This window comes from Haliotis rufescens, unplaced genomic scaffold (assembly GCF_023055435.1).
Source record: "Haliotis rufescens isolate VD_foot unplaced genomic scaffold, xgHalRufe1.0.p SCAF_11, whole genome shotgun sequence".
Lineage (NCBI taxonomy): Eukaryota > Metazoa > Mollusca > Gastropoda > Lepetellida > Haliotidae > Haliotis > Haliotis rufescens.
In genome coordinates this window covers 13,648,169-13,720,257 of record NW_025963791.1, presented here as the reverse complement: position 1 = coordinate 13,720,257, position 72,089 = coordinate 13,648,169, and the positions used below count along the sequence as shown (strand labels likewise).

At 42.3% G+C, this 72,089-nt stretch overlaps 1 protein-coding gene across 3 annotated transcripts; it reads left to right on the top strand.

Moving 5' to 3' along the window:
* Positions 1 to 23,945: 23,945 nt before the first annotated feature.
* LOC124110658 (NACHT domain- and WD repeat-containing protein 1-like) lies at positions 23,946 to 43,938 on the top strand. 3 transcript variants are annotated; one of them, XM_048392267.1, is made up of 14 exons: positions 23,946 to 24,078; positions 27,649 to 27,824; positions 29,334 to 29,445; positions 29,771 to 29,817; positions 30,053 to 30,156; positions 31,006 to 31,052; positions 33,515 to 33,835; positions 34,441 to 34,640; positions 34,963 to 35,130; positions 35,865 to 36,000; positions 36,481 to 39,896; positions 40,326 to 40,437; positions 40,594 to 41,225; positions 42,575 to 43,938. In XM_048392267.1, the coding sequence occupies exons 2-14, from the start codon at positions 27,711 to 27,713 to the stop codon at positions 42,833 to 42,835; spliced, it is 5,670 nt and encodes a 1,889-aa protein (XP_048248224.1). In that variant the 5' UTR covers positions 23,946 to 24,078; positions 27,649 to 27,710; the 3' UTR covers positions 42,836 to 43,938. The 3 variants fall into 3 exon arrangements, with proteins under 3 accessions (XP_048248224.1, XP_048248225.1, XP_048248226.1); XM_048392268.1 differs by lacking the exon at positions 23,946 to 24,078 and adding an exon at positions 27,041 to 27,204; XM_048392269.1 differs by lacking the exons at positions 23,946 to 24,078; positions 27,649 to 27,824; positions 31,006 to 31,052 and having other exon boundaries at positions 29,335 to 29,445; positions 42,575 to 43,937.
* Positions 43,939 to 72,089: the final 28,151 nt, after the last annotated feature.

Here is a 72,089-nt window from a genome sequence, read left to right as displayed (position 1 = left end):
AGAGAGAGAGAGAGAGAGAGAGAGAGAGAGAGAGAGAAATCCATCGTGTTAACCAATCACCTGGCTTTAGATATGACAATATTATTGACAAATCTGTAAATAACTATTACAATGAACTATTAAACACTTCTACAGCTACCCACCCGTGCGATACTGAAACGGGAATACAGTGTATCTCTTTACTTGATATGTTTAAATAGTCGTAAGGACTTTGACAACAAATCGATAGATTTGAAAATGTGCGCAAGAGTATTTCAATGTGTATTGAACATATAAGAGCAGGTCAGTGCGAGGCTACACAAAATCAGCGCTCCCGAAATGTGTCCTTGTTTTATGCAATGTAACATTCTAAATCACGGATATGAGGATGACGTCGGAATGCATCCCGTCTTAAGTTGGTGCCTTGGGGGCTAGATAGGCTATACCAACAACACGACAGACAGAGTAGTTCACAATCCCTGACGAGTCAAATCAAAGACGAAAGAAGTGAGCGTTGCTAACAATCTATTGTGCATCCCTTTAAACCGGAGCGCCGTCGTCATGTATTTTTATTCTCAGTGTGGTATTTAACATGTTATTTTCGCACATGAATATTTTTTAATATTTATAATATAAAGAGTTTTTGTGTGCAATATTTACTTTGAACAGTATTTGTTTAGTTAGTGATCATGCCATGTGGTTAAGGATGTCTGAAGTGCCAGTGTCTATTTCATTCCTTGAATAACATACGTTGGAATCAAATACAAATGGCGTTTGATCCATTTCGTGTTATTGATTCTTCATGAAATATACAAACTTCGTGCATTGACAGAGAAGATCATGTTCGCTTGCAGGAATTAATTTAATGAAACCAAGTACAGATTGTATGTTCATAACTTGGAGACGCCAGTCAGTGATTTCCTTCAGTGAAACATCATATGGTTGATTTAACGAATTCTTGTCTTTTAATTGTGCAAGATCTTCTCATTGTTGTTGCTATATCACGTGACAAATTAATATTTTGGATCTGGTGTTTAATATTTTCAATTTGGAAGTGTGCAGCTGTTAAACACGCTTACACATTTACGTTTGCTGGGTGAGATTTGCGATGTTGAAATACTTATAAGTGCCCCTCATAAAGTGAGCGAGTAAGTGAGTGAGTGCAATATTCAGCTACATAACCACAAAAAGTAATATAGTCTGGGTCAGACAAACAAATGGTTGATAGCATAAGCATTAGGCAATGACCAGTGCCATCGGTGAACCAAGTAGCACATTTTTCGACACGATCCTCATTTTCATGGCTTTTTCGGCAAACGTCGCAAATATTTATTTGAAGTATATGTGAAGGATGTGTAACTTGACACCAAATCGATTTACGAATTATGACAGTGTTAAACTGAATGCCTGAAAACGTGTTAATCCTGAATAAATATAGAATAATGTCCCGCATAATTCGACCATTCCCACGTAACAGACACGATTTAAACGTAACGTGTAAAATGTCTATATCGTAAGCCTGTTGTTTTTAATTTACTTTCTTCACAATTTGATTATTTATTCAACCAGTGGCATCAATTTTAGAGGTAATTAGATAGAACCAAACAAACAAATTTCATTTATGAAACATTGATTATTTAATTCGCAAAATGCGTACATTTGAAACGATGGTTTTGTTTCCAATAAATATTTTTGTCTCGAGATAGAAATGATTTGTCATAGAGTGTCAAATTCTCGGTGTAACCGTCATAGGGTTAAGTGCTTCCTCGTCCAGACTACACTCCCGAGAATGACACCAGCTCAACAACACGAATTACAACCAATAGCTATCGAAGTTTGTAATTTACTGTGAGATTTCAGATTTGACATTTCCGATTCTGTAATCTAATGGAATCACTTCCCATCGTCCGTGAACGTGTAAAGGTAGTGATAGTGAAGGACGCCTCATCTCGCACAAAGCGCCGTTGTTTACGAATTAAAGAAAGTCGTGGAAATTATAACACTACCCGTTGTGAAATATTTACTTCGAGTATTTTAAGAAAAGGAATTTTTGAACTGCATTCAAATTAATGACTGAATTATCTTGAATTCCCTTTTCAATACACAGGTTTATGTTTCCGATTGCTTTCGTGTATCGAGATCGCGTTTCTCTTCATTATCAGACGAAGACTATTCCGCTAGTTTCGTCATACGACCTAAAGTTTGTGTTTTTAAATATAATATTATATTCAGTTACATAATTAATTGTCTTTCATTTGTGTTCTTTGTCAACTAAGAGAAGAATCTCATTAGAATATTTAGGCGATGAAATGCGATTATTTATTTATTTATTTATTTATTTATTTATTTATTTATTTATTTATTTATTTATTTATTTATTTATTTATTTATTTATTTATTTATTTATTTATTTATTTATTTATTTATTTATTTATTTATTTATTTATTTATTTATTTATTTATTTATTTATTTATGAATTTTCCGAATGACACCTAAGTTATTAGAACATATCCGGTGTTGTTTTTCTCCACACTTGCATCATATAGTGTAACGTTTGGGTCATACATACGAATTTTATGATCACATGACATTATGGCGAAATTATACTTAGAGCAATATTGAAAGTGTGGGATGTTGGTGGTATGGCGTAATATTTTACAGTCAACATATGTTAAGAAATACATAAATGTTCAGAAATTCCTAAATTTGTAAAGAAACTGCAGTTCAACTAATATTTAAATTATGCTACATTCGTAATACCACGGGACTTCAGCTTGCAGGAAGGACGCAAGGCGGCGTGGAGGAGACTGATCCGATAATCTTTCGGACAAAAGGATAGAAACAATATCATCCCATAGTTATTCTCTTGTCTGGCAGCACTGTTGATTTATAGTCAAAATTACATTTCAAAATAAATCACCCATGAAAATAATGGTTGAACTGAACTTTGTAAATGGGATTTATGTCCGTTTAGTAACCTTTTTATTTAATATTACGTTAAATGTTTATTAAATGCGCAGAGAATGAAATTACATTTGTGTGTCATTGGACAACAGACAAATCTCTGTTGACCAAAAATGGAAATATCGATTGTACTAAGCGCTGAAAGACAATACCTGAAGACAGTATAAGTGAGTGAGTGAATGTTAGGTTTTACCCCTCTTTTAGCAATATTCAAGCAATATCACCAGAAATGGGCTTCACACAGTATAATCATATAGAGAATCGAACCCGTACCTTGTGCGTAACCACTAGGCCACTCCGCCAAATATCTGACAAGTATAACTCTATCGATAAAAGGTAAGAGGTATTTCAGCCACGAACTATCAAGCTGTAAAACTATCAACGAGAGATAGCCTGGGGCAAACAATATTCTCTTTCAATGAAAATAGTTATTTATTTGAGATGCAATTACGTGAATAATGAATTCAATTCCAGCTACTAAAGAATGATATCTGTCGGCGAAGAATCTGATAAAATATATCTTACGGGTATTTAAACCTTCTTGCTCCCGTTCCTCTGGGAAATAACTTCGTGGACCTGTATTGTTATTTTCTTCCAATATCAGTCATATTATCAACATGATATCAATGCATCCCGTTGTTTGGAAAGGGGATGTGGATAAAACGTGCTATTTTTATGGTCATCCATCACCTTGAGGGTACATCTCCTATCAAAAACAGACATAATGGACAGTATAATTAATTACAGCTATTGTCCATTGAGAAGAGGCCTTTTCGCACATTCCTAACAGCTGTACAACTGACAACGTCATAGAAAAACTGCCACGTTCGTCATCAGGGGGCGCTCAATGACACCATCTTGAAATAACCGTAAATCTACCGCTTGGCAACTCTTAACGTCGCTGTATGGCACTTACTGTAATTTATTTCCACTTTTCTATTGGAGTACTGAGGTTGTCAGAAATTTTGTTCCCACCCGGACTCCGTACCTCTCAAGTAGACGACAGTGGTATAGATTTCTTACGAGAATTCCGCTATGATTCATTCTCTAGAATCACGTAGCCTCGTTCTGAAAACTGACGAAAGTGGACGTGCGATAGCCTCAATGCGGCTTGAGACTGGTACTGTGACCCTCTGACGATGCTTTATGATGCGCGGACGATGGCAGCTTTATGTTAGTACACTCTGAAGCCACAAATGAACGTTAATGTCATCTGTAAGCATCTTCAGATGTCCAGGGATTCACTGTTATACGAACACAGACATTAAACCCCGCTCAAGTACAAGTTATGTCCCGCCGTAGGCGAAACGCTCCTTTGTAAATCAGGGTGCCCAACCAAGCTGTGATGAATTAGACTCGTAATGGCAAAAACCGAGAAGTTTGAAAATATAGTCAGTACATATTCTAGAAGGAGTATGCGTTGAAGGTATTTTCACAAACTGTAAGCATTGCAAAAAAGGTTCCCCGCAGTTCTTACCGGTACCCATGCTGTGAACCTGTTAAAGTGAGTGAGTTGGGTCTAACGCCGCTTTAAACAATATTCCAGTTATATCACAACTTGTCAGTTTAATGTGAGAGGAAAGCCCGAAGTGGTGCGGGTCTCAGACCTTTACCACTTCGGTGGAATCCACGAGCACGGGTATGATGCTGACAAACCTTGAAATATAATCGGGGCGAACCGGGATTCGAAACCACGATCTTAAGTTTCTGGCATACCAAGGGGACGTAACTCTACCCAGTGAATTGCGGCGGCGGCTTAGACAACTGGGCCACCCGTGTCCCTAGGCCTGTCACGGAGTTAATTGACCGTCCTGACAAGGTTGATTCAAGTCGTTCAAACACCTCTTTGTTTGTCTGCTGACACAACTATTCTGATGTGCATAAATTGAACATTTAATCATTACCCTAATTACCAAGCGACACCCATTCCACAGATGGCACAAATTACGAGGTCTGTGCTTCGACTGAAAAGGGGCCCAGAATGTCACCAGGGTCTCCATTGAACAGCACGTCTTGATCTGTGTCTGATTTGCTTTACATTTTATGATATTCAATGTTTTTCGCCTCATTTTAGAAATTTAGTTTCAATATTTGCCCCAGTTAGGAGTCAAGTCTCTGGAATAGAATCTCCTGTAGAACTTGGGGAGAATACGCCCCAGTTCAACATGAAGTTCGTAATTGACTAATAGATTGGAGATCTGCAGATATCAATACTCAGATTAACCATAAGAACAACGCTTGATTGATCCTTATATTAAGTACAATCTACGGGGAGGCATTAACATATAGCTACACCTTACGGAGTGGCATTATTAAAAAGCAACAATCTACGAAGTGGCATTAACATGTAGCTACACTCTACGGAGGGGTATTGATATTTAGCTACAATCTACGGAGCGGTATTAATATATAGCTACACTCTACAGAGAGGCAATACTATACAGCTACACTATACGGAGGGGTATTGATATTTAGCCACAATCTACGGAGCGGCATTAATATATAGCTACACCCTACGAAGTGGCATTAATATATAGCTACACTCTATAGAGAGGCATTAATATGTAGCTACACTCTACGGAGTGGCATTAATACATAGCTGCAGTCTATGGAACGGCGTTAACATATAGCTAGACTCTACGGAGATGAATTAATACACAGCTACAATCTACCGAAGACATTGATATATAGCTACAATCTATGGTGTGGCGTTAATATATAGCTACAATCTTCTGAGGGGCAATAATAAACAGTTACAATCTACGGAAGGTCAATAATACACAATTAACATTTATCTATAAGACATAAACGACGCAATAAAACACTGCAGTGAGAATAAACCATGAGGCGCAACTCCGAGTGGTTTATTAGCGCTGCATTGTTTTATTGTACGATAAACAACGATCACGAGTCGTTTATTTCTTATATTAGTTATCAATATTATGTATAACCTTTTTAAGGATGATGGAGTAATGTACAAGCTTTACCAATATTTACCCGTATTTTAATAAATTATGATGATTCTCTCAATAAAACCCGAACTCTGCAATGTCGAACAAAACCATTTTATGCACAGGTGGGTATTTCCCGCATATTCTCACAATCCATACGTCGGTTACCTATACCTTTTCTCCCAATACCGATTGTCATATATCTCCCGCCTTTGGATGCGATCTTTCGGTCATCGCGTTTATCTGCGTTGTCCAGCTACATCTATGGGGAAAAACTCATCAGACACTCTCCTCTCAAAAATAACGTCTCTCAATATAAGACGTCATCAAGGTGCGCGCACATGTTCGAATCTCCAGAAATGACGTCATGATAGAACAATGTCTTGTCGTGAAAGAAACCACACTTCGTTCTTCATTGTTCTTTGCGATTTATCGAGTAGCTGTCTTATATAAATAGCTACAATCTGGGGAGTGGCATCAATATATAGCTACGATCTATGACGGGGCGTCAATATGTTCATGTAGCTACAAACTAGGGAGGGGCATTAATATATATCTACTATGTAGGACGGGGCGTCAATATATAGCTACAAACTAGGGAGGGGCATTAATATATATCTACAAAGTAGGACGGGGCGTCAATATATAGCTACAAACTAGCGAGGGGCATTAATATATATCTACAATGTAGGACGGGGCGTCAATATATAGCTACAAACTAGGGAGGGGCATTAATATATATCTACAATGTAGGACGGGGCGTCAATATATAGCTACAAACTAGGGAGGGGCATTAGTATATGTCTACAATGTAGGACGGGGCGTCAATATATAGCTACAAACTAGGGAGGGGCATTAATATATATCTACAATGTAGGACGGGGCGTCAATATATAGCTACAAACTAGGGAGGGGCATTAATATATATCTACAATGTAGGACGGGGCGTCAATATATAGCTCCAAACTAGGGTGGTGCATTAATATAAAATTTATATGTACACTCTAGGGTGTGCCATCAATATATACCCCAGTAACTGGAACAAATAGATGATATATGGAATAACGTACTCGCAGCTTGGAATGCCTGATTATCTCTCTCTCGTGAATTTATGCTGAAAGTCCTTCGCCAAATCTCTACATTCATTTAATCAACTATCTCGGGACAGATAATCCTCATAGCTTGAATTATGTAGACATATTTTCTAACCCAAAACACCCTTCCCCATTACTTATAGCGCGGCTTCACATATATCAACATCAAAGATAACCCGTCATCTCAAACCGCAACGCTTTATCATATAAATGTGTATATAATTATAGGTTGGCGCTTTTTCAAATAAAGGGTTACAGTCTACGTTTGGAATTTGTAATGATCGTATTGTGCGAACGAATTCGAATTGACAGATAACACACTCATAATTAATGAAAACTCCTGTACACACGTCTAGGTGTTGGTGCGGAACGGAGTTTATTGTGTTTACTTATTGCATATTACAACAAACTACATCACACACTATCGCTCATGTCGTTCTGTTACTAGTCAACGGTTTTGTCACAAGCTGTAAAAAGGAATAGTTTCAATGCATGGAATTCCCATGCAAAGCAGCAGGCTTTGTTGCCCTGCGTGTTGAAGAGCTGTACACGCAATGTTTGTTGATGTGCAGTCTCCTGGGTGACCGTTCAGGGAACAAGTGCCACGTGCAAAATCAAAATTTAAACTGATGTATTAGTTTCTGTTGAAAACACGTTTGGTAATTCAACTCTTCAGGGATTCTCGATCCCAAGACTGCTGTGAAACATTCTCGACGGGTTTAACATTTCTGCCTGAGCATGACAATTCCGGCCATGTCGTGCTTATATTTTTGTTTATTTGTTTGTTTGTTTATTTGTTGTTTAACGCAGCACTCAGCAATATCCCAGCTATATGACAGCGGTCTGTAAATAATCGAGTCTGGACCAGACACTCCAGTGATTGACATCATTAACATCGATCTACGCATTTGGGATACGATGACGTGCATCAACAAAGTCAGCAAGTCGGTCCACCCGATCCCGTTAGTCGCCAGTGAGCGATGATTTCAACTTTCCTACAGTCAACTTTCCCTTTACGTGAAGCAATATTCCAGCAGCTCCAGTCTTTGGTGTCTACATTTCACACGTTTTGAGGTACAGTCGCTATTTGATCACTGACAGTGATTCATAAACACATGCTAGTGATATAGTCGGAATCGTGCAATTTCTTGTGATTATGTAAAGGGTTTTGTCGCTTTTATTTACGGCGTTTATTGATGTTGACCCAGGTTATATAAACTGCCGGGCAAAAGAAAGTTTCACTTGAAAAATTGATTTGACCAAAATTTACAAACATTATGAAAACGTTAGTGGACTTAAAACAGTCGCTGTAACACGGCCAACTTGAGGTGATACCAATATCAAATAAATCATCATCGAATAAACATCTTGTCTGTTTCATTTTCAGCCACTATTAAATATGGGTTCAACCTTCTTTTGCCAACAGCGTACTTCATGCATACGAGATGCATATGATGAACTACAAGATTTAAAGAAAGACAATTTTCTTCTAATAATGACGTTAAGTTTGCTAAAAAAATTATGATTGCATTGATAGTTTTCTTTAGACATATTAAAACCTCAAATTTCATATTCTAAGACAACCCCAGATGTCGAAATCTGAATCTTTGTGTGTAGGACAATGGCGAGTCAAGGCATCGCGAAAGGCATTTAACTTCGCTAGACACAAAAGATGTCGCAAAACCATTTTTCTGTCAGAAGCAAATCTGATGAATCAACAACAAAACATTACATGTGATTTGGTGCAGATTAAAAAATGTTGAACTTTTACTTGTTTCATAGTTGTCAGACAGTCCTCACTCTTGATGCAGAATATATCTAAATGACAGAGCTGACAGCAGCTTTGGTTAATTATGTCTTGATTGACATTTTAAATTATTGAACAGCTGTTCAGGTGAGCTACAGTGCCCTTGAAGATGCGTGTTAGAATAGGTCTTCAGCAACCCGTGCATGCTTGCCGTTAAAGGCGACCATGCTTGTAGTAAGAGGCGATTAACGGGATCGGGTGGTCAGGCTCGCTGACTTGGTTGATGCATGTCACCGTATCCCGATTGCGTGGATCGATGCTCATGATGCCAATCACTGGATTGTCTGGTCCAGACTTGATTGTTTACAGACCGGCGCCATATAGCTGGAATATTGCTGAGTACTGTGTTAAACAACAAACAACCAACAACCAAATAATACCTTTTAGTTCGAATTCACGTTTAGCCATAACGTTAAAAGTCACAATAAATCATAAGACAAACATATTAATTCTCAATCGTGTTTGTTTGTCTGTTTGTCAGAATGTCAGTGAATGAACTTTTTCATTTGTAAAACCCGAATACTTCGAGAAAATAATAAAAAATAAAGCATTATTATCCCAGGAAATCCCAGATTCTCACCCAAGATTATCGAATACAAAACTAGGTAGTCAAAGCGTTAGGAAATGACCACGTTATCTCTCTCTATTGAAACACACCGCCTAGGGGGTTGCGTTCTCACAACACTGCCTCGCAAGTGTTATCAACAACACATGATTGGCATGGTGATTGATAAGCTGATTGACTTGCAACAACGCTGAAGAAATGCCATGACAATAGGCGTGCCTGTCTCCTCTCGGTATTCCCCGGAGTCGGTCCCGTCTGATGGATGAAGTCGCTGTCGTTGTTGACACCACGGGAGGGCCGAATGGCTGACTTATATACAATTAGTAATTGATTAAGTACTTGGACTGGTTGGTCATTAGAATTAAGATATTAACTGAATTAATTTCCATCACTTTATCACATCAAATATCCGGCTTTATCACTTTCCGGGTTTTTTCGTATTTCTATTTTTTTCTCTTTGCGTTAGAGTTATACTTGTTTTAATGTTTTCGTTATTTAATGGTTACAAAAGTTCTTTCCCCTGTTTTATGAAGGACGGGGCAAGGATCGCTAGGCGTCTATGGCACCGTGATTCGTTGTGTTGAGTTGCCTCCCTTAGGCGTGCAAGGAACCAGTGATCATAGTTTCGAATCCGGCTCGCCCCGATTATGTTTCTAGGTTTGTCAGCACGGTACTCGTGTTCGTGAGTTTTACCAAAGTGTTAAACGTCCAAGACTTGCATCACATCGGCCCCTCCAATATCAAACTGACAGTCCGACATAAACTGCCAAATCGGCGTGAAACTAAACTCGCTCACTTCATGACGGGCACATCTGGTGTTCCTACAAAGGAATTTTTCAATTATGTCAACATAGCAAATCTCAACCGACAAATAGACGTAAATGCGTATGCGTGTTTAACAAATGCACACTTCCAAACCGAAAATATTAAACATATAACCCAAAATATATAATTATAATATAAATATATAATTAATTCAACGAGAACCTGAACATATAATCAAGACACAAGATTTCGATAAATCAAGCACCCGTAGAATGTTTCACTGAAGGAAATCATTGACCGGCGTCTCGGTTGACGCACACAGGATGTGTTATCCGGCGATGTAAAAACTGACAGCTATTAATTCTAGCTACAAACACAGTTTGTTAAAGCTGTAATTACATCGATTGCAAGTGTATTGTTTATTAGTATCTTCCGATTTACACGTATCTACCTCCCCGTACACTAGCCCTTTACCCAACACCTTATAGAGCTGTCTCACAACTCAATACACCCCGCCCCAACACACACACATACACACACATACACACTAGCCCTTTACCCAACCCCTTATAGAGCTGTCTCACAACCCAATACACCCCACCCCAACACACACACATACACACACATACACACTAGCCCTTTACCCAACACCTTATAGAGCTGTCTCACAACCCAATACACCCCACCCCAACACACACACATACACACACATACACACACATACACTCTAGCCCTTTACCCAACCCCTTATAGAGCTGTCTCACAACCCAATACACCCCACCCCAACACACACACATACACACACATACACACACATACACTCTAGCCCTTTACCCAACCCCTTATAGAGCTGTCTCACAACCCAATACACCCCACCCCAACACACACACATACACATACACACACATACACACACATACACTCTAGCCCTTTACCCAACCCCTTATAGAGCTGTCTCACAACCCAATACACCCCACCCCAACACACACACATACACACACATACACACACATACACTCTAGCCCTTTACCCAACCCCTTATAGAGCTGTCTCACAACCCAATACACCCCACCCCAACACACACACATACACACACATACACACACATACACTCTAGCCCTTTACCCAACCCCTTATAGAGCTGTCTCACAACCCAATACACCCCACCCCAACACACACACATACACACACATACACACACATACACTCTAGCCCTTTACCCAACCCCTTATAGAGCTGTCTCACAACCCAATACACCCCACCCCAACACACACACATACACACACATACACACACATACACTCTAGCCCTTTACCCAACCCCTTATAGAGCTGTCTCACAACCCAATACACCCCACCCCAACACACACACATACACACACATACACACACATACACACACATACACTCTAGCCCTTTACCCAACCCCTTATAGAGCTGTCTCACAACCCAATACACCCCACCCCAACACACACACATACACATACACACTAGCCCTTTACCCAACCCATTATAGGGCTGTCTCACAACCCAATACACCCCACCCCAACACACACACATACACACACATACACACACATACACTCTAGCCCTTTACCCAACCCCTTATAGAGCTGTCTCACAACCCAATACACCCCACCCCAACACACACACATACACACACATACACACACATACACACACATACACTCTAGCCCTTTACCCAACCCCTTATAGAGCTGTCTCACAACCCAATACACCCCACCCCAACACACACACATACACATACACACTAGCCCTTTACCCAACCCATTATAGGGCTGTCTCACAACCCAATACACCCCACCCCAACACACACACATACACATACACACTAGCCCTTTACCCAACCCTTTAAAGGGCTATCTCACAACCCAATACACCCCACCCAAACACACACACATACACATACACATACACACTAGCCCTTTACTCAACCCATTATAGGGCTATCTCATAACCCAATACACCCCACCCCAACACACACACATACACACACACACTAGCCCTTTACTCAACCCATTATAGGGCTATCTCATAACCCAATACACCCCACCCCAACACACACACATACACATACACACTAGCCCTTTACCCAACACCTTATAGAGCTGTCTCACAACTCAATACACCCCGCCCCAACACACACACATACACACACATACACACTAGCCCTTTACCCAACCCCTTATAGAGCTGTCTCACAACCCAATACACCCCACCCCAACACACACACATACACATACACACTAGCCCTTTACCCAACCCATTATAGGGCTGTCTCACAACCCAATACACCCCACCCCAACACACACACATACACATACACACTAGCCCTTTACCCAACCCTTTAAAGGGCTATCTCACAACCCAATATACCCCACCCCAACACACACACATACACATACACACTAGCCCTTTACCCAACCCATTATAGGGCTGTCTCACAACCCAATACACCCCACCCCAACACACACACATACACATACACACTAGCCCTTTACCCAACCCTTTAAAGGGCTATCTCACAACCCAATATACCCCACCCCAACACACACACATACACATACACACTAGCCCTTTACCCAACCCATTATAGGGCTGTCTCACAACCCAATACACCCCACCCCAACACACACACATACACATACACACTAGCCCTTTACCCAACCCTTTAAAGGGCTATCTCACAACCCAATATACCCCACCCCAACACACACACATACACATACACACTAGCCCTTTACCCAACCCATTATAGGGCTGTCTCACAACCCAATACACCCCACCCCAACACACACACATACACATACACACTAGCCCTTTACCCAACCCTTTATAGGGCTATCTCACAACCCAATATACCCCACCCCAACACACACACTGGTATGTAACAACACGCATACTCTCACACATACATACACATACACACACTCTCTCACACACATATACACACATTAACACATACAATCTCTCTCACACACACTCTCTCCTCTCTCTCACACACATAACACACTCTCTCATAAACACTTACACACACATACACACACACATTCTCAAGCACACACAAGCCCTGCCCCCATTAACCCTATAACCCTCCACCCCTCACTAGTCGTGTACTCCTCACCTCTAACCCCGTACCCAACCCCCACTTACCCTCAACTTACCCCCAATAGACCTTACCACACACACACACACACACACACACACACACACACACACACACACACACACACACACACACACACACACACACACACACACACACACACACACACACACACACACACACACACACACACATGCATGTCGGGGGTAGAATAGGTCTTCAGCAACCCATGCTTGCTGTAAAAAGGTGACTATGCTTGTCGTAAGAGGCGACTAACGGGATCGGATGGTTGACTTGGTTGATGCATGTCATCGATCCCAATTTGGTGGCTCGATGCTCATGGTATTAATCACTAGATTGTCTGATCCAGACTCGATTATTTACAGACCGCCGTCATATAGCTAGAATATTGCTGAGTGCGGCGTAAAACACCAAACAAACAACATGCACGTCGATATGAGTTCAATAATAGTGAATGCGACGCTGAGCCCAATTCACCACCTCTAAATATAGGTGGTACAAAATTTCATGAACAAAATTATCCAACACTTACGTTCCAAGCAGACGCTTATCGACAACATTTAGGTATGGCGAGAGTTTGGTACCAAGTCTGTGGTTGCTGTAGCAACAGAATAGGTTTGTACCGAGCGCTCGTTATCACGTATGTTGTAACATATTGGTACATGAGTATACATACTGGATTTGTCAGTGTTCCCACATTGGACTGAGTAATGCGGGGTTCATTACTCGCTGACTGATACCCCCGGCTGTAGTGTATTTGCTGACCATTGATTACACTGCCAAGACTGTATGGTTTTAAGTGGAGAAACTTTGTTAACTGTATGGCTATCTTTATAGCTGTTTGTTTTAATGTAATAGTGACGTTATTTATTGATAGTTCATGCGGCGTAGCTTTAAACAGGCCCCTTAACACGACATTCAATTTCGATAATGCATGTTTTATATTGGCGATTAGAAAAGATCGACAAGCGAAAAACGCATTAATAAACATCCTTGATAAACAAACTTCCAAACGACACAAAACAATCACTGACGTTAACGCGCAGTTAAAGTGAAGCTTTTTTCGTTCCCATGGAAACCAAGATAAACACCCAACCGAAAAAAATAAACGACGCAGTGACACAGAAAATACATTGCTTCGGGGTATGTCGCCATCACTGAGAGTGCTTCATGCAGCCTGGATTCAGAGATGCTGCGTCTTCCAATTGTTGGCTACGGCAGCGGGGGGTTTCCAAACCTGATATAGATTGAACAATCCGACTCAGATAGCCAGTGTCTGTATTTCGCTGTAATAGCCTCGCATTGTGAAAAGCTCCTGCCCCGGAAACATTTGCCCCGGGGGCAGAGTTGGGTAGGACGAGGGAGGGGGTTTGGAATGAGCGGGTCGCTACAAAGAAAATTGAAATTGTTGCCCGTTGGGCGCTTCGCATGACAAAGCTATTTGATGTTGCGTGCAGTCCGCACTACATCACTCCAGTGACAACCATTATCTTATCAGGGGAGCTATTTTACCGTATGTTCCGTGAGTCGAAAAACGATCAGCAAAAACCTTCTAAATATTTTAGAAATATGAAAATTATTCACTTAGCTACAGGATAAAATCGGAAATATTTATTGCACATTCCAATGGATATTTCACGGCGTTATATGCAGACAAAAAAAACCAAGAACATTCTTAAAGCAGGAAAATAAACAAGGAGCATTTTTACCGATATCTCATTATGTTAAATTTCTCACATACGATACCTACAATTTAAAGGGTTTCGGGAAAGAATTGGATTTGGATTGAAAAGCAGTGTTAGCTTAATTAAAACAAACGGGTCCACAGTGATGCACGACATCTTATTACCCTCCCCTCTTCCACCCTGACCCCCCCCCCCCCCCCTCTCCAACCCTGGGTCTTCCCTGGTGTGTTTGACAGTGCATGGATAAAAGAGGGGCGTGCACCTGTCCCCTGGGTGGCTGCCATATGTGGATATCAAGCCCATGTCTCACATACAACGATGTCGTCCAAAGGTCAAGTTTAATAGAAATGGACAAAGCATTGTTGACCACGCGTCCACGACAATGGTCACTGACGAGAATAGATTAACGCCCCACGAGACTCGTGCTGCGGATTAGTGTGTATTTGTTGTAAATAACACGTAATTATAGGGGGCAGGCAGATTTGGCCTTAAATCCCCCTAACTTCACTTGATGCCTTCGAGGCAAGACATGCAGACACATCACCGTGAAGCTGGGGTCAAATGAAGTGGAAATATAAAGGTGACTTGATCTCCTTCCGAAAATCCTGAATACTTCATTTTATATTCCGTAGGGGAGAGGGAGGAGGATGGGACGGGCACGTGTTGGGTGGGGATGAGGATAATTGAAGCTGTGATGTAGATGACATATAATTATATAAATTTATACGTTTGGATATACAGGTGACTACGTGTAGATAAAAACGTTACATCTTCTACAATCAGGGCTTGCATTTCGGTGAATGTACACAAACCAACTTGTTTATCGAAATGCGAGCCCTGGAGATATAGAGAAGGCTTAGGTGACTACATAGTTTGTTTGATTGTTTGTTGTTGAACGCCGCACTCAGCAATATACCAGCTTTATGACGGCGGTCTGTAAATAATCGAGTCTGGACCAGACAATCCAGTGACTGACATGAGCATCGATCTACGCAATTGGGGTACGATGAAGTGCATCAACCAAGTCAGCGACCCTGACCACCCGATCGCGTAAGTCGCCTCTTACGACATGCATAGTCGCCTTTTACGCCAAGTATGGGTTGCTGAAGACCTTGTAGGGAAGAAGGGAGGTGGTGGGCAAGAAGGGAGATGGTGGGCAAGAAGAATTCTACAATTCCTGATAACCAGACTCACACAAGGTTGAGAAACCATACTCCCGTAATGATTGATAACCGACTACGCACAATGCTGAGAAACCAGACTCACACAATGCTTGATAACCAGACTACGCACAAGGGTGAGAAACCAGACTCGCACAAGGGTGAGAAACCAGACTCGCACAAGGGTGAGAAACCAGACTCGCACAAGGGTGAGAAACCAGACTCGCACAAGGTTTTACTTTCATAGTGTTGGTAAGCCCGACCCGCGTGACGCTTTTGTTTGGCCCGTTCAAGAAAAGATCATTAAAACCTGTCTTTTTCAAGAGCGATGTAGTCACAAATCAAAACAGTTATACACTGTATGAAGCATGTCGACATATCGCTGGGATATTGCTAGAACGGCGTAAAACAATCCTCAATAACTCTCATCAAAGCACACTCATAAATGAAGCGTAAGGCACAATGAAACAATCTCACTACTCGTACATACATCCTCTGTCTGGAAGTAGTGGGAGTTAGACCTGTATAGATCATGAATGTACTTCGAAAATATACTACTCAAAAGAAGTTAAGGATCATCGATTCTTTCATATTACAATTGTTAATCTGCCCTGAAATGAGAGATTACCTGTAGTAATATGAAAGAATCGGGTGATCCTTAACTTCTTTTGAGTAGTGTATATCTGGTTGGTAATCGAGGCTCGGCGTTGTATACTGTGTCTCAGCGGGGTATGTATGTTAAACTGCGGTTGGCTCGGACTATCTATCTATCTATCTATCTATCTATCTATCTATCTATCTCAAACACACACACACACACAGACACAAACAAATGTACACACACAAACAAACGTACACACACAAACGTACACACACACACACGCACGCACGCACACACACGCACGCACACACACGCACGCACGCACGCACGCACACACACACACACACACGCACGCGCACGCACACACACGCGCGCGCGCGCACACACACACACACACACACACACACACACACACACACACACACACACACACACACATCACGCTAAATAAGTGCACTAATGCTGAACGCGACGTTAAATTTCACCTGACCTCGTTAACCCGGAAACCCCCTTCCGGGCGGTTACTCCTGGACAAGCTCACAAGTTTATAAAGTGACATTAGTCAGTAAACATGATAAGTTAATACGGACATTTTCAATCTGGAAGCTTTCATTGGGACTTCGGTCCGGAATAACGCTGTTTCAATGTATAAACATATTTTAAAATTCTGATTTGAAAGGGAGAACGCCTTTGTTGTCATTGGTTGCATCCGAAGTTTGTTAATAAAAAAAGGATCCCTAGATATTTACTTTCAATATGTCAAGCATGAACCAAATGCCCATTTGCAAGCTATGCTGAGGCTCTGTGGTATTTAATCAAGCTGAATATGAACTGATGGCGCATATTAAACGATCCTTTTTCAATGTAAATCATTTCTAACGATGTTCTTAATGATTACGTAATTGACAGGTGTCAGAGTTCCATGTAGATATCACGTCAAATGTTCATTACATTAGGACATGCATCAGTCTGTTTGTAAAGTCGACAAACACTTTATTGAAATCAGACAGTTTTAAAATGATATTTTCATTATGCCCTTTGAGAATTCACTGCCCGAATAAACTTTGTAAAATGACTTGGCGTCTGTAAGGCCCGGCCATAGCACATTACACCCAGTCTCATTCCTTTATCTCGTCAAATCAATAAAACATTCCATTTATTTTTTTCTAAGGTGTAATTTGAACAAAAACAACAATAAACCCTAGACCATCCCAATAACGATATAATTTCGTATGCATGGTTCATCTATCTCAGTCGTTCGTGATTCTTTACATGTGCCAAGGGAAATTATCACCATTTTGGCCGCATCAATTAAGACATACTTATTAATTATACAGCACTCTCTATTACTGTTAATTGTCTTTGTATCTTACATTATTCATAGCTTTTTCTAGCGCGGTGTTTGTTTAGGCTGAGCCATCATTGTCAGAGAGGAGACGTAGTGTCATAGTATACGGTGGCCACGTTTCATGCCGTCAAGCACGTCGTATCTGACAGGCAATGTAATTAGTTTCTATACATATAATGCATGGAAGCTTGGTGAAATTATACTTTAAAATTCGGTTTCAAAACAACACATACTATACCCATTAGACGAGTAAAAGCCCAGTGGCACAGCTTGTTGTGGTTACTATGGCAACGATACACTCATGTTTTCATCCGAGTAGGTTTTATATCATTGAAAGACTGTGTTTATCAAAAGCGCCTGAAAGGTTATTGTAAACAAATTCAAATAATTTAAATCAAGTAAATGATTTTTGAAAGGGTTATCTAAACATTGGATGCATTTTTATTTACCAGAATCAGGATTTTCTGTGGTGTGTAAACTGCTTCCCGAGTGCGTGAGTGAGTGAGTTTTTTAACGTTAAATAGTTTAACGCTATTTGACGGCGGTCTGTAAATAATCGAGACTGGACCAGACAATCCAGTGATTGACAACATGAGCATCGATTTCTGCAAATGGGGTACGATGACGTGCATCAACTAAGTCAGCGACCCTGATGACCCGATCCCGTTAGTCGCCTCTGACGACAAGCGTAGACGCCTTTCACGGCAAGCATGGGTTGCTGAAGACCTATTCTACCCCGGATCTTCACAGGACGAGTGGGTGAGTGGAAATCCAAACCTGACACAGGTCGAAGATGTTTACAACTCTTATGGAACCCTAGATCACTGAAATAGCGATAACAGAACAGATATCATAATTATGCTGCTGGGCCACCGGTCCCTTCACCCCGGAAAGGGTTAAGTAGATGCCGATATACAACTGTAAATGTTCGTTGTACACACAGGTGACACAGTAACAGGTAAAGTTTGTTTTGATAAAAAAAATTGGGTCAGTGTCATAGAAAACTATTGACTTAAAAAAATAACATACGGTCATTATTGCATTATCTCTATTAGCGACATTGTTGGTAATATAAAAAATTATCTTCATATCAGAAATTTACGGAGTAATATTACATTAATTACGCGAGAAATGATTATTGGCTCTTTAAAATGATTTAACTTTAATTAATTATTTTTATCAATGTTAATTGTACCTTACTAGAGATCATCGTTATGAGAATCCAAACTACATTTAATGAAAGCTATGTACCGCGGGGAACGTCAAAATTAATTTATTTGAAGTCTATGGGTTCGTAAAAATCATTTATATACTTCGGAATGAGTTTGTAACCTAAAGCAAATATATCGACAGTTTTGAAAAATAACTTGAAAAAAGTCAATTGGTTGAACGTGCACGGAGAAATCGGCAGTAATTGAGAAAACGGTGTAGGGGAGATAACTACGTTACGTTTATGATCGATTTTGTCATTTGGTTACACAGCATTTCATCGTATGGACGTGTATATTAACGTTATATTTCTTTCAGACGGAGTCGGAATGTTTTCAGTTTTTAACCCTTTTTACCCTTGTTGCTAAGGTAGCTGTTGCTAAGGAGGTAAATATTGAGAATATTGAGATAAATAACACGATTGTTGCTCAAATACTCTGTGTGAACTTTGTATTTCCGACCGTATAACGGTCCTCTGATTTTCTGCTCGAGAATTAACCACAATTATAGTACTAATAGATACGTAGGTTATCTTGACTTTAGAAGACTGCAAATATTAGTCCCGTTCTTTTAAATAAGGCCTTTATGCTGCATATGTTCAACGCGCTGTCTCTAACATGATATATACAAAGCTAAGATGTAGGTAGACATTTGAACTTCATTGTATTCCTTATTATCACAAATGTATTCTTCAAGATAATCGTGAATCCGAACTCTTTCATTTCATGACTGTTTTCCATTATTTTTTATTAAAAAAACCTATTTCTTGTTTCTGAATTAAACATTCAAACTGCCATTCCACTTACATGCATACATACATCAATAAAATCACAAAATATTTCTTGCCTCTCAAACTCCATTTACATGTAATGGGTGCTAAACACACCAAGGAGTGTTCTGCACAAACAGACACGTACTTGATAAACTATTTTGACACATTCAGCATGGCTGACGATATATACTGAACCGCAAAAGAAACGTCACCAAAAGTAACATTGCATGAAAAGTTGTTATTTAAATATCTGGGTAATTTTTGTCAAAGTTTCTAAAATTTAACTATACCTTTTCCGGCAAAATTAAATTTGATGATAAAAAAACCCAAAACATGAAAATAAAACCGATCGCCCAAACCATCACGGTAACGGCCATGGTAACCCGATGTACGTGAGTTCCGTGCAAATTGAAATGCACATGCGATCCCCCATTTTTTGCCCTATACAAATCCACATTCATTCGTTACTGAATTGCTACCACGTGCCAAGATTGACAAGAAATCAGCAACACCCAGCCCTTGGAGGATTGCAAGTTGGACAAACCGCCCGGCAAGTAGCCAATGCATTTCAACTCCACGTTAGAACCATATACAGGCTCCAGCAACGGTACCAGACCACCAACACTACAGATGACCGACCACGTAGTGGAAGACCAATGGTTACCACCCGACATCAGGATCGTCAGATTGTGCGACAGTATCGTCAAGATCGCTTTGTTACTGGCGACGCCGTGGGAAACGTTATTCGGATACTTGTGTTGTTGAGGGAGACTCGTGGGGTGGTCCGAGCATCATGGTGTGGGTCGGAATTGGTCTTGCACAGAGGGTCGGCCCTGTGGTTTTCCAGAATATCGGTCCAGGGAGAGGCAATGGTGTCACAGCAGCTCGGTACATTGATCAAGTCTTGAGACCACACGCCATACCTCATCTGGCACGTCGCCGCAAACACAAGTTTCAGCATGATAACGACCGCGCCGACACTGCGAGAGCAACAAGAGACTTCCTCCAGCAGAATTGCATCAGAACCATGCAGTGGCCTGCCCTCAGTCCCGATTTAAATCCCAATGAGCACCCGTGGGACGAGATTCGAAGACGGCTGAATGACCAATGAACGACCAAGGCCGACAACTGCAGCTGAACTGCGTCAGGCGTTCCTCAGAGTGTGGGCTCAAGTGCCTCTGGCCTTCATTGGCCACCCATTCCATGTATCGACGTTGCACGGCAGTCATCAATGCACATGGCGGTACTGACTCGTGATGCCATCTTCTCAGAGACTAGTGTTGTGTTTCACTTTAAGAACATTTGACATTTTAATTTCAACCTTGATGATCAGTTTTGCCAAGTTTCAACTTTTTAATATGTCTCAAAGCATGTGTACAATGTTTGGACAAGAAGGTTTCTCATACATCTATCCATGGTGACGTTTCTTTTGCGGTTCAGTATATATCAATAAAGGATTACATGTTGTAACCCAGGGTCAGTTTTAATTACGTTTGTTTATAAACATTATTTTTACAAATAATGGTCTAATCATTGCTGGCAGCTTCCAATGCGAGCACACTTCATACTGACTGTATTAATCTTACAACTCTTGTCAAGATTCGAAGTAAAGGAAGTGACTTGATAATCTGACATGAGGTCGTCATGGTTACTGTGAAGAAAGTGACTAGATAATCTGACACGAGGTCGTCATGGTTACTGTGAAGGAAGTGACTAGATAATCTGACACGAGGTCGTCATGGTTACTGTGAAGGAAGTGACTAGATAATCTGACACGAGGTAGATAATCAGGCACGGGGTCGTCATGGTTACTGTGAAGGAAGTGACTAGATAATCTGACAAAAGTTTCTAAATACCACTTTATTGAATCATTGTATCCAACCATCTGCTCTCATAATGACATGGATTCATTTCATCATTTCATATATTGCTCAAAAGAAGTTAAAGGACACCCGATGTTATGCCATCCTCCAATGTGTGTGTTCTTTTAAGCATTTTCATTCACGATTAACCAGACAAATTACATATGCCTTAGACAATACTTCCCGTGTGACCAGAAACGATTGTTCCAAAACACTTAAACCCTCGTATACAACTACACCCCACAAAAACCCGCCCCACCCCGATGCCGCCGTCAGTCCATGGAATGGCACCATTCCACTTCTCCGGCACCAAAGAAATTCAAGTCTTCAAGATCAGTGAAGACAGTTATGACCAATGTATTCTGGGATGCAAAGGGGATGATCCTTGTTGATTACTTAGAAAGCCAAAAGACGATTACCGTTTCCTACTATGCTGATTTGCTTCATCGCCTGGGAGATCATATCAAAGAACAGCCGCGAGGAGTGCTGACTGCTGGAGTTCTACTACTTCATGACAATACCTCTTCTCACACCTCTCGACTTCCAAAGGCTGCTGTGCGACAATGTGGGTTCGAACTGTTTCCTCACCCGCCATACTCTCAAGACCTGACACCAAGTGATTTCCACCTGTTCTTAAACTGAAAGAAAAGCTTCTTCCTGGCTTGAATTGAAAAGCTCTACTATCGATATGAAAAGTGTTTTGAAAAGCAGGGAGATTATGTTGAATAATAAACTTAAAAACACTTTCACAATTATTCGTTTCCGTTAGGCTTAAAACTTCTTGTCCAGCCCTCGTATGTAACTGACAGCTGACATTAAAATATGCGTTTTTATGATTGAACTTGAAGTCGGCGAAGCGTTATACCTTAATAAAGTTGTCCCCATTGGTATTCGTGTCAGGGTAGGTTTGCATGTCGGGGTAGATTGCCTCGTGTGTTGGAGGAGATTTTCTTAGTATGTCGGGTCTGTGTGATTACATCCTCACTAAGGGGGAGATATAGTGCCGACACCCCTGGCTTGGTAGGTAAGAGGCAGGTGAAATCTCTCAAGGTGACCAAAAAGATGACCAGACGATGTGGGTGTGCTTGTCAGTTTGTGCGTGCATGCATGCGGCGCGCGTGTTAGGGGGAGGGGGATTATTCCATCAGTTTCACCACACGTAACACACGTATTTTATCATTTTCTTCCTCTGTTCAGGTCCCAAATCAAACCACTAACACTTCCAACCTGAGACCATATACCGGGACCGCTTCCGTGGTCCCCGTATATGGTAGAGCTTACGACCAGAGAGCTGAAGGTCGTGGGTTCGATCCCCGGCCGCGTCCTGCCAAAAGACGTTAAGAGGTGGTGCCTGTTGTTACCCTGTCTGGGGCTAAAACAAGGACAAGGTATCAGTATACTGTGTCTAAGTGGGGTATTCACGTCTTGAAACTTGAACGCGATGTTCCATTTCACCTCACCTAACCATATACCGATATCTATGGTAAAAGGTCTTTGCTTCCAACACTAACCCGCCCTATCATTTCAGCCATGCTCTTAACACACGAACAATGACCGAATAGAGTGCATGCTTACTTCAAGAACAGATACAATGAAATATCGAAATTTATTCGGCTTTATTAACCAAAATAAATACCATTTCTTCGACCTGGTAAAACGCCGTCGCGTGAGAGAAAATACTCGCACTTTGTGTCTCAACAATGGAGTCAAATACATAAATATATAAATACTAGTGGGCAGCACGGTGTAGCGAATCAGTTTTGCGTTGCATGGTAGGCAGCAATGCTTCTGTTTACATTGTAACAAAGCTTAGCTGCGCATTGAACAGCATTCTCTTTTGTGCATGTGACCGGTGCCAAACTCTTATCGCCAATTTCAATGCCATATCGCTCGTTGCTACTTCAATGCTGTATCGCCTGTCGCTAGGTTCGGCTATCCGTCGTCTTTACGACTCTCACAGTGGCGGTATGCCGACTGTATAACAATCTTTACATTGCTGTATTGAGCTATTTGTTGTTAGGCTCTATGTTGGGTTTGATGTGTGCGAGATTTGCAGGCTTGTAATGACTGTCTGACACCGATAGCGACTCTACGCAGCTAACATTAGGGCCAAATTAGAAAGGTAACCGCGGTGGAACTGCTTGCACAACTGTCAGCGTCACGGAAAGGTAAGAAAGGATTTTCCAAAATTAAAATAATTATTTTGTGATCATGTGATTATTGATTACACGCAGACATGGTTATGTGTGATTATGTTATGACGACATTAAGTCAACATGCAACACGATGGCTGTACGGTTCGTAGTTACCAACGGGTCTCGACGGCATTTGACATCATGACCGTAGCTCGTAAACGGACGATAACAATCAGGCCTATCAATGCATGCTCACCAAAACATCAAACAGCTGAAATATACTTGGCGTTCCTACACAAAAACTACTTGATGTGTCCATTATGATTTCCATCACGACAAACAATCTCTGCTAAAAATTGTACGTCCGTTGTACGATTCCGACTATGTAGGAAGCATTTTATTTTTAATCATTATCATTTAGTGATTTAGAGTACCCTTCCCCCAAGGGTGGCACCCGTCACAAACACATGCAAAGGCAAGTCAAGGGTTATCCTGAATAACCAAAGCTATTAATCTCGACACATGTGTATATCCATATTCATACAGACCATCTTACAAAGAAATCTCTCTGTTGTGTGTCTTTAAACAACACTAAATATGTGTAATGCGAAGTTCACATTTCTAGTAGACTAATCATCCAAGGCACCGCCATATGATGTGCAGAATTGCCTCCCTTAGTCGTGCCAGAATCCGTTGCTTCGAATCCCATATTCGACCTGATTGTGATACTTGTGTCAGTACCACGCCCAAACACGTGGACTTCCTCAAGCTGCCACCAGGTAAAACTGAAATACAGTTCAGAACGGCGTTAAGCGAAACTATAAATAACTTAATTTTGGTAATATCTACAAACTACTTGTGTTATATATACTACTCTAAAGAAGTTAAAGAACACCCGATATAGTTTATATGAAAAAATATCTTGTGCTCTTTAAGAGTAATATACGTTGATAACCTGATAGGCATCTGCTAAAGTGATATCTGTGTGTCATCCTCATCTACCAGTGTGTTATACCCCCATTCTACAATGATACATACCCTGGATCTTTCGCCGCCGTAGCTTCATTTACAGCCCGATTCGAAAGATTCGACGTTAAAAATAGCCGTCCAATCAAATAATAGTCATTAGCGATAGAAATTTTGTGCTAAATAAAGGAGTGAGTGAGTGAGTGAGTATGGTTCTACGCCGCTTTAAGCAATATTCCAGCAATATCACGGCGGGGGACACCAGAAATGGCTTCACATATTGTACCCATGTCGGGAATCGAACCCGGGTCTTCGGCGTGACGAGCGAACGCTTTAACCACTAGGCTCCCCGACCGCCCCCTAAATAAAGGATACGAGAAATGGCGACGTCACTTCCTAGACGAAGCTATGGTAAATGGATCCAGAGTTTTTATCATACTAGAATGGGTATATTACACCCTGGACACTCGAGGATGTCTGTCTGCAGACAGACTGCTCGCTGTCTATCAGGTTAAACCCAACTCTAATCATATTTACAGATTAGATTCAACCTGTGGCAGCAGTGTATCCCTTAGCAACACCTGCCATTGTGGCTGTTTAAACAACACAGTTGGAGAGCTCTCCTGCTATACAGATACGATTCTAAAGGGCCATATAACTAGTATAAATCTCTATTGCCCAATAGTCAGTACCCACATGTCACCCTGCCTAATTGTCACTTGTCCACGTGTTATATTGCCCTATCACGTGTAAGTCTATATACAATGCCATCCACGACTGGGGCAACTCAAACACTGAAGCTGTTGAGACGCGCGAAGACTCGTTGTCTACTTCTGCACATCGGCCCCCGAAACTAATAAACCTCGATAGGGAGGTTCCCCTTGTGTTTCAGTGACCTTTACTGCCCGTCTTTAACGAAGAAACAACTATAACATAGACTAATTGCACGGCTCGCTCAATGCTCCACGGGGAGTGTTCCGAGATGAATAGATTCCCTGTACCCATCCCTATAGTCGGACTGAGGAGGATTGTGGTAACAATGTGTGACCTCGCTGATGTGTGTCATCGTGGTCTGATGGTGTGGATGGGTTATATCCTCTGGTCTGTCTGGCCCAGATGTGAATATGTACATGACGTTATGACACAACTGGAAGTTTGTTAACCGCGGCGTAAAAAAACATATTGACTCACTGATCCGCCTTGTTGGTACCTTTTGGTGTTAGTGTGCGCCAAGGTACCAAACATTCTACAGGTCAGATCAACTTATCTCGAAAATGTATTTTACGCTTACATTACTGAATGACAGATGTGTATTCAAACACCATCCTCCAACTCACACATCTCAACCATCCCCAATCCCCAAACCCAGCCACACCCGTTCTTCCAGCCACGCACCCCGCCCATAACTTCCATTTATTGATGCAGAGTTTCGTCCCTTGGGCGTGCCCTGATTAAGTTTCTAGGTTTGTCAGAACCACACCTGTGCTCGTGGGTTTCACCGAAGTGGTAAAGGCCTAAGACCCGCATTCTGCTTTCCTCACACATCAAGCCATGAAATAACTGAAATACTGTTCTAAGCGTCATTAAACCAACCTCACTCATTCCCTCAGCTTCCTCTATTGCTATAGTGTGAGATAATGGGTTATGTATGTGTAAGAAAGTACCCAAGGGAGAGACCTACTGCCACAGGAACAATCTCCCCAACCCCCATCCCCCCCTTACCCCACCTCTCTGCCCCCAAGTCCCAATGGTCACCGGGCGAATGTGTCCCCTTGTGGGACAGCCTGTTGTCGACAGCCCCTAAATCAATCGGTCGCTCCAGTATTTGCTGGCTTGGACCTGCCTTATTGCCTGCGTAAGTCCACGGCGAGAAATTCGTGGCTTTGTCGTGGTAAGGCATCTATTGATTGATCACTTTCTGATGAGATCAAAGTGATTGCCAATTGAACGGCCAGGGTTTGGGTGCTCAGCAGGTGATTACGGCATTTCACGGACAAAGGTGACTTTCACTCCACCACACCAATTTAGTCGTCTTCCAGTCGATGGAATAAATGTCTTATGGCTCTAGTAAGAAGGCGTCTGATCTGACAGAGCTATGGGTCACAGGCGATATATCGCCACTTCGGTAACTCGTGGCTGCATCTGTAACCGGGACGTCACATCTGCTGCATTAGACGATTGCCTTGGTTACGGGTAGGTCCCATCGTCTGACCACTGGTCAGCAAACATTGTTTGATAATCTGGTTATGAATTACGACTACATGACTCAAAAGCGCGTTTGATATACTGGCAGATGTATTTGTGTGTAGCGCTGCTTTCGGGACCTCTCGGAACCTTTTCAAACAAACGTCGTCAGACCATGAAGTTCTCGGAGTTAGGTTAAGGCACCGAGTCGGTGTTTATGTATGTCGAGATCCTTACATCGATGGTACTTTCAATCTGTATGTATGAGTCTGACTTGTTACACGGCATATACACATGGACACCGCCACAATATACTTTCTCAGCTTCATTAAACACTAGACACTAATATGACATTGTTAAACGCTAGTAGCCCCATTTGTCGTCTGCTCGCGAGATTTATTTCACTTTTTCATTTGCCATGGACTCTTTTACTTACCGAAGCTTACACTGCAGACATGATGTCGCGTGCTGACCACGTCTCCAGTCACTCCTGATGCTATATTTGACTGATCACCATGGAAACTAGACATGAAGAAGACTGGAACAAGCCGCCGGAACCGGAAGTCCGCCGGGCGAAGACTGCCATGGAAGATGAGCTGCTCATCAAACTTGGAGTTAAACGGGAAAATGTAGGTGGCGCTGAACCAACATCGGACGAATAGATATGTCTACCTTTATATTTTATGTTTGACCTTGACCGAATTTCCTTTGGGATGTTAATGAGCATCCAAGTATTCTTAGGTATATTACCGACCAGGTATTCTCCTAAAAAGTACATTGTATATACATGAACAACATTCGTTAACTCGAAGTCAATAGAAAACACATCGACTTATCCGTTGTTCGAGACAAGCGGAGTGCTAATACTATCATAGTGTTGCTAAGAATACCATTTTATCGTTTTGAACGACATCGAGTTAATGAATGAGTGAGTATACTTTTACGTCGCTTTTTTAATATCCAAACAATATGACGGAGGGGAGACTAGACATAAATTTCGCACGTTGTACCCATGTTGGTATTCGAACCCGGGCCTTCGGCGTGACGAGCTAACTGTCAACCATTAGGCTACCCAACCGCCCCATGATATTGAGGTGTGTATATTTCATGTTTGACAACACAACCACCTGCTAGGCACACCTCAAGCGTTAATCTCTACGGGGAATTAAAAGATTAGGCTCAGGTAAAATCTGTTTACAAATCTACTATATTCTCCATATGTTACAAGGGAATTCTGAAGTGTCTTGTACATGGCAATCAATGCACAGGCAATAAATAACCAGCCCAGTGGGATTTTTATTGATAATAAACCATCTTTAAGTCAGCATATATCGCAATCATAGGCCTTCGGTTCGATTATCCTGTACATGAAGCTATTATTTATAAGGTGAATTGTTTTGTAAATATAGCCCATGACGCGGTGTAATGCGGTCCTGGCTCTGGAGTATGTGTCACGTTTGACGCACTAGTAACTAGCCTATGCGTCATACTGTGGCGCCCCATTTCGCTGTGCAGAGTTGCGTCCTTCAGGCGGGCCAGGAACCTATGGTCAAACGGCTAAGAACTGCATGCCTACTGGTGTTCCTGCAACATTAAGCTCCAATGTTTAAGAGCCAGTTAACTCCCTTGCCTCGAAAGATAATTGCCTCGTTATGTAGCGGTTTCTGAACATCGTAGGCGGAAACCCAAGAACGAACTATTACTCGCTGTTGTTCTAGCCTCTTCCAACAGAAGGCGGTAGTGTCTGTCCTGAATGATTGAATGCTGTTTATCAAGGGACACTTATCCTTCCTCAAAGCGAGAAGTTTACGTTTTAAAATCGTTTTAAAATCATTTGAAAAACCTGCATTCATTGTTTCATCTTTACCACTATATTTTAAATGCATTTTTCCTTTTTGACAATTTTCGTCAGAAGTGTGAAAAACAGTGTTCATGTTTTATTTGCTGCAACAAATGCTTCATCGTAATAATAGTATTATCTTCAAAACGGTAATGTGTTGTTTCGTTCTTTCATTCATATAATTTAAAATTTATTTTAACAGTGTCTGTTTGTAGGTTTTTCTTATATGTGAATTTCCATCACGCAGCCCTTTGCGTTTCTGTCCCTATGTCTGTGGATGTACTTGCGTGTCCCCCAGATCGAGTTCCACCCCCTGATCAAACACCAGCGTGTAGAGAGAGCCTCGACTGCGCTGTCCCTCAAATACCAAAAGATCAAACCACCGTACAGAGAAGAGCCACTCTGGATACGTCAGTATACCATACTGCACAACTTTTGATAGGGAAATAATTAATGTCAATATTTAACATTACCATGGAAACGTACGCATTTTTTGTTTATTTCAAGTTAAAATTTAACATATCCTCATGTTTTGTTTGGGAACGTAGTTAAATATATCGTTATCCTTATGAAAAGTAGAGAACTATAGGCCATGCAATATGGAAATACTATGAAATAATAACCTTTGTCTTTCCATAACTTATATAAGATTTAATATTCAAACATTATCCTAATCATGTATTCTTAATTGGCTTGTCAAATAAGTTTATTCACAGTTTATTTATCCCAAATTAGGAAATGCCTGGAAGTGTAACAACGTTGCTATGCGACAGATGTCGGATGTGAGTATTGCAGTGAGGTGCGATAGCAAACTGTTATATCTCGGCATGGGGCATTCAGTGGTACAACACTCGTCAATCATTTTGAGAAGGAGACTATAGATTTGTGCGTTAAAATTGATGATAATTTTATTCAATAACATTAGCCTCTGAGAGATGTTGAATAAACATTGATATGAATTATTAGTCATGATTAATTTATAGAAAATATTGGGTTTTTTTTTTTTTCCACCTTCAGCTTGCAAGAAGAGGGCCCCGAAATGCGTCACTGGATGCTGTTGGGCGTGCGCGAAGCAACCGGGTTCCGTTTCCGGCCGGAGACCCTGAATACCACAAAAAGAGGTACAGTCACCTGATTTGGCTTTAAGATTAGGCACATTCATTATCCAAGGGATATCCTACAGAGCAGTTGATGATCACCCGGTAGTCATACATAGGTATGACTCGTCAGGAAACAGCTACACTGAAAATTACATGTTTCAAATTGCACGTTTATTTACTTCTGATGTTGTTCTTCAATCTAAATTATATGAATCAAATGGTGATTCTGTTATTCAAACACACACAGAGAACCCCCGTTATCCAATACCCTTTAAGTACGGAAATCTTGCTTATCAGACCAGTTTGGAACGTCAACGTATGTTCAAAGATATTATGTACCCACATAATTCCGGGTGGGGGTTTCGGGTAAGAATTGGTCCCGGACAACCTATGCTGGTCGTACGAGTTGACCAAATGGATCGGGTGGTCAGGCTCGGTGACTTGTTTGATAGCGTGTCCTTGTACCCCGACGGCAAGGGACGTTGCTCACGATATCGATCCCTGGGTTGTCTGGTACAGACTCGATTAATTGCAGGCCGTTGCACATGGCTGAAATATTGCTGAGTGCGGCGTAAAACAACATACCAAAACAAACTTTGAACCCATGATTCGTTAATCTGGTCCCCGTTCCACAAAGCGATCTTAATTTTAGCGCTAAGATGATCGTAACTCCCGTACTTTAACAAACGCTTACGAACCTCTTAGCGCTGAGATCGCACTGTGGAACGGAGCCGAGGTCTGTTTCTCTAGGAACGGAGTTTCTCTGTGATATGGATGTAAAGTCTATTGTCTGTGGCACATTTGTATTGCGATTTCAACTATTTCAGTTTGTAACATAGTTCCATGATTGTGATATACTTGTATATACAGAGCTGCAAGGTTCAAAAAGCTTTCTGAGCTGCTCAGTGAATGGCGAGGTAATATGAGCACCAGTTTCTTGCTGATACCGGCTTTACCTAGAGTCCTCGTAGGGACCGATCCACAAACAATGTTCCTATACCTCTTCAATTTAACAACAACGTCCGTCTAACCCTTAGACTACTATCTCTTTATTTACACATCTGGATCTTTGTATAAAACTCATTTCTGATCCTTCGCCTATTCCTGTGCTGTTCGTAGTAAAACCTTAAGCGTCCAGGAAAAAATAAACAAAGGATGTCATCCAAAAAGACACAACGTTCAATTTTTTGGATTGCAGTCGTTGTTGAGCGTCATTAAAACCCCGAATGCAAAGTAAAGGGTTTAGTTGCTTTACAATTTATGACTAATTATTTATGTTAGATACTGAACACAGTCTTGGTCTGTTGCACTTCAAAACTACTTTAGTAGTTGAGTAAAAAAATCTTACTAACAAATAAGATGCTAAAGGTGTTAGATATATGCTCACATGCTTAAATGTAAACATAAATTGAGGACTTTGTTCGAGTAGTACTGTTTCAGTATATGGGGGTTAAAAGACCGATCGACCGCCTCCGTGGTCTATTGGTAGAGCGTCCGCCCGGAGAGTGGAAGTCCGGAGTTCGATCCCCGGCCGCGTCATACCAAAAGACGTTAAAAGATGGTACTTAATGTTACCCTGTCTGGCGCTCGGCATTAAGGGGCTAAAATATACTGTGTCTGAGTGGGGTATTCATGTTAAACTGCGGCATGGTATCTCAGTGAGGTAGCACTATAAATCGGCATCAGTCCGGTCTAGTACACACACACACACACACACACACACACACACACACACACACACACACACACACACACACACACACACACACACACACACACACACACACACACACACACACACGCACACACACGTGCATGCACGTCGCTATATAAGTGCAATAATCTTGGACGCGACGTTAAACCCCACTTCACCTCACCTATAAGACCGATCAAATCACTTCGGGACAATTAAGGACAACGACTATCTCAGTTACCGTGTTGGATACGCCTAGTTACTGACAGTATGAAATACTTGTGTATCACATTATTAGATAGTCCAACAAGGACTAATAGAGCACATTAATATCACATTGTTGGATTTTCTTACAAAGGACAAAGTATAACATATGTATATTACATTATTGGTTATGCCTAATAAGGATTACTACAATCTAGAGTTATTGCACATATATTTTTAGCAATGTTAATCTGCAGCACATGTATTGCAAAGTTGGATTCGTCTAACGAAGGATTACTTGTGGTAGATATATATTACATTAAGGCTATTTCAGTATGCTGATTATATCGAACCATATACAAAACGTCATTATCAAACATATATTCGTGCATGTCACTGAGTTATTACAATAGTGCATGTTCTGTATTGCATGTTATGTGTTTCTGTGTCGTGTCCGTAATACCCCTTCTTGCCACATTGTGTTGACATGCTTCCTGATAGCATTTTATTATTTAGTTATTAAACTTAGTGAATATCTAGCGGAATAACACAACTAGCACAAAAGTACCATTTTTAGTGTATGTGGGCTGTAGAACATCTGAACTTAGTTGGTAGATTTAACCTTCTGCGGTCTAGGCGTTGCTTTTACGTTAGTAACCATTATGGTTGAATGTATTCCATGACTCGTAGCGGTGTTAACAATGTCCTGGTTTTGTCATGCTCATAGCAATAAATATACACATGGGTGTAGATGATTGTATATTTTATCTGTCCTTTCGTGTTTGTGTAACCCAGTGTATCGAATCTGACAAAAATAGGTATGAATTTAATAGTTCCAAGAGTATCGGGCGGTAGGGTAGCCTTGTGGTTCAAGCTTTCGCTCATCACACCTGAGGCCCGGGTTTGATTCCAACAAGGATTAAATGTGTAATGTCAACTTCTGGAGTCCTCTGCTGTGATATTGATAAAATAGTGCTAATAGCGACGTAAAACCATACTCACTCAATCAGCGAATGCATGTATTATGATCAACTCCAAAGATAAAATTGTACGTAAATGGAGACACTATCGTGAGTACAAACAATTTTTCATTTATAGAATGTTATATATTTAATTTGTGGTATTACACTTTACCCACTATCGTAATATATATACATGCTACCTTCAAATTTGTGATGAACATTTTTATGAAATACTTGCAAATTCCCCTTTTGGGTCCAAGAATAAAATCTTGTAAACATCTCTCATATGTAACATGATGATATGTAGCCTTACACCACACATGCATATTTGACACTGCTGATCATATACTTCTCGACTTTTGATAGGGATAATCAGATACGCTCTTCTATCACGCGTATCACGGAAAGATTATAATATCCCTATCAAACTTGGAGTCGTATAGTATACACGTTTTGGGCCCTGATGAGACCTAGTTGCCAAATGAACAGACAGACAGAGATCTCTCCTCTTCTGTTGCAGGGTTCCAGCAGCTGGCCTATGTGAGCCCGGGGGAGGAACAGCTGGATTTCGGGAGGCTTGACTCCTTCCGTCGAGCCTCCGTCTCCACCTCCACCTCCACCACCACCACCACCTCCCAGATCTGCAACATCTCCCGACAAAGGTCTTCCTCCTTTACTGCCAATCTCAGGATACGGAGCGCCAAGACGAGAGTCCGGACCACGCCTCAGAAGTGGATGAACATGAAGAAAGAGATGCTGGTCAATCTGAAGGCAGCCAAACTCAAACTTGACAAGGATATACCACGGTCTGAGGTCAGGATCTACCTGACGGCCACACCAGGTGGGGAATATTATTAATATCAGCTTCAGATTCGCATATATACAGGTAGAGGTGAGGTGACGTAAGTGAAAATGGGGTTTAAAGTCGCGTCCAAGATTATTGCACTTATATAGCGACGTTCATGAGTGCTAGCCCACTGAGATACCATGCCGCAGTTTAACATGAACACAGTATAATGACTCCGAGCCGACAAGTCCTTGTTGTTGCCCCTGAATGCCGAGCGCCAGACATATACAACAAATACCTTTAGCGTCGTTTGGTATGACGCGGCCGGGATAAAACACCGGACCTTCTGCTCTCCGGGCGGACGCTCTACCACGAGACAACGCAGGTGTTGGATAAAGAATATAATATATGATCGTTTAAAATGTAATTATATAATTATTTTCGATTATATCGTTGACATCTGTCATATCAAGAATGCTTGATGTTTGTATATCATTGTGCCATGAGGACGGTAATTAGATTGTCTATTCCCGGCTCAAACACACAGAAACCTCTTAGAATCTAGCTGAAATTTGGAGTAAATTCAATCAACACTTTTTCGTCTGGGAGAATAATTCGTAATGTATATCACAACAAAATCTTACCTGTCATCTATACAGACATGGCAGAGGAGCGGGAGTTTTTGGCGGAGGTGGCTTATCCAGAACTCAGGCGGTACTGTGAGAAACTGGGGATGAACTGTCACGTGGTGGACTTGAGGACCGGGATGGACAAACTGGGCAATGACGTCATGACCTTCAAGATGTGTGAGGTGGAAGTAGAAAAGTGCCGCCGGCTCTCCGTGGGACCAAACTTCGTGGTCAGTTAACATAGTTTAACATAGTACTTAGTAGTGCCTTCTTTAACCGGTTACTAGTCAGTGCAGTAGACAAACACAATCTATTAAAACTGCCTCAGTGACAGTTTAAAAGTCTTCTGGGTGCATATCTTGGTCAATATGGTGGTACCAATTTGTCCTACAGATGTAAATGAGTATGGCCAACGTTTGAACTTGTATTTGTTCTGAAATTGTCTTTTACCAAAAACGAAGGCATACGTTCGGCGTGATGGCGTTCTGATTACGATTATGCTGGCTTTTGCTGACTGGTGTATATCATAAGCTGCTACAATCTTCCTTGTAGTGTCTGGTCGGTGAACAACTGGACAAAGATTTGCCAGGCTTCATGACAAAGGACGAGCTGGAGCAGATCAGGGATGTTGTCATCAAGCAGAAGATAGATGGCGTTGAACTCCTGGACGAATACTACCGTCTCGACACCAACCGCTTATCTCCATTGTATGAGCTCGCGGTAAGACAAGAACATGTACATATCAGCACTGTTGACATAGTGTTGACAGTACGACTCATTCATTCATTCAATTATATATAAGTTGTTGTCTTGTGGGAACCAATGGTGACATGTTTTAGTTGGTTGGTTGGTTTGTTGTTTAACGCCGCACTCAGCAATATTACAGCTATATGACGGCGGTCTGTAAAAAATCGAGTCTGGACCAGACAATCCAGTGATTAATATCATGAGTATCGATCCACGCAATTGGAGTGAGTGAGTGAGTGAGTTGGGTTTAACACCGCTTTAACAGTATTCCAGTTATATCGCGGCGTGTCAGCTTAATGTCCGAGGAAAGCCCGAAGTGATGCAGGTCTCAGACGTTTACCACTTCGATGAAACCCACGAGCACGGGTATGGTGCTGACAAACCTAGAAACATAATCGGGGCGAACCGGGATTCGAACCCACAATCATAGGTTTCTGGCGTGCCCAAGGGAGGCAACTCTGCACAGCGAATCGCGGCGAATTAGACGACTGGGCCACCCGTGCCCCCTCCACGCAATTGGGATCGATGACATGCATCAACCCAAGTCAGCGAGCCTGACCACCCGATCCCGTTAGTCGCCTTTTACGACAAGCATAGTCGCCTTTTACGCTGAAGACCTATTCTACCCCGGAATCTTCACGGGTCGACATGTTTTAGTGATTACTTATATACATAAGGGGGTAATATATGTTAATTGTTACCCACAGAGAGAGGACCTACAGAACCTGCCTGATGCGGAAGAGGCAGAGGACAATCTGAAGGAACTCCTTACAGAGGCCATGTATATCCTCAGAGAGGACGGGAAGTTCGGGAGGAGAACAAAGGACTTCTATAAGTGGTCTAGTGAGTGTTCCATATATTTAATCAAACACACGAACCATGAAACTTAGAAATAACGATAACACTAAAATTTCATCATAAAAATACATAAGATCATATTCAGATACTAGTATTGACTTTCTATCAATGTGTTCAATTCGTGAAAACTATTCGGTGATGGATTATACTTTCATATACTTAAGTTCTATAAATGAACGACTGATATGAATCCCTTCGGGGATTCCGGGCTAGAAATGGTCCTCAGCAACTTATGCTGGTCGTAAAGGACGAGGCGACTGAATGGTTCAGGTGGTCAGGCTCGGTGACTTGGTTCAGAGAGTGCCATTGTTCACAAGCAGCATGGGTTGTCTGGTAATGTCACTCGTTTATTTACATGATGATATATATTTTGATACCGGGTGCAACAACAAACAAACCCACACACATGCACACTGACGTGGAAAGTATTTTAACTTCGTAATATAGTCTCTGTATGCATTACAGTTTGCGCCAAGGAAGTGGAGACAGGACTCTACGGGTGTAGAGAGCCTGGCAGTCAGCTCCTCTGCTTCATGAGGGACAGCAGTTTGGAACATCATGACAAAGGTTTCGCAAATCTGCTTGCAATAATCACACGCTGCTTTGAAAACAATGGTTGCGAGGGAAACATTGTGCCTATCGCAAAAGGAAAGAAGACATTGAACTATATGAGGAGCCTCTGTAATGTGTTCCTTTCACACGTGATGACCCTGATAGAGAAAAACCTTGATCTCCAGCAATTCTACATCGCTGACCATGTGTCAGGAACAGCTGATCTCATCCAGCACGTCAATCACCAGAAGCTCCTCAACAAATCTTACACGGACCAGAACAACCAGCAACTGACTGAGCAGATAAGGGACATCTTGGCGAACCCAGCCTTCAAGAGGACAGCCATCATATGTGGAGACAAGGGCTCAGGGAAAAGTTCATTTGCTGCGCACATTGCAGAATGCTCTGTTAACTGGAATCCAAAGGTCAACACAATAATCCGGTTCATTGGTCGGTCATTGAGAACGTCTTCACTGTATCACACACTGATTAGTACCTGCAAACAGATAGCCTTCCTCTACACACTGATTGTCAGGTTCCCTCCACTGGCTACACTTGTGGACATTATTAAGATCTTCCGGATATTGTTGACAGAAGCCTCTGGAGATGAGGATGTTGGTCCTTTGGTCATCGTACTAGATGGCCTTGAAAATGTGTCAGATCTTGAACCACACCATGTATGGGCTCTCATGGAAGATCTTCCGCTTAATGTTTCTCTCGTCTTGACCATAGATCGTGATCATCCATATCTGAAACTGCTCAAGGCAAGTCCGCAGCCAGGACAGTTTTATACTATCGAAGGTATTGTGGGAGACGAGAGGAAGAAGACCATAAACAAAATCCTAGAGGTTGCAGACAAAACAGTGACAGGTGATCAGTTCAATATGGTTCTGAAACAGATCGGTTATGAAGAAACACCACTTACACTGACTGCAGTGGGTGTTATTGCTGCCCATTGGCCTTCTCACACGCTACCAGAGCGGTTCAGCCTGGACTCAGCAACAGAGGCTTTTGAGAAACTTATTGAAGACATTGAGGAAAACATAGGTTTGGCATTTACCAAGTATGTCCTGTCTCTACTAGCAACATCTAGGTATGGTCTTGCGGACTCGGAACTCCTTCATCTGGTCTTATCAGATTCAGATCTCTTGAATGAGCTTCAGAATGAAAACTCAGATTTGAGTGTTCTGGAAGGATACCCATATCAAGCACAGCTATGCAGAGTCTTCATGTGGATGGATCCTTTCCTAGAAGAAAGGAAAGTGGAAGGAGAAACATTAAAGAAAATAGGACACACATCACTTAAAAGTGCAATACAAAACCGTTACCTTCAAGAAGAATTTGAAATGTTGATGCACAGGCAGCTTGCATCGTTCTTCCAGTACACAAGACGAGGGCTTCTCCTCACAGCTAAAGAAATCACAGAAAGAAAAGGTCTTTCATTGATAAGCCAAAATTGGCGAACTCTCAGATCAGTCCCCTACCATCTCAGCCGCTCCAGTTCTGATGTACCAAATACACTGAAGACAATCAAGGAGACAGTGCTGCTGAATTTCAAATGGATCATCAATGAGATATACTCTGGATATTTGAACGATTTTCTGTTTGATTTAAAGTCTATTGTTGATTTACTACAGGTGGATGAGGATATATTCTTGGTGAGGAGGCTTTTACTCAACCTGAGGCATGTCTTAGAGGAGAACCCAACTTCTCTTGCAAGCATAGTCTCTCAGTTCCCATCTCATCATTCCCACCACTTCAATCAGTTCATTGAACAATCCAAGGAATGGATGAAACAAGTACACACAACAATCCTGATCCCCTCTCCAAACTGTGGTTTCTTCAGCGGTTCCTTCTTTTATGGGAATGTAACCAGACATTCAGAACAGATGCTTCCAAGTCAGGATGGCCTGTACCTAGTGTCTCTGATGAATGGAAAATTTCAGACAATAGAACTCGGAACAGGCGAGTGTCTGGCTTCTGTTGAAGCATCTCTTCAAAGACCACATGTGTGGGGCAAGTACAGAGTGACGGGGCTCATGGACAATGCACTTAAAACATGGGATATCCTTGGAGGCAAACTCTTGAGAAAGGTACCTCTTGGTATCAGTAGAATCACTTGGCTTCACGTGTTTGATGATGGAACTGCATACTTTGCTTCAGACAGCCACATCAAACGACTCCATGCTGTGACTGGGATGCCATCTAGTGTCATAAAAGCTCCCCAGCAAATCAGAGATGCAGGTATGTCACACAGAATCAAGCCCACTATCTGCACTCTCCACATACAAACTGACTGGTGTGTGAGGATTTGGGAAATGTCCGATCCGCAGAACTTTGAAACTATACCACTGGAGGAAAAGGCCTTGTCCAGCCGCTGCAACACATTTTACATGACCAATGATGGCAAGTACGCAGTGGTTATGTACGAGAAAGAAGCAGTCATCTTGTCTATTCTTGATCAGGAGGTTGAATGTATACTTTCATGTGCTGATGAGGACATCCATGTTGTCATGTTTACCAGGAGCCATGATCACGTCTTTCTTGCCTCTGAAACTGGAAACATCAGGGGGAATTTGCTCAACTCAGGGACACAACTTTTTAGTGCATCGGTGAAATCCAAGAAAACAGCAGGACAAGTCACTGCAATGACAACTTCTGAAGATGATCACTTCCTCATAGTTGGCATGTCAACAGGGATGGTGGTTGTGATGAACATCCCTTCTGGACAAAGAATACATAACATCTCCTCCCACACAGAGAAGATCCAACAGCTGTTTTACATGACGGATCATATCCATTTCCAGCATCTCATCTCACTTGACAATGACGGAACAGCCAAGCTGTGGAACCTCCAAAACATCCTCCGGTCGGCAAGAGAGAAACTGTTTGAAATAATGTGGGATGATGACCTGATCAAGGAAGAGTCAGAGAAGATTGATCTGCCCTCCTACTATAAACTGTATGAGTCGAAAGGTAAAAGCAAAATGTTTCTCAACGGTCCTGATGTGTCTGCTTTCTACAATAAGACTGACGAGAACATCTTTGCTGGACAGTCTACACAGCGGTCTGGGGGCAACTGGGAACAGTCAGGGAACCTCCAGGACTGCCTCGAGGTCAATGCCTCCAACACTGCTGCAGGTAGGGGCGACATCTTCATCACCTATACCGGAGAAAAGAAGATTGCATGGTGGGATGTCAGGAGAGAGAAACTGCTATCTGTGAGGGTGGTGGCACCTGGTGGCAGATTCCACAGGCTCAGGACAGTCTTCTTTGATCAAGCTGCTTGTCTTATAACAAGGGACACTGCAGAAAGAGAAACGATCTCGGTTGGTTTTAATATATTTTGTTATGGATTATGTTTAAATGATTATGATTAATTGGTAGAAGGGCTTGTTTTTGTTATCCATTATAGCAAGAGTACTGCTGTGTGCCGTCTGACATAAAAAAAGACTTACGTTTTTGTGAAAATTGTGTGAGAGGCAGGTACTACCAGTAGGACAAGACATGCTCTCCCTTTTCGCGAACACCTGGTGTTACCACTCATTCAGTGATCCGTTCATCTAATTTTCACCGGAACTTTGCCTGTTGACGTTTTATATTTACGAGAGATTCAGTACAGAAAGGCACATCGAGGAAATATATTGATATTTAGTTTGATTTAAGAATAAACTTAATGAAAAGTAATTTCAGTAAATATACAAAGGCTCATTAGTTATGATTGTAAGGTATTTATGAGATTATTTCATTGTGTATAGATTGTGAACGGCACTGGTAAGAAGAAGACTGTTCTTCAAAGAGAAAAGGTCCTGAGGTGCGACATAAGTGCGGACTCCAAGAAGATGGCAACAGTTAATGTGTCACGACAAGGTAAACGTTCCTTCATTGTCGTTTAACATGAATTCAGTGGGGTAGCCCAATAGTCAAGCGTCACCCCGAAGATGCAGATTTGATTCCCTTCATGGGTACAATGTGTGAAGCGCATGCCTACATTTCTGAAAGTATTTGTGTTTCTGTATTTCACAGGCTTCGTGTTAACTATTGTTGACCTCAACACGGAGGAGGAACAAAAGTTTTTCTTACATCTCGGCGATATCACTGGCACTGTCTCCATGGAAAAGGCAAGGGTCACCCTGTCTAAGGACCTCACTGTGGTACTAGGCTTTCTTAAAGTAGAGGACAGAACACTTATCATAAGTTGGAACGTGACAGACGCCGACCGCAGATCATCAGATGATGGCAGCACTGTAGGAGAGGAGAGGAGCATCACAACAGACCTCAGGACAAAGAGTGGTCATTCGTCCGGCGCTGACAGCTTCAAAGGCGAGACAATTTCTTTCCAGAACGTAACCGAGTTCAACATTAAGGTTACAAAGTCTAGATTCTACAACGAACAGGAAGTGTTGTTTGGAACTCGTGAGGGGGATATTTTTGTTCTGGACACTTCCACCCTGAAAGTTATCAAACTGTTTAGTAAAGAGGGTATAGTGGCATGTAAGAGTATAAAGTCGAGCCACACCAAGCCTCACCGATCCGCAGTGAGGAGCATGTACTTCACCAGCGACTACGCCCACCTCTTGACTACAGAGGCCTCCAGAGTGTGTGTGTGGAACATGCAGAGGAAGGTGATGGTCTACTCACCCGCAACTGGAGACAAGGTTAGTATCAAAGTCTATTGCTTACCATTTATCTCACCTTGCACATGAACGTTGGATTCTGATTGGTTAAAACCGTTTCTAGTATTTTCAATGTACGCCGCTAACATCTGAAGTACATTTCTTATGTTTCATGTTTCCTGAGTTTCTGAGTTTGGTTTAACGCCGCTTTGAGCAGTATTCCAGTTATTACGGGTTAAAGGGGTATCAAGGTGATGGGGGTCTCGGATGTTTACCACTTTTGTAAAACCCACGATCACGGGAAGGGTGTTGACAGACATAGAAGCATAATCGGGACGAACCGAGATTCCAACCTACGATCACAAGACTCTGGCGTGCCCAAGGGACACAACTTTGCAAAGCGAATTGCGGCGCCTTGTACCCCGTTCACATGCACCTCTATACATATGTGTGTGTATTTGCATACGTGTGTAAAATACACACGTGAGTATACTTGTCGTGTGAACGCGTTTACTCATGTGTGTATATTTACACCAGGGGCACATTTACATCATGTCTGGAGCAGGTGCAAATGTAAATGTAAATTTGCACTGTATGTATATGTTGTAATGTGAACGTTTATGCCAACGTCAGAGAACGATTAATATTAATTAATATTTCTGTTGGTTTGCCAACACCTAACCAATTGCCAACAGTTCTAGTTGACGCTATTCAGTATACAGCAGTACGAACTTTATGTGAACAACCAGAGCTGGGAAGACAGTGTTTTCTTGGAGTCAAAACCTTGTGTACAAATTAAATCAAACACATGTTGCTTCATGCGAAGATTTCGGTAAAGTAACTCTCTTCTCATTCAACTTTGATTGGTAAACATCCTGTTTTATGTTCAAAGTGGTGAAAAACCTGATGAATATGTGTGCCTTACACAATTTACATACTTTATTTTCACACCTAAGAGGCTTTTCATGTGAACGCATAGTAAATTTACATATACACACGTCTGTATAGTTACACATGTGTAAAATTACTTACGTGAGTAAATGTTGTGCATGTGAAAGGGGTATTAGACAACCAGGCCACGCTTACCAAACGTGTGGGGACTTTATCAGAATGGTGTAGACCCTGTCAGATCCACCTGTTTTAGAAGAAAGGTGTGGTTAATTTTAAACTGTTACGTTAGCAAATAGCAAAGTTCGATGCCAATATTATCGGTAACCGTTCTGTCTGTTCAATTCTGATTCCAAGTTAATACTAAGTTGTTTTGTACGGCATGAAACATGTTTTACCAACAGAAAGATGGGCATCAGTATTGCTCCCTTCGCATTTATTAACGCCAATGTCGACGTGAATAACTCTTCAACATATTTTGAGAAAAAAGTCTTCTTTTTCAGATGACCAACGCAGTGCTATCCAAAGAGGGCTGCTTCACCCTGGCTGGCATGGCTACAGGCGTTGTCAGGCTGTGGGCGAACTACCACAGGAAAATGTTGTATTCCTTCCGCATCCCCACGACACTACATCACGTGGCGTTAACGCCGGACAATGCCAGAATCATCGCTCTAGTGGATGAAAACAATGGCAAACGTGTTGTTGTGTTTGAGATCAAGAATGTGGACGATTATCTTCTAGACAAGGGGGATGAGGATATATGAGAAGCATCCAGTTACCCCTTCCCTGTACAGCCGTATGATGCGGAAACGACATTTCCAGGAAAATGAGATTACATTCCAAACTGTAACATGTTAATATGTAGTACTTGAAGAACATCCCCTTCACACAAAGAAACATAAGTACAGCGACACCAGCCTTGAGATATTGATCAGATGACTTTAGGTACAAAGCATCGCATTGTGGTGTAAGGGAAGCAACTCTTCCTTATCGTCTTGGTGCGTAGGAAGACATTCAGCGTATGGGAGCGTTTCGGGGTAATGCTTACATAGAAATAGTTGTCAGATTAACAACGGATTACAAGAAACTGTCCAAGCAGTGTATCTCAATATTTCCACACTGACAACAGTGGCACTGGTTTGTTAGACTACTTTAAATATCTATACCGTTTTGCGAGTCTTAATGTGGAAATAGTTCAAGCAACAATGAGCAGAAACATTTGGTAGACATTTACAGTGTGTACTGAGTAGTATTAATTACAGTCCGTCCACGAGATCTGTTTCTAAATATTTACAGTAAACTTCCCGATCTGTTTGGGAATAAATGACCAAGGAAGAGTGAAGTGATTTTGAGACTGGCATGGGCATGTGAACTGGCATGGACTACATGAGAATGTCCACGCCACCACCTCCCGCCTTGGAGTATAAATAGTACATATGCAGGAATATAAATAAATAGTATAAATACCACAGTTTTAGACGGACTGCCTCTGTCAGGATTTAGTGGACAGAGCGTCTGACCGGAGAGTGGAGGTTGACGGTTCAGTCCCCGGCCGCGTCATACCAAAACACGTGAAGAGATTATATTTGTTGTTACCCTGCCTGGTGCTCTGGTAAAACAAGGAGTGGTCGTTTCAGAGTCAGTGTACTGTGTCTGTGTGGGTTATCCGTGTTAAACTGCGGCATGGTATCTCAGTGGGTTAATACTATGAAACCGGCATTAATCGGGACTTGTGCCAGCAGACACGACCCGTGAACATCCGGGGTAGAATAGGTCTTTAGCAACCCATGCTTGCCGTAAAAGGCGACGATGCTTGTCGTAAGAGGCGACTAACGGGATCGAGTGGTCAGGCTCGCTGAATTGGTTGATGCGTGCCATCGTATCCCAATTGCGTGGATGGATGCTCATGATGTCAATCACTGGAATGTCTGGTCCAGACTCGATTATTAACAGACCGCCGTCATATTGCTTGAATATTGCTGAGTGCGGCGTTAAACTACAAACAAACAAGCAGACACACATACACACACATACACGTGCACGCACGTGGCTATATAAGTGCAATAATCTTGAACGCGACTTTAAATTCCATTCCCATCTAACCTCACCACAGCTCAACACTTCAGTGGTAGAAGACAAGCGAGTTAATCAGTGAGGGGATGTAACCGTGATAAACAGACGGACATTATTCATGGAGGGTCAAGAGTGAGTGAGTTTGGTGTAACGCAGCTTTTAACAGTATTCCAGTTATATCGCGGGGTGTCAGCTTGATGTGGGAGGAAAGCCCGAAGTGATGCAGGTCTCAGACGTTTACCACTTCGGTGAAACCCACGAGCACGGGCTGACAAACCAAGAAACATAATCAGAGCAAACCGGGATTGGATCCCACAATCATAGGTTTCTGGCGTGCCCAAGGGACGCAACTCTGCACAGGGAATCGCGGTGTTTTAGACGACTGGGCCACCCGTGCCCCCGGAGGGTCAAGAGATACTATGTAGTTAGCAATATGACTGTTGTAAACTAATATTATTATTCAATATAAAGAAGAATATCATGCTACTGTATAAACTTGTCTTCTTATTCAACTACCGTGTGTCCCGGGTAGAGTCTGTCCCACCATAGTACGTAGACATTCAGGCTACCAAGTGCGAAGGAATAGGTTCAAATGCAATATAAAGTCAGTAACTATCGTCGTAACAGCGGTTCTCATTGGAATCACCACACAGTCGCTGTTGGAACCGACAGCACCGGCAACCGAACACATTCGGTCATATTCGTTGAATTTCCCATTTCGTCGAACTTTCTGTCGCCACAGTGCGCGAAACATCGCTGACAATAGCGGAGAAGAGAAACGGAAAAGTGTTTTAATCAATGCTTGTTTCCAGAGAATATAATTCTTATTAAGAAGTTAATGCGCATTGAACATAGATTATAATTCCCCTTCGATACAGATTATTCATTTTCACCAAAAAAAGTATTTTGTATGCATTATCGATGTATTTTGACGGGAGTCGAATGGGGTCACTCATAGAACTAGATAAATGACTTCACCCATAATTTGAAACACTGTTTAGTCTTAGCGCTAGATCTCGTACTTGCCCAATAATTGTTTATATACTGTATATAACAGATCTAATCAAGATTCTGTCACTCAATATCAACAGTGAGGAATGCGTTTGTGGCTGATGGGCACTTAAACAATAATATTAATTTATATGTATTTTATCAACATAAACCATCAGTAGATCCCGATGTGTGTGTTTGGCTACCACAGTTGCCAAGATTGCTGGGATCTGGTGGGCGGATAGGAGAGATGTCAGCTATACCTAACTACTGCCCATTTATTTGCGATAAATGACGTCACACGTCTCCCACTTTAGATAACAAATTCAGATGCATATGAATACTAGTTGCTTTATAGCCTTCATAGACAAACCAAAAGAAATTACTTTGCTTGTCGCTTATTGTTTATCACTGCCATTTCTCGCACGCTGTTTTGTTTTCTGGAAAAAGTGTTGTCAATTAACTACGATCGGCTTTTGACGGATACAGCCGAAGTTATTCCGCTACATTTGACCGAGTTTTCCATAGCGGCTGCGCACGTATTCCGCTAACGACGGCTGTCAAATCCGATAGTGTTTCTTTTCGTTCGCATAATAAATGCATTTGGTTCCAATACAGGAGCTATGCTAACAATACGCCTTCATTTGAAACCCATTCAACACTTTTATTCAGATAGGAATGCCTGATATTGCTTGTGAGTGAGTGAGTTGGGTTTAACGCAGCTTTTAACAATATTCCAGTTATATCACGGCGTGTCAGCTTAATGTGGGAGGAAAGCCCGAAGTGGTGCAGGTCTCAGACGTTTACCAATTCGGTGAAACCCACGAGCACGGGTATGGTGCTGACAAACCTAGAAACATAATCGGGGCGAACCTGGATTCGAACCCACAATCATAGGTTTCTGGCGTGCCCAAGGGACGCAACTCTGCACAGCGAATCGCGGCGCCTTAGACGACTGGGCCACCTGTGCCTCCTGATATTGCTTGTAGTACTAAGGTGGGGTGGTCGGTGACTTAGTTGTGTCTTGGCCGCCATCATATAGGTGAAATATAAGTGATTTTAGTGTAAAACAACAAACACAAAAATCTTATTCAACAAAATCTTTAAATCTATAATGATTTTATTTATGAGGAATCGGAAACATGGATACATGTGCTTGTATCAATGCAATTCTTTGCAAACTGACGGGTTAATGAAAGTATACGGAGTTTGTTTTTATTCTAATTGAAAACTGAAATGATTATATATTTGATTATGTCAATTTAACCATTACTCATTCCAACAACGGTTTGTAAAATGTAATCTGTAGGCTGGGTAATTTTGTGTAAAAATAGATTGAATCAACGTATTCTGGGTTAAGAACTCCTAGTTGTTCACTCATCGGGGGTTCCGATTCACTTTCAATGTAGTATGAAGGTAACGGAACACGCCGTCGGACCAGAATGAAATGGAAACCGTCAATTCGCGGACCACGAAACCACACCGGTCTCCACTCAGCATGTGTTCTGCTAACTTCCCTTTCACACAAACTGGTTCATTTGTGAATTAAAACTCAACTCTTGCGTTTGAATATTCTTCTTCCTTTATATCATTGTTTTTCCTCTAAAAATGGATTTGCGGAGGAAAGAAAACATCGCAAATGACCACGCGGTTATGATCAAAGGGAGGTAATCGTGTAAATACAACAGTTAACTCCCTTGTCTTAACTCCTCTCAGTGTCTCGCTTAAAACGTCACACACTGTCGTCAACCAAAGGGAGATAACCACGTTCAACAAATCAAGAGTTATGTCCCTTATCACAAAGGAAGTTAAATCTGTTTAGCAAATGATAAATAGGATTCATAGTTACTCTCCTTTGACCGTCAACGGTACGGCGTCTCCGATCCAAGTAGTTGTCTCGATCTAACATCTTGGTAACGGAATAAGCCGGGTGGACCCGAATGAAACTGAAATCTGCGCGGCCCATGAAATCACAGTCATTTCCACTCCGTATATATTCCGCTCACTACAAAACACAGGGATGAGTGCATGAAACTGTTGATTGAGTTGTCTCCCTTTGACCTTTACCCCAACAAGCGCATTCCCAGCGCGCCACACCTTCGTGAAAGCCGATATATATATATATGATCATCGCTGCCACAAAGGTTAAAGGTCTTATGAGGTAGTACAGACATCTACCCTACCGCGCAGTATAAACAATGGGTGACGCCAACTCCTGTTGTGAAACCGGTTCAAAGTTCACATTGTCTGAAAGAATTTCCTTTCTGAGAGGAGCCACCCCCCACTCAATATACGATTATTTAACACAGATAACTATGGATCCTATGCAAAGTTATGACTCAGACAGTGAAAACGATCAAACCGAAAATCAACTATGAGTTCGTGAATGCAGAACTGCACTGATCACAGAAACCGGCCTGCATGTAAAAGATGTTCTTTGTAAATACACGGCATGTCCAACTTCACCGAGATCGACGGTTTCTAAACCAAACATTGCGTGTGGGAAATCTCAATTCAGTAGAAAAAGAAAACGTAAATACAATATCAATCGAGGCGGGAATGCCCTAAAAGACAGGAGGAATCGACATTCACGAATCGGAAAATTACGTAATGGTAAACGTTAGGTACCAAATTGAATCGAATCATCCGAGACCCTTGACCTTGGATCTCAAATCTTAATGTAAATGGTGGAAACTTAATGACATTCATAATTCAAGCAAGCATCAGCAGTGACAATTATCCATGTATACTGTGTGAAAATATACCCCAGTCGTTCAAACTAGTATTTAGATATTTAAACCAAACACCTGGATCTGTTTGAGAAGGGGTTGGGGATTAGCTTGAAGGGTGGGGTGCCGGGGTGGTTTTGAAAGATTAGCATGGACGTTGGCCTAATATGATTCTACAGTTTACAGTGACTGTGTGAGAATCTCCACGCATCCGCGACAAGGTTCCGTTTTGGAATTGTTAACGTATAAATATTCCAAGTCGCCACAATTATCATCAACTCAAGGGGATGAAGAAAGAATTAAATGGCTCTATACGAGAGAGAGGGGAATATAACAGTGATGAGCTGTGACATGTCTTATCTATGGCGGATTGTTCTCAAGGGACTCTTAAATAAAGTAATACTTGCATGAATGGCTTAGAAATGTGATTGTTGAATATCTATATATGCATCTTAATACATCACGATACATCCAATGGGACAGTTTGGTGTTTCGTAATTTATATTCATACAATCAATAGTTCCGACTAACAATGTCTAATTCCAATGGTGTATAGATGTGTCTACAAAACACGCAGCCACGCACGCACACGTTGATTTGAACATGTACATATAGATGTATATGAGCGAAATGTGATAGAAGAATGCATATTGCAGCTTTCTTAAATTGTAATTTTGCTTAAGCTAGAAAAAGTGCTGACTTTGATGTTGCGTTGGCTCAATAAGGTGAAGTAGTGTCTGTGTGAGGGCGAAAAAGTGCCAAAAAGGCATGGGTCCAACTATATTGGACGGGCTACCCACAGACGCCTATTCACGGGTGCGATCCCACTACTGCGCGACACGGGGACTTTTGCCTGCTGCATTTCTGCCCTGGGCCGGTGCGTCCCTCCTTAGACAACCTGGTGACATCAGACTCCTCCGATGTCACCATATTGATGCCGGGCTTAGTGCGGACACCCGATCGACATAGCACGCCTGAGAACAGAACCCCCGCCCTCAAACCGTCCTCAAACCAGGCCTCCAAGTAGCTAGATTACAGGAGCGCGCCGCAACTCCCAGCCGATAGTCACACAACATTTTGCTATATTTCTACTTACTCCTTACTCTTTGCACTATTTTCATAACACGTATACTTTTTGAGGTACATTACCCAACCCAAGTTGAATATTGTCGTTTCTGTTGCACAAAGATTCTTTCTTTATTCGGTATTTAGACAAATATTGTACATATCGTAGCCAGTCAGTCCGGAAGTAAGCCTCGATTCTACATCAAGACCTAAATATCCAGTTCATGTAAATGTTGTATCGAGGCTGTGTAAGGCGCCACATGTGAAATGTATATATCTATGCGTCCAGGCTACTGAACATGGGGTCGCTTGGCCAGGATCGTAGTTAAGAGAGAGAGAGGAATGTAACAGTGATGAGCTGTGACATGCCTTATCTATGGCGGATTGTTCTCAAGGGACTCTTAAATAAAGTAATACTTGCATGAATGGCTTAGAAATGTGATTGTTGAATATCTATATATGCATCTTAATACATCACGATACATCCAATGGGACAGTTTGGTGTTTCGTAATTTATATTCATACAATCAATAGTTCCGACTAACAATGTCTAATTCCAATGGTGTATAGATGTGTCTACAAAACACGCAGCCACGCACGCACACGTTGATTTGAACATGTACATATAGATGTATATGAGCGAAATGTGATAGAAGAATGCATATTGCAGCTTTCTTAAATTGTAATTTTGCTTAAGCTAGAAAAAGTGCTGACTTTGATGTTGCGTTGGCTCAATAAGGTGAAGTAGTGTCTGTGTGAAGGCGAAAAAGTGCCAAAAAGGCATGGGTCCAACTATATTGGACGGGCTACCCACAGACGCCTATTCACGGGTGCGATCCCACTACTGCGCGACACGGGGACTTTTGCCTGCTGCATTTCTGCCCTGGGCCGGTGCGTCCCTCCTTAGACAACCTGGTGACATCAGACTCCTCCGATGTCACCATATTGATGCCGGGCTTAGTGCGGACACCCGATCGACATAGCACGCCTGAGAACAGAACCCCCGCCCTCAAACCGTCCTCAAACCAGGCCTCCAAGTAGCTAGATTACAGGAGCGCGCCGCAACTCCCAGCCGATAGTCACACAACATTTTGCTATATTTCTACTTACTCCTTACTCTTTGCACTATTTTCATAACACGTATACTTTTTGAGGTACATTACCCAACCCAAGTTGAATATTGTCGTTTCTGTTGCACAAAGATTCTTTCTTTATTCGGTATTTAGACAAATATTGTACATATCGTAGCCAGTCAGTCCGGAAGTAAGCCTCGATTCTACATCAAGACCTAAATATCCAGTTCATGTAAATGTTGTATCGAGGCTGTGTAAGGCGCCACATGTGAAATGTATATATCTATGCGTCCAGGCTACTGAACATGGGGTCGCTTGGCCAGGATCGTAGTTAAGAGAGAGAGAGGAATGTAACAGTGATGAGCTGTGACATGCCTTATCTATGGCGGATTGTTCTCAAGGGACTCTTAAATAAAGTAATACTTGCATGAATGGCTTAGAAATGTGATTGTTGAATATCTATATATGCATCTTAATACATCACGATACATCCAATGGGACAGTTTGGTGTTTCGTAATTTATATTCATACAATCAATAGTTCCGACTAACAATGTCTAATTCCAATGGTGTATAGATGTGTCTACAAAACACGCAGCCACGCACGCACACGTTGATTTGAACATGTACATATAGATGTATATGAGCGAAATGTGATAGAAGAATGCATATTGCAGCTTTCTTAAATTGTAATTTTGCTTAAGCTAGAAAAAGTGCTGACTTTGATGTTGCGTTGGCTCAATAAGGTGAAGTAGTGTCTGTGTGAGGGCGAAAAAGTGCCAAAAAGGCATGGGTCCAACTATATTGGACGGGCTACCCACAGACGCCTATTCACGGGTGCGATCCCACTACTGCGCGACACGGGGACTTTTGCCTGCTGCATTTCTGCCCTGGGCCGGTGCGTCCCTCCTTAGACAACCTGGTGACATCAGACTCCTCCGATGTCACCATATTGATGCCGGGCTTAGTGCGGACACCCGATCGACATAGCACGCCTGAGAACAGAACCCCCGCCCTCAAACCGTCCTCAAACCAGGCCTCCAAGTAGCTAGATTACAGGAGCGCGCCGCAACTCCCAGCCGATAGTCACACAACATTTTGCTATATTTCTACTTACTCCTTACTCTTTGCACTATTTTCATAACACGTATACTTTTTGAGGTACATTACCCAACCCAAGTTGAATATTGTCGTTTCTGTTGCACAAAGATTCTTTCTTTATTCGGTATTTAGACAAATATTGTACATATCGTAGCCAGTCAGTCCGGAAGTAAGCCTCGATTCTACATCAAGACCTAAATATCCAGTTCATGTAAATGTTGTATCGAGGCTGTGTAAGGCGCCACATGTGAAATGTATATATCTATGCGTCCAGGCTACTGAACATGGGGTCGCTTGGCCAGGATCGTAGTTAAGAGAGAGAGAGGAATGTAACAGTGATGAGCTGTGACATGCCTTATCTATGGCGGATTGTTCTCAAGGGACTCTTAAATAAAGTAATACTTGCATGAATGGCTTAGAAATGTGATTGTTGAATATCTATATATGCATCTTAATACATCACGATACATCCAATGGGACAGTTTGGTGTTTCGTAATTTATATTCATACAATCAATAGTTCCGACTAACAATGTCTAATTCCAATGGTGTATAGATGTGTCTACAAAACACGCAGCCACGCACGCACACGTTGATTTGAACATGTACATATAGATGTATATGAGCGAAATGTGATAGAAGAATGCATATTGCAGCTTTCTTAAATTGTAATTTTGCTTAAGCTAGAAAAAGTGCTGACTTTGATGTTGCGTTGGCTCAATAAGGTGAAGTAGTGTCTGTGTGAAGGCGAAAAAGTGCCAAAAAGGCATGGGTCCAACTATATTGGACGGGCTACCCACAGACGCCTATTCACGGGTGCGATCCCACTACTGCGCGACACGGGGACTTTTGCCTGCTGCATTTCTGCCCTGGGCCGGTGCGTCCCTCCTTAGACAACCTGGTGACATCAGACTCCTCCGATGTCACCATATTGATGCCGGGCTTAGTGCGGACACCCGATCGACATAGCACGCCTGAGAACAGAACCCCCGCCCTCAAACCGTCCTCAAACCAGGCCTCCAAGTAGCTAGATTACAGGAGCGCGCCGCAACTCCCAGCCGATAGTCACACAACATTTTGCTATATTTCTACTTACTCCTTACTCTTTGCACTATTTTCATAACACGTATACTTTTTGAGGTACATTACCCAACCCAAGTTGAATATTGTCGTTTCTGTTGCACAAAGATTCTTTCTTTATTCGGTATTTAGACAAATATTGTACATATCGTAGCCAGTCAGTCCGGAAGTAAGCCTCGATTCTACATCAAGACCTAAATATCCAGTTCATGTAAATGTTGTATCGAGGCTGTGTAAGGCGCCACATGTGAAATGTATATATCTATGCGTCCAGGCTACTGAACATGGGGTCGCTTGGCCAGGATCGTAGTTAAGAGAGAGAGAGGAATGTAACAGTGATGAGCTGTGACATGCCTTATCTATGGCGGATTGTTCTCAAGGGACTCTTAAATAAAGTAATACTTGCATGAATGGCTTAGAAATGTGATTGTTGAATATCTATATATGCATCTTAATACATCACGATACATCCAATGGGACAGTTTGGTGTTTCGTAATTTATATTCATACAATCAATAGTTCCGACTAACAATGTCTAATTCCAATGGTGTATAGATGTGTCTACAAAACACGCAGCCACGCACGCACACGTTGATTTGAACATGTACATATAGATGTATATGAGCGAAATGTGATAGAAGAATGCATATTGCAGCTTTCTTAAATTGTAATTTTGCTTAAGCTAGAAAAAGTGCTGACTTTGATGTTGCGTTGGCTCAATAAGGTGAAGTAGTGTCTGTGTGAAGGCGAAAAAGTGCCAAAAAGGCATGGGTCCAACTATATTGGACGGGCTACCCACAGACGCCTATTCACGGGTGCGATCCCACTACTGCGCGACACGGGGACTTTTGCCTGCTGCATTTCTGCCCTGGGCCGGTGCGTCCCTCCTTAGACAACCTGGTGACATCAGACTCCTCCGATGTCACCATATTGATGCCGGGCTTAGTGCGGACACCCGATCGACATAGCACGCCTGAGAACAGAACCCCCGCCCTCAAACCGTCCTCAAACCAGGCCTCCAAGTAGCTAGATTACAGGAGCGCGCCGCAACTCCCAGCCGATAGTCACACAACATTTTGCTATATTTCTACTTACTCCTTACTCTTTGCACTATTTTCATAACACGTATACTTTTTGAGGTACATTACCCAACCCAAGTTGAATATTGTCGTTTCTGTTGCACAAAGATTCTTTCTTTATTCGGTATTTAGACAAATATTGTACATATCGTAGCCAGTCAGTCCGGAAGTAAGCCTCGATTCTACATCAAGACCTAAATATCCAGTTCATGTAAATGTTGTATCGAGGCTGTGTAAGGCGCCACATGTGAAATGTATATATCTATGCGTCCAGGCTACTGAACATGGGGTCGCTTGGCCAGGATCGTAGTTAAGAGAGAGAGAGGAATGTAACAGTGATGAGCTGTGACATGCCTTATCTATGGCGGATTGTTCTCAAAGGACTCTTAAATAAAGTAATACTTGCATGAATGGCTTAGAAATGTGATTGTTGAATATCTATATATGCATCTTAATACATCACGATACATCCAATGGGACAGTTTGGTGTTTCGTAATTTATATTCATACAATCAATAGTTCCGACTAACAATGTCTAATTCCAATGGTGTATAGATGTGTCTACAAAACACGCAGCCACGCACGCACACGTTGATTTGAACATGTACATATAGATGTATATGAGCGAAATGTGATAGAAGAATGCATATTGCAGCTTTCTTAAATTGTAATTTTGCTTAAGCTAGAAAAAGTGCTGACTTTGATGTTGCGTTGGCTCAATAAGGTGAAGTAGTGTCTGTGTGAAGGCGAAAAAGTGCCAAAAAGGCATGGGTCCAACTATATTGGACGGGCTACCCACAGACGCCTATTCACGGGTGCGATCCCACTACTGCGCGACACGGGGACTTTTGCCTGCTGCATTTCTGCCCTGGGCCGGTGCGTCCCTCCTTAGACAACCTGGTGACATCAGACTCCTCCGATGTCACCATATTGATGCCGGGCTTAGTGCGGACACCCGATCGACATAGCACGCCTGAGAACAGAACCCCCGCCCTCAAACCGTCCTCAAACCAGGCCTCCAAGTAGCTAGATTACAGGAGCGCGCCGCAACTCCCAGCCGATAGTCACACAACATTTTGCTATATTTCTACTTACTCCTTACTCTTTGCACTATTTTCATAACACGTATACTTTTTGAGGTACATTACCCAACCCAAGTTGAATATTGTCGTTTCTGTTGCACAAAGATTCTTTCTTTATTCGGTATTTAGACAAATATTGTACATATCGTAGCCAGTCAGTCCGGAAGTAAGCCTCGATTCTACATCAAGACCTAAATATCCAGTTCATGTAAATGTTGTATCGAGGCTGTGTAAGGCGCCACATGTGAAATGTATATATCTATGCGTCCAGGCTACTGAACATGGGGTCGCTTGGCCAGGATCGTAGTTAAGAGAGAGAGAGGAATGTAACAGTGATGAGCTGTGACATGCCTTATCTATGGCGGATTGTTCTCAAGGGACTCTTAAATAAAGTAATACTTGCATGAATGGCTTAGAAATGTGATTGTTGAATATCTATATATGCATCTTAATACATCACGATACATCCAATGGGACAGTTTGGTGTTTCGTAATTTATATTCATACAATCAATAGTTCCGACTAACAATGTCTAATTCCAATGGTGTATAGATGTGTCTACAAAACACGCAGCCACGCACGCACACGTTGATTTGAACATGTACATATAGATGTATATGAGCGAAATGTGATAGAAGAATGCATATTGCAGCTTTCTTAAATTGTAATTTTGCTTAAGCTAGAAAAAGTGCTGACTTTGATGTTGCGTTGGCTCAATAAGGTGAAGTAGTGTCTGTGTGAAGGCGAAAAAGTGCCAAAAAGGCATGGGTCCAACTATATTGGACGGGCTACCCACAGACGCCTATTCACGGGTGCGATCCCACTACTGCGCGACACGGGGACTTTTGCCTGCTGCATTTCTGCCCTGGGCCGGTGCGTCCCTCCTTAGACAACCTGGTGACATCAGACTCCTCCGATGTCACCATATTGATGCCGGGCTTAGTGCGGACACCCGATCGACATAGCACGCCTGAGAACAGAACCCCCGCCCTCAAACCGTCCTCAAACCAGGCCTCCAAGTAGCTAGATTACAGGAGCGCGCCGCAACTCCCAGCCGATAGTCACACAACATTTTGCTATATTTCTACTTACTCCTTACTCTTTGCACTATTTTCATAACACGTATACTTTTTGAGGTACATTACCCAACCCAAGTTGAATATTGTCGTTTCTGTTGCACAAAGATTCTTTCTTTATTCGGTATTTAGACAAATATTGTACATATCGTAGCCAGTCAGTCCGGAAGTAAGCCTCGATTCTACATCAAGACCTAAATATCCAGTTCATGTAAATGTTGTATCGAGGCTGTGTAAGGCGCCACATGTGAAATGTATATATCTATGCGTCCAGGCTACTGAACATGGGGTCGCTTGGCCAGGATCGTAGTTAAGAGAGAGAGAGGAATGTAACAGTGATGAGCTGTGACATGCCTTATCTATGGCGGATTGTTCTCAAGGGACTCTTAAATAAAGTAATACTTGCATGAATGGCTTAGAAATGTGATTGTTGAATATCTATATATGCATCTTAATACATCACGATACATCCAATGGGACAGTTTGGTGTTTCGTAATTTATATTCATACAATCAATAGTTCCGACTAACAATGTCTAATTCCAATGGTGTATAGATGTGTCTACAAAACACGCAGCCACGCACGCACACGTTGATTTGAACATGTACATATAGATGTATATGAGCGAAATGTGATAGAAGAATGCATATTGCAGCTTTCTTAAATTGTAATTTTGCTTAAGCTAGAAAAAGTGCTGACTTTGATGTTGCGTTGGCTCAATAAGGTGAAGTAGTGTCTGTGTGAAGGCGAAAAAGTGCCAAAAAGGCATGGGTCCAACTATATTGGACGGGCTACCCACAGACGCCTATTCACGGGTGCGATCCCACTACTGCGCGACACGGGGACTTTTGCCTGCTGCATTTCTGCCCTGGGCCGGTGCGTCCCTCCTTAGACAACCTGGTGACATCAGACTCCTCCGATGTCACCATATTGATGCCGGGCTTAGTGCGGACACCCGATCGACATAGCACGCCTGAGAACAGAACCCCCGCCCTCAAACCGTCCTCAAACCAGGCCTCCAAGTAGCTAGATTACAGGAGCGCGCCGCAACTCCCAGCCGATAGTCACACAACATTTTGCTATATTTCTACTTACTCCTTACTCTTTGCACTATTTTCATAACACGTATACTTTTTGAGGTACATTACCCAACCCAAGTTGAATATTGTCGTTTCTGTTGCACAAAGATTCTTTCTTTATTCGGTATTTAGACAAATATTGTACATATCGTAGCCAGTCAGTCCGGAAGTAAGCCTCGATTCTACATCAAGACCTAAATATCCAGTTCATGTAAATGTTGTATCGAGGCTGTGTAAGGCGCCACATGTGAAATGTATATATCTATGCGTCCAGGCTACTGAACATAGGGTCGCTTGGCCAGGATCGTAGTTAAGAGAGAGAGAGGAATGTAACAGTGATGAGCTGTGACATGCCTTATCTATGGCGGATTGTTCTCAAAGGACTCTTAAATAAAGTAATACTTGCATGAATGGCTTAGAAATGTGATTGTTGAATATCTATATATGCATCTTAATACATCACGATACATCCAATGGGACAGTTTGGTGTTTCGTAATTTATATTCATACAATCAATAGTTCCGACTAACAATGTCTAATTCCAATGGTGTATAGATGTGTCTACAAAACACGCAGCCACGCACGCACACGTTGATTTGAACATGTACATATAGATGTATATGAGCGAAATGTGATAGAAGAATGCATATTGCAGCTTTCTTAAATTGTAATTTTGCTTAAGCTAGAAAAAGTGCTGACTTTGATGTTGCGTTGGCTCAATAAGGTGAAGTAGTGTCTGTGTGAAGGCGAAAAAGTGCCAAAAAGGCATGGGTCCAACTATATTGGACGGGCTACCCACAGACGCCTATTCACGGGTGCGATCCCACTACTGCGCGACACGGGGACTTTTGCCTGCTGCATTTCTGCCCTGGGCCGGTGCGTCCCTCCTTAGACAACCTGGTGACATCAGACTCCTCCGATGTCACCATATTGATGCCGGGCTTAGTGCGGACACCCGATCGACATAGCACGCCTGAGAACAGAACCCCCGCCCTCAAACCGTCCTCAAACCAGGCCTCCAAGTAGCTAGATTACAGGAGCGCGCCGCAACTCCCAGCCGATAGTCACACAACATTTTGCTATATTTCTACTTACTCCTTACTCTTTGCACTATTTTCATAACACGTATACTTTTTGAGGTACATTACCCAACCCAAGTTGAATATTGTCGTTTCTGTTGCACAAAGATTCTTTCTTTATTCGGTATTTAGACAAATATTGTACATATCGTAGCCAGTCAGTCCGGAAGTAAGCCTCGATTCTACATCAAGACCTAAATATCCAGTTCATGTAAATGTTGTATCGAGGCTGTGTAAGGCGCCACATGTGAAATGTATATATCTATGCGTCCAGGCTACTGAACATGGGGTCGCTTGGCCAGGATCGTAGTTAAGAGAGAGAGAGGAATGTAACAGTGATGAGCTGTGACATGCCTTATCTATGGCGGATTGTTCTCAAGGGACTCTTAAATAAAGTAATACTTGCATGAATGGCTTAGAAATGTGATTGTTGAATATCTATATATGCATCTTAATACATCACGATACATCCAATGGGACAGTTTGGTGTTTCGTAATTTATATTCATACAATCAATAGTTCCGACTAACAATGTCTAATTCCAATGGTGTATAGATGTGTCTACAAAACACGCAGCCACGCACGCACACGTTGATTTGAACATGTACATATAGATGTATATGAGCGAAATGTGATAGAAGAATGCATATTGCAGCTTTCTTAAATTGTAATTTTGCTTAAGCTAGAAAAAGTGCTGACTTTGATGTTGCGTTGGCTCAATAAGGTGAAGTAGTGTCTGTGTGAAGGCGAAAAAGTGCCAAAAAGGCATGGGTCCAACTATATTGGACGGGCTACCCACAGACGCCTATTCACGGGTGCGATCCCACTACTGCGCGACACGGGGACTTTTGCCTGCTGCATTTCTGCCCTGGGCCGGTGCGTCCCTCCTTAGACAACCTGGTGACATCAGACTCCTCCGATGTCACCATATTGATGCCGGGCTTAGTGCGGACACCCGATCGACATAGCACGCCTGAGAACAGAACCCCCGCCCTCAAACCGTCCTCAAACCAGGCCTCCAAGTAGCTAGATTACAGGAGCGCGCCGCAACTCCCAGCCGATAGTCACACAACATTTTGCTATATTTCTACTTACTCCTTACTCTTTGCACTATTTTCATAACACGTATACTTTTTGAGGTACATTACCCAACCCAAGTTGAATATTGTCGTTTCTGTTGCACAAAGATTCTTTCTTTATTCGGTATTTAGACAAATATTGTACATATCGTAGCCAGTCAGTCCGGAAGTAAGCCTCGATTCTACATCAAGACCTAAATATCCAGTTCATGTAAATGTTGTATCGAGGCTGTGTAAGGCGCCACATGTGAAATGTATATATCTATGCGTCCAGGCTACTGAACATGGGGTCGCTTGGCCAGGATCGTAGTTAAGAGAGAGAGAGGAATGTAACAGTGATGAGCTGTGACATGCCTTATCTATGGCGGATTGTTCTCAAGGGACTCTTAAATAAAGTAATACTTGCATGAATGGCTTAGAAATGTGATTGTTGAATATCTATATATGCATCTTAATACATCACGATACATCCAATGGGACAGTTTGGTGTTTCGTAATTTATATTCATACAATCAATAGTTCCGACTAACAATGTCTAATTCCAATGGTGTATAGATGTGTCTACAAAACACGCAGCCACGCACGCACACGTTGATTTGAACATGTACATATAGATGTATATGAGCGAAATGTGATAGAAGAATGCATATTGCAGCTTTCTTAAATTGTAATTTTGCTTAAGCTAGAAAAAGTGCTGACTTTGATGTTGCGTTGGCTCAATAAGGTGAAGTAGTGTCTGTGTGAAGGCGAAAAAGTGCCAAAAAGGCATGGGTCCAACTATATTGGACGGGCTACCCACAGACGCCTATTCACGGGTGCGATCCCACTACTGCGCGACACGGGGACTTTTGCCTGCTGCATTTCTGCCCTGGGCCGGTGCGTCCCTCCTTAGACAACCTGGTGACATCAGACTCCTCCGATGTCACCATATTGATGCCGGGCTTAGTGCGGACACCCGATCGACATAGCACGCCTGAGAACAGAACCCCCGCCCTCAAACCGTCCTCAAACCAGGCCTCCAAGTAGCTAGATTACAGGAGCGCGCCGCAACTCCCAGCCGATAGTCACACAACATTTTGCTATATTTCTACTTACTCCTTACTCTTTGCACTATTTTCATAACACGTATACTTTTTGAGGTACATTACCCAACCCAAGTTGAATATTGTCGTTTCTGTTGCACAAAGATTCTTTCTTTATTCGGTATTTAGACAAATATTGTACATATCGTAGCCAGTCAGTCCGGAAGTAAGCCTCGATTCTACATCAAGACCTAAATATCCAGTTCATGTAAATGTTGTATCGAGGCTGTGTAAGGCGCCACATGTGAAATGTATATATCTATGCGTCCAGGCTACTGAACATGGGGTCGCTTGGCCAGGATCGTAGTTAAGAGAGAGAGAGGAATGTAACAGTGATGAGCTGTGACATGCCTTATCTATGGCGGATTGTTCTCAAGGGACTCTTAAATAAAGTAATACTTGCATGAATGGCTTAGAAATGTGATTGTTGAATATCTATATATGCATCTTAATACATCACGATACATCCAATGGGACAGTTTGGTGTTTCGTAATTTATATTCATACAATCAATAGTTCCGACTAACAATGTCTAATTCCAATGGTGTATAGATGTGTCTACAAAACACGCAGCCACGCACGCACACGTTGATTTGAACATGTACATATAGATGTATATGAGCGAAATGTGATAGAAGAATGCATATTGCAGCTTTCTTAAATTGTAATTTTGCTTAAGCTAGAAAAAGTGCTGACTTTGATGTTGCGTTGGCTCAATAAGGTGAAGTAGTGTCTGTGTGAAGGCGAAAAAGTGCCAAAAAGGCATGGGTCCAACTATATTGGACGGGCTACCCACAGACGCCTATTCACGGGTGCGATCCCACTACTGCGCGACACGGGGACTTTTGCCTGCTGCATTTCTGCCCTGGGCCGGTGCGTCCCTCCTTAGACAACCTGGTGACATCAGACTCCTCCGATGTCACCATATTGATGCCGGGCTTAGTGCGGACACCCGATCGACATAGCACGCCTGAGAACAGAACCCCCGCCCTCAAACCGTCCTCAAACCAGGCCTCCAAGTAGCTAGATTACAGGAGCGCGCCGCAACTCCCAGCCGATAGTCACACAACATTTTGCTATATTTCTACTTACTCCTTACTCTTTGCACTATTTTCATAACAGTTATACTTTTTGAGGTACATTACCCAACCCAAGTTGAATATTGTCGTTTCTGTTGCACAAAGATTCTTTCTTTATTCGGTATTTAGACAAATATTGTACATATCGTAGCCAGTCAGTCCGGAAGTAAGCCTCGATTCTATATCAAGACCTAAATATCCAGTTCATGTAAATGTTGTATCGAGGCTGTGTAAGGCGCCACATGTGAAATGTATATATCTATGCGTCCAGGCTACTGAACATAGGGTCGCTTGGCCAGGATCGTAGTTAAGAGAGAGAGAGGAATGTAACAGTGATGAGCTGTGACATGCCTTATCTATGGCGGATTGTTCTCAAGGGACTCTTAAATAAAGTAATACTTGCATGAATGGCTTAGAAATGTGATTGTTGAATATCTATATATGCATCTTAATACATCACGATACATCCAATGGGACAGTTTGGTGTTTCGTAATTTATATTCATACAATCAATAGTTCCGACTAACAATGTCTAATTCCAATGGTGTATAGATGTGTCTACAAAACACGCAGCCACGCACGCACACGTTGATTTGAACATGTACATATAGATGTATATGAGCGAAATGTGATAGAAGAATGCATATTGCAGCTTTCTTAAATTGTAATTTTGCTTAAGCTAGAAAAAGTGCTGACTTTGATGTTGCGTTGGCTCAATAAGGTGAAGTAGTGTCTGTGTGAAGGCGAAAAAGTGCCAAAAAGGCATGGGTCCAACTATATTGGACGGGCTACCCACAGACGCCTATTCACGGGTGCGATCCCACTACTGCGCGACACGGGGACTTTTGCCTGCTGCATTTCTGCCCTGGGCCGGTGCGTCCCTCCTTAGACAACCTGGTGACATCAGACTCCTCCGATGTCACCATATTGATGCCGGGCTTAGTGCGGACACCCGATCGACATAGCACGCCTGAGAACAGAACCCCCGCCCTCAAACCGTCCTCAAACCAGGCCTCCAAGTAGCTAGATTACAGGAGCGCGCCGCAACTCCCAGCCGATAGTCACACAACATTTTGCTATATTTCTACTTACTCCTTACTCTTTGCACTATTTTCATAACACGTATACTTTTTGAGGTACATTACCCAACCCAAGTTGAATATTGTCGTTTCTGTTGCACAAAGATTCTTTCTTTATTCGGTATTTAGACAAATATTGTACATATCGTAGCCAGTCAGTCCGGAAGTAAGCCTCGATTCTACATCAAGACCTAAATATCCAGTTCATGTAAATGTTGTATCGAGGCTGTGTAAGGCGCCACATGTGAAATGTATATATCTATGCGTCCAGGCTACTGAACATGGGGTCGCTTGGCCAGGATCGTAGTTAAGAGAGAGAGAGGAATGTAACAGTGATGAGCTGTGACATGCCTTATCTATGGCGGATTGTTCTCAAGGGACTCTTAAATAAAGTAATACTTGCATGAATGGCTTAGAAATGTGATTGTTGAATATCTATATATGCATCTTAATACATCACGATACATCCAATGGGACAGTTTGGTGTTTCGTAATTTATATTCATACAATCAATAGTTCCGACTAACAATGTCTAATTCCAATGGTGTATAGATGTGTCTACAAAACACGCAGCCACGCACGCACACGTTGATTTGAACATGTACATATAGATGTATATGAGCGAAATGTGATAGAAGAATGCATATTGCAGCTTTCTTAAATTGTAATTTTGCTTAAGCTAGAAAAAGTGCTGACTTTGATGTTGCGTTGGCTCAATAAGGTGAAGTAGTGTCTGTGTGAAGGCGAAAAAGTGCCAAAAAGGCATGGGTCCAACTATATTGGACGGGCTACCCACAGACGCCTATTCACGGGTGCGATCCCACTACTGCGCGACACGGGGACTTTTGCCTGCTGCATTTCTGCCCTGGGCCGGTGCGTCCCTCCTTAGACAACCTGGTGACATCAGACTCCTCCGATGTCACCATATTGATGCCGGGCTTAGTGCGGACACCCGATCGACATAGCACGCCTGAGAACAGAACCCCCGCCCTCTAACCGTCCTCAAACCAGGCCTCCAAGTAGCTAGATTACAGGAGCGCGCCGCAACTCCCAGCCGATAGTCACACAACATTTTGCTATATTTCTACTTACTCCTTACTCTTTGCACTATTTTCATAACAGTTATACTTTTTGAGGTACATTACCCAACCCAAGTTGAATATTGTCGTTTCTGTTGCACAAAGATTCTTTCTTTATTCGGTATTTAGACAAATATTGTACATATCGTAGCCAGTCAGTCCGGAAGTAAGCCTCGATTCTATATCAAGACCTAAATATCCAGTTCATGTAAATGTTGTATCGAGGCTGTGTAAGGCGCCACATGTGAAATGTATATATCTATGCGTCCAGGCTACTGAACATAGGGTCGCTTGGCCAGGATCGTAGTTAAGAGAGAGAGAGGAATGTAACAGTGATGAGCTGTGACATGCCTTATCTATGGCGGATTGTTCTCAAGGGACTCTTAAATAAAGTAATACTTGCATGAATGGCTTAGAAATGTGATTGTTGAATATCTATATATGCATCTTAATACATCACGATACATCCAATGGGACAGTTTGGTGTTTCGTAATTTATATTCATACAATCAATAGTTCCGACTAACAATGTCTAATTCCAAAGGTGTATAGATGTGTCTACAAAACACGCAGCCACGCACGCACACGTTGATTTGAACATGTACATATAGATGTATATGAGCGAAATGTGATAGAAGAATGCATATTGCAGCTTTCTTAAATTGTAATTTTGCTTAAGCTAGAAAAAGTGCTGACTTTGATGTTGCGTTGGCTCAATAAGGTGAAGTAGTGTCTGTGTGAAGGCGAAAAAGTGCCAAAAAGGCATGGGTCCAACTATATTGGACGGGCTACCCACAGACGCCTATTCACGGGTGCGATCCCACTACTGCGCGACACGGGGACTTTTGCCTGCTGCATTTCTGCCCTGGGCCGGTGCGTCCCTCCTTAGACAACCTGGTGACATCAGACTCCTCCGATGTCACCATATTGATGCCGGGCTTAGTGCGGACACCCGATCGACATAGCACGCCTGAGAACAGAACCCCCGCCCTCAAACCGTCCTCAAACCAGGCCTCCAAGTAGCTAGATTACAGGAGCGCGCCGCAACTCCCAGCCGATAGTCACACAACATTTTGCTATATTTCTACTTACTCCTTACTCTTTGCACTATTTTCATAACACGTATACTTTTTGAGGTACATTACCCAACCCAAGTTGAATATTGTCGTTTCTGTTGCACAAAGATTCTTTCTTTATTCGGTATTTAGACAAATATTGTACATATCGTAGCCAGTCAGTCCGGAAGTAAGCCTCGATTCTACATCAAGACCTAAATATCCAGTTCATGTAAATGTTGTATCGAGGCTGTGTAAGGCGCCACATGTGAAATGTATATATCTATGCGTCCAGGCTACTGAACATGGGGTCGCTTGGCCAGGATCGTAGTTAAGAGAGAGAGAGGAATGTAACAGTGATGAGCTGTGACATGCCTTATCTATGGCGGATTGTTCTCAAGGGACTCTTAAATAAAGTAATACTTGCATGAATGGCTTAGAAATGTGATTGTTGAATATCTATATATGCATCTTAATACATCACGATACATCCAATGGGACAGTTTGGTGTTTCGTAATTTATATTCATACAATCAATAGTTCCGACTAACAATGTCTAATTCCAATGGTGTATAGATGTGTCTACAAAACACGCAGCCACGCACGCACACGTTGATTTGAACATGTACATATAGATGTATATGAGCGAAATGTGATAGAAGAATGCATATTGCAGCTTTCTTAAATTGTAATTTTGCTTAAGCTAGAAAAAGTGCTGACTTTGATGTTGCGTTGGCTCAATAAGGTGAAGTAGTGTCTGTGTGAAGGCGAAAAAGTGCCAAAAAGGCATGGGTCCAACTATATTGGACGGGCTACCCACAGACGCCTATTCACGGGTGCGATCCCACTACTGCGCGACACGGGGACTTTTGCCTGCTGCATTTCTGCCCTGGGCCGGTGCGTCCCTCCTTAGACAACCTGGTGACATCAGACTCCTCCGATGTCACCATATTGATGCCGGGCTTAGTGCGGACACCCGATCGACATAGCACGCCTGAGAACAGAACCCCCGCCCTCAAACCGTCCTCAAACCAGGCCTCCAAGTAGCTAGATTACAGGAGCGCGCCGCAACTCCCAGCCGATAGTCACACAACATTTTGCTATATTTCTACTTACTCCTTACTCTTTGCACTATTTTCATAACACGTATACTTTTTGAGGTACATTACCCAACCCAAGTTGAATATTGTCGTTTCTGTTGCACAAAGATTCTTTCTTTATTCGGTATTTAGACAAATATTGTACATATCGTAGCCAGTCAGTCCGGAAGTAAGCCTCGATTCTACATCAAGACCTAAATATCCAGTTCATGTAAATGTTGTATCGAGGCTGTGTAAGGCGCCACATGTGAAATGTATATATCTATGCGTCCAGGCTACTGAACATGGGGTCGCTTGGCCAGGATCGTAGTTAAGAGAGAGAGAGGAATGTAACAGTGATGAGCTGTGACATGCCTTATCTATGGCGGATTGTTCTCAAGGGACTCTTAAATAAAGTAATACTTGCATGAATGGCTTAGAAATGTGATTGTTGAATATCTATATATGCATCTTAATACATCACGATACATCCAATGGGACAGTTTGGTGTTTCGTAATTTATATTCATACAATCAATAGTTCCGACTAACAATGTCTAATTCCAATGGTGTATAGATGTGTCTACAAAACACGCAGCCACGCACGCACACGTTGATTTGAACATGTACATATAGATGTATATGAGCGAAATGTGATAGAAGAATGCATATTGCAGCTTTCTTAAATTGTAATTTTGCTTAAGCTAGAAAAAGTGCTGACTTTGATGTTGCGTTGGCTCAATAAGGTGAAGTAGTGTCTGTGTGAAGGCGAAAAAGTGCCAAAAAGGCATGGGTCCAACTATATTGGACGGGCTACCCACAGACGCCTATTCACGGGTGCGATCCCACTACTGCGCGACACGGGGACTTTTGCCTGCTGCATTTCTGCCCTGGGCCGGTGCGTCCCTCCTTAGACAACCTGGTGACATCAGACTCCTCCGATGTCACCATATTGATGCCGGGCTTAGTGCGGACACCCGATCGACATAGCACGCCTGAGAACAGAACCCCCGCCCTCAAACCGTCCTCAAACCAGGCCTCCAAGTAGCTAGATTACAGGAGCGCGCCGCAACTCCCAGCCGATAGTCACACAACATTTTGCTATATTTCTACTTACTCCTTACTCTTTGCACTATTTTCATAACACGTATACTTTTTGAGGTACATTACCCAACCCAAGTTGAATATTGTCGTTTCTGTTGCACAAAGATTCTTTCTTTATTCGGTATTTAGACAAATATTGTACATATCGTAGCCAGTCAGTCCGGAAGTAAGCCTCGATTCTACATCAAGACCTAAATATCCAGTTCATGTAAATGTTGTATCGAGGCTGTGTAAGGCGCCACATGTGAAATGTATATATCTATGCGTCCAGGCTACTGAACATGGGGTCGCTTGGCCAGGATCGTAGTTAAGAGAGAGAGAGGAATGTAACAGTGATGAGCTGTGACATGCCTTATCTATGGCGGATTGTTCTCAAGGGACTCTTAAATAAAGTAATACTTGCATGAATGGCTTAGAAATGTGATTGTTGAATATCTATATATGCATCTTAATACATCACGATACATCCAATGGGACAGTTTGGTGTTTCGTAATTTATATTCATACAATCAATAGTTCCGACTAACAATGTCTAATTCCAATGGTGTATAGATGTGTCTACAAAACACGCAGCCACGCACGCACACGTTGATTTGAACATGTACATATAGATGTATATGAGCGAAATGTGATAGAAGAATGCATATTGCAGCTTTCTTAAATTGTAATTTTGCTTAAGCTAGAAAAAGTGCTGACTTTGATGTTGCGTTGGCTCAATAAGGTGAAGTAGTGTCTGTGTGAAGGCGAAAAAGTGCCAAAAAGGCATGGGTCCAACTATATTGGACGGGCTACCCACAGACGCCTATTCACGGGTGCGATCCCACTACTGCGCGACACGGGGACTTTTGCCTGCTGCATTTCTGCCCTGGGCCGGTGCGTCCCTCCTTAGACAACCTGGTGACATCAGACTCCTCCGATGTCACCATATTGATGCCGGGCTTAGTGCGGACACCCGATCGACATAGCACGCCTGAGAACAGAACCCCCGCCCTCAAACCGTCCTCAAACCAGGCCTCCAAGTAGCTAGATTACAGGAGCGCGCCGCAACTCCCAGCCGATAGTCACACAACATTTTGCTATATTTCTACTTACTCCTTACTCTTTGCACTATTTTCATAACAGTTATACTTTTTGAGGTACATTACCCAACCCAAGTTGAATATTGTCGTTTCTGTTGCACAAAGATTCTTTCTTTATTCGGTATTTAGACAAATATTGTACATATCGTAGCCAGTCAGTCCGGAAGTAAGCCTCGATTCTATATCAAGACCTAAATATCCAGTTCATGTAAATGTTGTATCGAGGCTGTGTAAGGCGCCACATGTGAAATGTATATATCTATGCGTCCAGGCTACTGAACATAGGGTCGCTTGGCCAGGATCGTAGTTAAGAGAGAGAGAGGAATGTAACAGTGATGAGCTGTGACATGCCTTATCTATGGCGGATTGTTCTCAAGGGACTCTTAAATAAAGTAATACTTGCATGAATGGCTTAGAAATGTGATTGTTGAATATCTATATATGCATCTTAATACATCACGATACATCCAATGGGACAGTTTGGTGTTTCGTAATTTATATTCATACAATCAATAGTTCCGACTAACAATGTCTAATTCCAATGGTGTATAGATGTGTCTACAAAACACGCAGCCACGCACGCACACGTTGATTTGAACATGTACATATAGATGTATATGAGCGAAATGTGATAGAAGAATGCATATTGCAGCTTTCTTAAATTGTAATTTTGCTTAAGCTAGAAAAAGTGCTGACTTTGATGTTGCGTTGGCTCAATAAGGTGAAGTAGTGTCTGTGTGAAGGCGAAAAAGTGCCAAAAAGGCATGGGTCCAACTATATTGGACGGGCTACCCACAGACGCCTATTCACGGGTGCGATCCCACTACTGCGCGACACGGGGACTTTTGCCTGCTGCATTTCTGCCCTGGGCCGGTGCGTCCCTCCTTAGACAACCTGGTGACATCAGACTCCTCCGATGTCACCATATTGATGCCGGGCTTAGTGCGGACACCCGATCGACATAGCACGCCTGAGAACAGAACCCCCGCCCTCAAACCGTCCTCAAACCAGGCCTCCAAGTAGCTAGATTACAGGAGCGCGCCGCAACTCCCAGCCGATAGTCACACAACATTTTGCTATATTTCTACTTACTCCTTACTCTTTGCACTATTTTCATAACACGTATACTTTTTGAGGTACATTACCCAACCCAAGTTGAATATTGTCGTTTCTGTTGCACAAAGATTCTTTCTTTATTCGGTATTTAGACAAATATTGTACATATCGTAGCCAGTCAGTCCGGAAGTAAGCCTCGATTCTACATCAAGACCTAAATATCCAGTTCATGTAAATGTTGTATCGAGGCTGTGTAAGGCGCCACATGTGAAATGTATATATCTATGCGTCCAGGCTACTGAACATGGGGTCGCTTGGCCAGGATCGTAGTTAAGAGAGAGAGAGGAATGTAACAGTGATGAGCTGTGACATGCCTTATCTATGGCGGATTGTTCTCAAGGGACTCTTAAATAAAGTAATACTTGCATGAATGGCTTAGAAATGTGATTGTTGAATATCTATATATGCATCTTAATACATCACGATACATCCAATGGGACAGTTTGGTGTTTCGTAATTTATATTCATACAATCAATAGTTCCGACTAACAATGTCTAATTCCAATGGTGTATAGATGTGTCTACAAAACACGCAGCCACGCACGCACACGTTGATTTGAACATGTACATATAGATGTATATGAGCGAAATGTGATAGAAGAATGCATATTGCAGCTTTCTTAAATTGTAATTTTGCTTAAGCTAGAAAAAGTGCTGACTTTGATGTTGCGTTGGCTCAATAAGGTGAAGTAGTGTCTGTGTGAAGGCGAAAAAGTGCCAAAAAGGCATGGGTCCAACTATATTGGACGGGCTACCCACAGACGCCTATTCACGGGTGCGATCCCACTACTGCGCGACACGGGGACTTTTGCCTGCTGCATTTCTGCCCTGGGCCGGTGCGTCCCTCCTTAGACAACCTGGTGACATCAGACTCCTCCGATGTCACCATATTGATGCCGGGCTTAGTGCGGACACCCGATCGACATAGCACGCCTGAGAACAGAACCCCCGCCCTCAAACCGTCCTCAAACCAGGCCTCCAAGTAGCTAGATTACAGGAGCGCGCCGCAACTCCCAGCCGATAGTCACACAACATTTTGCTATATTTCTACTTACTCCTTACTCTTTGCACTATTTTCATAACAGTTATACTTTTTGAGGTACATTACCCAACCCAAGTTGAATATTGTCGTTTCTGTTGCACAAAGATTCTTTCTTTATTCGGTATTTAGACAAATATTGTACATATCGTAGCCAGTCAGTCCGGAAGTAAGCCTCGATTCTATATCAAGACCTAAATATCCAGTTCATGTAAATGTTGTATCGAGGCTGTGTAAGGCGCCACATGTGAAATGTATATATCTATGCGTCCAGGCTACTGAACATAGGGTCGCTTGGCCAGGATCGTAGTTAAGAGAGAGAGAGGAATGTAACAGTGATGAGCTGTGACATGCCTTATCTATGGCGGATTGTTCTCAAGGGACTCTTAAATAAAGTAATACTTGCATGAATGGCTTAGAAATGTGATTGTTGAATATCTATATATGCATCTTAATACATCACGATACATCCAATGGGACAGTTTGGTGTTTCGTAATTTATATTCATACAATCAATAGTTCCGACTAACAATGTCTAATTCCAATGGTGTATAGATGTGTCTACAAAACACGCAGCCACGCACGCACACGTTGATTTGAACATGTACATATAGATGTATATGAGCGAAATGTGATAGAAGAATGCATATTGCAGCTTTCTTAAATTGTAATTTTGCTTAAGCTAGAAAAAGTGCTGACTTTGATGTTGCGTTGGCTCAATAAGGTGAAGTAGTGTCTGTGTGAAGGCGAAAAAGTGCCAAAAAGGCATGGGTCCAACTATATTGGACGGGCTACCCACAGACGCCTATTCACGGGTGCGATCCCACTACTGCGCGACACGGGGACTTTTGCCTGCTGCATTTCTGCCCTGGGCCGGTGCGTCCCTCCTTAGACAACCTGGTGACATCAGACTCCTCCGATGTCACCATATTGATGCCGGGCTTAGTGCGGACACCCGATCGACATAGCACGCCTGAGAACAGAACCCCCGCCCTCAAACCGTCCTCAAACCAGGCCTCCAAGTAGCTAGATTACAGGAGCGCGCCGCAACTCCCAGCCGATAGTCACACAACATTTTGCTATATTTCTACTTACTCCTTACTCTTTGCACTATTTTCATAACACGTATACTTTTTGAGGTACATTACCCAACCCAAGTTGAATATTGTCGTTTCTGTTGCACAAAGATTCTTTCTTTATTCGGTATTTAGACAAATATTGTACATATCGTAGCCAGTCAGTCCGGAAGTAAGCCTCGATTCTACATCAAGACCTAAATATCCAGTTCATGTAAATGTTGTATCGAGGCTGTGTAAGGCGCCACATGTGAAATGTATATATCTATGCGTCCAGGCTACTGAACATGGGGTCGCTTGGCCAGGATCGTAGTTAAGAGAGAGAGAGGAATGTAACAGTGATGAGCTGTGACATGCCTTATCTATGGCGGATTGTTCTCAAGGGACTCTTAAATAAAGTAATACTTGCATGAATGGCTTAGAAATGTGATTGTTGAATATCTATATATGCATCTTAATACATCACGATACATCCAATGGGACAGTTTGGTGTTTCGTAATTTATATTCATACAATCAATAGTTCCGACTAACAATGTCTAATTCCAATGGTGTATAGATGTGTCTACAAAACACGCAGCCACGCACGCACACGTTGATTTGAACATGTACATATAGATGTATATGAGCGAAATGTGATAGAAGAATGCATATTGCAGCTTTCTTAAATTGTAATTTTGCTTAAGCTAGAAAAAGTGCTGACTTTGATGTTGCGTTGGCTCAATAAGGTGAAGTAGTGTCTGTGTGAAGGCGAAAAAGTGCCAAAAAGGCATGGGTCCAACTATATTGGACGGGCTACCCACAGACGCCTATTCACGGGTGCGATCCCACTACTGCGCGACACGGGGACTTTTGCCTGCTGCATTTCTGCCCTGGGCCGGTGCGTCCCTCCTTAGACAACCTGGTGACATCAGACTCCTCCGATGTCACCATATTGATGCCGGGCTTAGTGCGGACACCCGATCGACATAGCACGCCTGAGAACAGAACCCCCGCCCTCAAACCGTCCTCAAACCAGGCCTCCAAGTAGCTAGATTACAGGAGCGCGCCGCAACTCCCAGCCGATAGTGACACACAACATTTTGCTATATTTCTACTTACTCCTTACTCTTTGCACTATTTTCATAACACGTATACTTTTTGAGGTACATTACCCAACCCAAGTTGAATATTGTCGTTTCTGTTGCACAAAGATTCTTTCTTTATTCGGTATTTAGACAAATATTGTACATATCGTAGCCAGTCAGTCCGGAAGTAAGCCTCGATTCTATATCAAGACCTAAATATCCAGTTCATGTAAATGTTGTATCGAGGCTGTGTAAGGCGCCACATGTGAAATGTATATATCTATGCGTCCAGGCTACTGAACATAGGGTCGCTTGGCCAGGATCGTAGTTAAGAGAGAGAGAGGAATGTAACAGTGATGAGCTGTGACATGCCTTATCTATGGCGGATTGTTCTCAAAGGACTCTTAAATAAAGTAATACTTGCATGAATGGCTTAGAAATGTGATTGTTGAATATCTATATATGCATCTTAATACATCACGATACATCCAATGGGACAGTTT

Bases quoted from the DNA above. Each gene is read 5' to 3' on its own strand.
- LOC124110658 (XM_048392267.1), top strand. From the start codon at position 27,711: ATGGAAACTAGACATGAAGAAGACTGGAACAAGCCGCCGGAACCGGAA. The intron at 27,825-29,333 runs GTAGGTGGCGCT...CGTGTCCCCCAG, and splicing joins TTGGAGTTAAACGGGAAAAT to ATCGAGTTCCACCCCCTGAT. The intron at 29,446-29,770 runs GTCAGTATACCA...ATCCCAAATTAG, and splicing joins AGAAGAGCCACTCTGGATAC to GAAATGCCTGGAAGTGTAAC.